A 72,089-nucleotide genomic window follows, 5' to 3' on the forward strand; every position below is an offset into this window, starting at 1 on the left:
AGGCCAGTTAATGTACTTTGATTTGATGAATAAAGCTTGTTTCTTCTTGAATCTTGTTCTTTTCATTTACATTTTCTTGTTTCTCTTTGGTTCTGGTTTAAATCTTTTACTTTGAAATCATGTAAATACCTTTAAAAATGTATATAAGCATTTAAAATCCAAAGCTTCACTATTTTAATACAAAATTCTTATAAAAAATCACATTTTAGCCCAATTTTTATGATCCTTTCTTCTTCTCTGCCTCCCTTAGTCATTTTATAAATTAATTATAGGCAAAAATGAGTGTAGTGAGCCAGATGGCATCCTTGCTCATTTAAACCTATGATTTCTTTACAAAAATGATTAAAAATGGGAATAAACTGACTTTAAATAAAAGATAAACACACAAGGGCTATTCAAAGTGAGCCAGCATGACATCCTTTATAGTTCTCAACCTAATGATCACTTGAGAGGGCCTATTTGCAAATAAAATTAGAGAGATAGTGAAGTTATGTTGCCAAAATAGCTAATTTCACTATTTCGAAGGGTTTATTTGCAAATAGTGAGAAACTGAGGTCCAAAGTGTAAAAAAGACAGCAATCATGTTGCCACATGTCATTTACATCTTTGAATCTATGAAGTTTTGATGATAATGCCTTGAAATCAAGTGTAAAGGTGCCAAAACATGATTTTCAAACGTTCAGGGGCCTCCCTGCATAATCTAAAAGCCCTGACATGTTTTTAAATATTCTAAAGTGATGGTTTGATGAACTCTTGAGCTTTGATCTTCTTTTTCTCTGATACTGGTACCAAAACAGTGGCTTGAGAGCCCTTGAAATCTGTTATAAAGCTAAACCAGACCCTAAAGTGACTTTTACCAGTCCCTGGTACCATACTAAGCATGTCCTCAGCACTCAATTGGCTTAGAAGTGTCACTGGTACAAAGGAATTCATTGAAAAGCACTGTTTTGACCTCTGTTGACAGATCAGCCAATTCAGATCAGTAGAAGGACTAAATTGAAAAATGGACTTCACAGTCAAATAAAGCACATTAAAACACACAAAATTGATATAAACTTCATCCTATTTGGACATTCCTATAAAAAGTTATGAGGTTTCAAAGTTCAACCTTTTAAAATGGAAATTCTGTAATTAAATTGACAAAATTACCATGGATACCCCTGGCTCTGGTTCAATCCTTTTGACTGAGCAAATGGACTCAGAAAATTCTGAAATTTGGAATCTTTGAGTTTGTGAAATAAAATATGCACATCATACACATAAAGTTTGAGAAAATGAATCAAAAGAAACTGAAATAATAAGTTCAAATGTATTCTTCATAGACATAATCTATTTCAGTCCAAATCAATGCCTTGCTATGCTCAAGTAACTTTGAAATGGTCCAAATGATCTCTCTAAATGTCCAATTAAGCTTTGAACCCTATGTACCAACCTTTGGTACCAATTTGGTATTGAAACCGAAACCACAAAACTTAAATCATGCTCAAAACTTCTTTAGATGTGAGATTGATGCTTCTAATGTCTTCTATAGCCTCACACGATCTCAAATGACCAATTAATTGAAAGAAATCACAAAAGAATCAATCAGAACCGATCTGAGACTCAATCGGTACCGATAGGTACTGTAGATGCCTATCCCGCCGCCTCCGATGGCTGCCGATGGCCGACAATGGTACCAATCGATTCCTGACAGCCCCACGATCACAACCATGCCCTTGGCCAGCGCCGCCGTGGCCTAGATCGGCCGGACTGAGTTTGTCAGAGAAGAACCATAGTCGGGAAACCCCTTTGCACAAATATTAAAGCAAGAAACACGGATCTTAAAGCAATATGCTTAATCCAATGAGCCAAATTCAAAATCAAATCCAACGGCTCTCTGACAGCATGAGACCCACTTGTCAATTTGAATAAACTCCCTTGCACTAATCTCAAAGCCCAAATGAGTGGTATCTGTGCCTTGCACATTAATTGATAGCCCAATACATATCTTGAAGGCCCAAAAGTCCAAATCTCAAAGCCCATTTAACTAAATCACTGCACCAATCCTAAAGCCCAATGATTTCAATCCAATGGCTTGTGCACATCTCAAAGGCTCAAAAGCCCAAATCTCAAAGCTCTGCACCAATCTTAAAGTCCACATATGACCAGAAGATCCCTTTCTACACATAAACCCCTCTGTTTATTTAAAATATGCAAAGAAGTCCCTGTAAATTTACACAAAGGCCCCTGTCAGCATAAAACCTTCCCAAATAAGCCCTTAAAGGCCCCTTTTACAATACAAACCCTATCAAAGGCCCAAATTACAGCTTCAAGTCTTCCAGAAATTACAAACAAGTCCCTGGAAATAAAAAATCTTTACAAATAAGTCCTTTCAAGTCCTTTTTGGCCATAACTTTCTCATACTGAGTCCAAATCAACTCAAATCAGTTCCAAATGAACCCAAATTCAATCCTCTATAATTCTAAACAACATTTGAACATATCCAGATCCCAGCCATAATCTGAAATGACCAAAATGCCCCTCTCTTGATATATTTTTAAATAAAAATATAAAAAATGATATTTAAATGCTCCTTCCAAATTGAAAACACATAAATAATATTTCTCATGTATATTCTCATATTTTTTTTAAAAAATGAAATCTATGTTTTTCATGCACATATCATGGTAACTGACCAAAAAGAAATCCAAAGTCAAATGAGAACCAACCACATGACCAAAATAAACAATACATGAGCCCCTTTTAGCCCCATTATTCAATTCACAACCCATAGGCACAAATCCTGGAATGCATGAGCTGTTCAGTCTGACCCGAAAGGTCTTTCTGATGTAATTAACGGTGGGGGCTTGCGCCCGTCGGGAGTTAAACGTCCTCACAATCGAAAATAATAAAACCTCCGACAACTGATCATGAATGTAGGTTGTCACAATGGGTGAACCAGAAGGAATGCAGAAAGAAATCCCGAGTGAATGCCTTCCCCTGAGTTCGGTGACCTGCGCATGAAAACAGAGCGCTAAACCCATGCGGGAGCATGTCCACTCACCCACACATAAAAAACTGCACCGTTAGCTAACCTAACGCCGTGCAACTTTCTGCACCCTAAAAATACGTTCTAGTGTTTAACTTTCATTGTAAATGAGTTAAATGTTAATTGTTTTAAAAAAAAGACGAATCCCCGAATTCGTCCCCGAGCGCAAATTTTTCTTAAACATTCTAGAATGTTGACAGCTCTAAATTTTAAATAATCCCCGAAAATGTCCCCGAGCACAAATTAACAACTCTAAATTTGTACCAATTCCCGAGCGCGTCCCCAGCACAAATTTTTTTCATACATTCTAGAATGATTACAACTCTGAATTTCTAGGCATGCAAACCTTTATTAAATAACAATGAAACCAGTACTTCGAAACAATCATTCTTACCAGACTCATCAATTATTTTAAGTTGTCAAAATTACAACTTTTTCCAAGAATGACAATTTCTAAGCATGCAAACCTCTATTAAATAACAATAAAACTACTACTTCGAAACAATTATTCTTATCAGACTCATCAATTATTTTAAGTTGTCAAAATTACAACTTTTCACAACAATGACAATTTAATTACTAGATTTCTGACTTTTTCCTAGGGTCCGAAAAGGGCTTGTACCAACGGGATTCGGTTGGAAAAATCCCAAAAAATGTCATTTTCAATGGTTACCGTTGGAAAAACTAACGTCGCAACAAGCTTCCTTGGAAATAGCCAAAAAATTGTTCATTTCCAAGTAGAGGTGCTATCGGGTCGGGTCGGGTCGGGTCTAGATACTATTATATTTGGACCCGTATCCTAAAAGTGTTCGGTTCTAAATTTCGATCCATACACTTATATGTTTCAATTCGGGTCGAGTTTGGATCCGAGTACCTATCTACCGTAGATATTTCGGATCCAGTCTTTCGGTTTCGGGTAGATATATACCCATAACTTGTTTGTAGATTATCGGGTCTGGTTCGGATACGGTGCGGTTCCGGATCCGGAGTGGGTATATGTCACAAAAAAATCAAAAGGATGGAGAGAAAATAACTTTTGAAAAAAAAATATTGAAGAAGATATATAATTTTTAAAAAGTAAAATATTAGAGATAACGATTTCATTTTCTATGGTTCAAAAAAATCTATGAATGGAATACTAATAATTTGTAGAAATGACATATCAATGAGAGCAATAAATTTCCATTATTATGGAGAGGATATCAAGGCAAATATTGAAGGATGTATCCATAGTAATAAATTTTATTTAAAAAATTAATGTGGCTATTATAGAAGGAATAAATTTGGCATCCATCTATGCATATAAACATAGCGAATATGTAGTGATATCAAAAAAAAATACTGGGCTCACCACGGCTTATGCAAAAATTAATATGCAAAGTTGTATTGTTATATATTAATAGTTACTAATATATGTTTTATCAGGTATTTATACGGGTATTGGGTCGGGTTCGATTATGGGTCGGATAATTAAATGAAACCCATATCCTACCCATTACAGTATCGGTTCCGGTTCGGATTCGGATCGGATATTAAATTATTAATTTTGTAACCATACCCATAATTCAACCGGTTATATTTTTTAAACCATACCCTATCCAAATTAATCGGATCCGGGTCAGTTTCGGGTTGGATCCGGTTTGATTCCGGATCGGATCCGGGTAATCGGGTAAAAGTAGCACCTCTATTTCCAAGGGCTACTCTTGGAAATAGTTTTATCTGACTTTTTCCAACCGAATCCCCTTGGAAAAATGATGCTTGGAAATAGTTTGACACCCGGCCCATGTCTGCATTATTTCCAAGAGCATCATGCGGGGCCCACTTGATTATTTCCAAGGACGTCGAACCTGGGACCCACTGAGTATTTCCAAGGATAGTTAAGGTGGGGCCCACGTGATTATTTCCAAGGGCGTCGAACCTGGGACCCACAGAGTATTTTCAAGGATAGTTAAGGTGGGGCCCACTTGATTATTTCCAAGGGCGTCGAGCCTGGGACCCACAGATTATTTCCAACGATAGTTAGGTGGGGCCCACTTCATTATTTCCAAGGACGTCGAACTTGGGACCCACTGAGTATTTCCAAGGATGGTTAAGGTGGGGCCGACTGAGTATTTCCAAGGGTGGTTAAGGTGGGGCCCACTGGATTATTTCCAAGGGTAACGATCCTGGGTCCCACCAAAGTATTTCCAAGGGAGTGTAGGTGGGACCCACCGGAGTATTTCCAAGGGTACGAACCTGGATCCCACCAGAGGATTTCCAAGTTATTTTTCGTTATTCCACCAAAGGATTTCCATCCACTATTTTGCAGACACATCTAACACAGAGTCTTCGGGGGTACATCTATCGATATTCGATACTCCGGGCTGTCCCTTTGGCTCAAAAGGATGAAGGCGTCTCAGTGACGAGGATTGGAAGGTTGCACACACCTATGTCGTCCTCAACTGTCCAGAGATCTCAGAGAAGTACTTGGGGTACAATCCTTTCTATTAATTTCCTTTTAATGCTTTCAAATGAATCTATTATAAAACCTACCAACATCTAATTTATGTACATGTTGGATTGTGTAGAGAGTTTGATACATGTATGCTCATGACTGGAGTAGCCATAAGCCCAGATGATATGCCAAAAATTCGTCAAGATGGGTTCGCAGATTGGTTACGAAAGAAGGTACTAAATTCCCGTGAAGATTGCAATGAGTACATAAGAATGGCAGGAGTCACACCTAGCAAGCTAGCATACTTCTACGATGGGTACCAAGTCAACGGTTATCGATTTCACACACAAACATATGGGCAAAACAAGGTTACTCAAAGTAGCGATGTTTGCATCAAAGGAGAGTGGGATGGAAATGACGTACCAATCGACTACTATGGTGTTCTCCAAGAGGTCTTTGAGCTATTATATGATGCCTACAGGGTAGTTATCTTTAGGTGTGATTGGTTCGACATTTTAAACGGTGTAAGGGTGGACCGAGAACATGGAATTGTGGAGGTTAATCATAGTTCTCGCCTTGCAACTTATGAGCCGTTTGTACTTGCAGCTCAAGCAACCCAAGTGTGTTACCTACCTTATGCATCGAATAAAGCCGAAAGACATCCATGGTGGGTGGCAATCAAAACAAGCCCAAAAACAAGGTTTCGTGATGAGGGCGCTGATGCAAACATCAAATTTTACCAAGAGGAAAGGACGGAAAATCCAATCTCGGCACCAAATCAACGAGAATTTGATTGGGATAGAATTGTCCTTGGAGCAAACGATTTTGAATATGTGATCGATCCAACTTTAATTCCGCCAACAACCTCAAATGCACCGCAATCAATGGCGAGGGACAAAAACAACATAGAGTTAGGTGAGGAAGATGAAGACATGGAGCAAGAGTATCACAATGATGAAGAAGATTATTACGAATCTGATTATTCCGAGCAATCCGATCAAGAATATTAATTGGTTAAGCAATATTGTGTTTTGTAATATGTTTTAAATGTATTTGCTTATTCCAAGAACTAAATTATTTGTGCTTTCTCAATCATATGTTTCAGTTTATCACAATTATAACTTGCTTGCTGTTGTAATTTGCTTAATTGTGACAAATCAAAGGGAGATATAAAATATACAGATATGGTTCTGTCTCCAGGAATAAAACATTTCCAAAAGCTATCCCTTGGAAATAGTATAAACTGAATCAATAAAACATTTTCAATGGCATTTTCTGAAGTATTTTCATGAACATTCACAATAAAATAATATAAATAGACTAACCAAAATATTTCCAAGGGCCAACACTTGGAAATAATATGACAAACTATAAAATAATATAAACTGAATCAATAAAACATTTTCAATGACATTTTCTGAAGTATTTCCATGAACATTCACAATAAAATAATATAAACAGACTAAGCAAACCATTTTCAAGGGCTAATGCTTGCAAATAATATGACCAACTATATAATAATATAAATTGAATCAATAAAACATTTCCAATTGCACTTTCTGAAGTATTTCCATGAACATTCCCAATAAAATAATATAAACAGACTAAGCAAAACATTTCCAAGGGCTCAGCCCTTGGAAATAATATGTCCAGCCATAAAATAATATAACTTTTATCAAAAAAATATTTTCATGAGCATTTGCCCTAGTGTTTCCATGAGCCTTCAATATAATATAATATTTGGTCTGTTTTGGTGGGTCGCAGGTCATGCCAAACTTTTTCCAAGGGTGTAAATGATACACTTCCATGGGCACACATGAAGTATTTCCATGCGCTACTTTTTCCAAGGGTTTGCCTTTGGAAATGGTTTACAGTGTCAGAACTGTGTCAGAAAAGCCCATTTTAATTTCAAGGGCCCTTCATGCTCTTGGAAATGACTTTTCGGACTCTTGGAAAAAGTCAAAAATCTAGTAGTGTTTGTAATCAAGCAAACCTCTATTAAATAACAATGAAACTACTATTTTGAATGCTTCGAGCACATATTAAAAAAAATTTATCACATAAACAATGTAAATCTAACTCATTATCCACCCTGTGTAAACAATTAACTATAACAATTTAGAAACATTGAAAGCTAAACTACATAACATTGAAAGCTAACTCATAATCCCCGTATTTAGACCATTCACTATAACAAATTAGAAGCATTGAAAGCTAACGTAAATTCCATTAAAAGCTAACTAATACTCCCCCTTTTTAAACCATTATCTATAACAAATTAGAAGCATTCAAAGCTAACGTACAAACCATATAAAATTATTCACTTCATAATTTAAACATCAATTAATAAACAAAAGTGAGGAATAAAAGTATTCAGTAAAAAAATGCTCAAACTTACTATGCTGTAAGGTTTGAAACATCGATCAACGATGGAAAGCACGAAGAGGAAGAAAATAGAGAGATAAGAAACGAAGCAAAACAGAAACAAAATGAAGCTTCAAAATGGAGACTCTTTTTTTAGTTATTAAATATCAAAAGCAGTTAATTTCCATCATTAAAATTTGCTTAGAACCAATCCTCAAGCTAGTCCCCGAGGTAATCATTATAACTTGTACTTTAACGTACACTAAAGTACTTTAAAGTACTTATAACTAGTTTAATTAGTTAAAATAATTAAGTAGTTAGCAAATGATTAGAGGACCGTTAACAAGCTGGGGGACTAGCTCGAGGATTGGTGATTACAACTGCTCCTAACAAACTATCCACGAAATTAAAACACAGTACAAAAGAATGCAAAGCTAACGTTTAAAACAATCAAATTAAAACAACAATGCGTTAATTAATGGCAAATTAATAAATTACCATTATTAGTGAACGGTTAAATCCAGTTAAATCAGTTCGGAGATAGGCTCGAATTTGGTGGCTCGAGGTACTAGAACATTTCTCAAAAAATAATGATATGATATTTCTTCGTAATACCAGGAAAAGCCAGAAAGTTGAATTTGCCTAACCAACCTTGTTGAACACAAAAGAGAACTCTGCCAGTGCCAGCTGTAGCATGGTCCCACTGTCTCACATAAAATATGGTAAGCAAGGTGCATGGTCCAAACTGATCAATTCAACAAAATTAATGCACAAACAAACTTTTATTTGTACTAGGATTCGACATATCTAATAATAATTTGCATATTCAAGTCATTAATTTTACTCTAATAATTAAGAATAATGTTCTGGTACCCCGAGCCATCATACTCGAGCGCGTCCCCCAAGTAATTTAATAGAAAAAAATTCAAATATTGTCTAACTTCTATTTCTAACTCTAATATCAAAACATTTAAAACTATGTTTATAACATTTTACAATGCTACTCGTAAGCATGTAAACATTTGTCTGAAAGCATTAAAATTCTAAATCTGCATAGTTTTAACTTCTAACTACTTTTGTCTTCAAGCTAAAAACGGAAATATTCCTTTCACCCACTCTTTTTTATTTTTTCTCTGATCATTATAATTTATTTTTCTGATGATCCGTGATGAATTTTACGAATCTAAAAATATGAACGTTTTCTATTCGATTTTATCTTTTAAATAAGATCCATGAAGAAATACTTTTGAGTAATTTTAAAGTCATTTGTTTTTTTTTAAGTAAAACTCATGAGCACTTTAAATTTTCAAGTTTTTAAATCTCAGTCTACAACCATTAAAAATTTTAGTGCTTTGTACATGAGGTATATATACTTTGTAAATGCAGTATTATTGTTGAGGTTTATATGCTTTGATATATTATTGTTGAGGTTTTAATTCTTTGTACACGAGTTTTATATGTTTTGTAAATTAGCTTTGTAAATACAGTGTTATTGTTGAGATTTATATTCTTTGAAATGTTATTATTGAGGTTTTAATTGTTTGTACATGAGGTTTATATATTTTATTCTAAAGATTTAAAGTGTTATTAATGAGGTTTATATGCTTGTACATGAGGTTTATATGCTTGTGAACTGAGGATTAAATTATTTTGAAGTAAAATTAAAAAAAAATGAAAGTCACAAAGATTTAAATTGATAAAAAGAAATTACGACACAAATATAACTCAAAAGTTATTCTTCATGGATCTAATTTGAAAGAGAAAATCGAAAAAAAAACGTTCTTATTTTTAGATTCACAAAATTCACCACGGATCGTCGAGAAAATGAATGAGAATGATCAGAGAAAAAATTAAAAAAATGGGTGAAATGAATCTTTTCGTTTTTGGCTTGAAAATAAAAGTAGTTAGGAGTTAAAACTATACAAATTTAGAATTTTAATGCTTGCAGATAGAGGTTTAAATATTTGCGAGTAGCATTGTAAAATGTTATAAAATGAGCTTTAAATGTTTGGATGTTAGCGGTTTATGTTGACAATTTTGGTAACACGTTTTCATTACCATGTAAAAAATAGAAAAAAAAATATAGATTTTTCTTATAAAATTAAGTGTGTACCATTTATCATGTAGTTCAAGTATCATTAAATATCATTTGATGAACAACGAGCCTTGCATAAAATTTCATAGTTTTTTCATATACATGATATATAATTATTAAAAGTAGATCCCATCTTAATTACTAGTTGGATTTTCTTTTTAATCGATTTTTAATATTGTAAGGCTAATTGGTTTGTCCTTGGATTCTCACCCATTTAATAATGATGTGTATATTTAAGTTAGTTTATTTTTATTAAAACAAATTTAGATTATATTTGACATGTAATTATTAACATAAATCTCACAAACGAACATAAATAGTTATATGATTAGTTATTTTGGTTCATCCAATCCGACGGCCAATATGATAGAAACCATAAGTAAAATTCAAACAAGTTATTTTTTTTAGATAATTTATATAAAAAAAAAAAGTGGAGACCTAAAGTATCTAGAAGCACTGAATAAAAAATAACACTTTTGCCCTCTAATTTCTTAAAAGAGGACAAGATCATTGAATGATTTCCAAGATTTGAAAAGTCCATTGTAGACCTGGTTCATGAAACAGCAGTATAACATGTCTTTATTGTAGTTTGCTTCAGGCAAACTTCAAAGGAGATTCCAAAGCTCTCTCTTTCTTTCCTTTTCCTAGCTATTGCTCTTGCTCATCACCCCCACCCCTATAAAGAAAGTATAAACTTTTACTTTTCTCAAAATTTCTAAGATTTGTCCATGATAATTTTATAGTAACCCCTACAAGTTTAACATTTAGCTACAACTTCAATGCTTGAAACTTTTTTGTATAGAGAGCCTTGAAGCTTTTAGCCAAGATATAGCAATAGGAATATATAATTTCAGTATTAGCTAAAACAACATCTCATACCTTTTTGAAAGTGTTACGCCAAGCTCTACTAAAATATTAGTATAATTAAGGGGCATATATGCAAAATAGTTGATTGTGATATACTGATATAATTTGTCCACTTGTTTGCTCAACCGGGCCTATAAATTCCACCCCCTTACAAGGCCCCAATTCCCTTTTCCCTCTCTTCTTCCTTGCTAAGCTTTCCTTCAATAAGGAACTGCTGCCAATAATAATCTGCCATCCTTTTCTTTTCCCTAATAATCCAATAATTCCACCTCATTTTCCGCCCTTTTGCCATTTATTTTTTCACTTAAAATAGTGAAATATAATAAAACATACGCTGGGTCAACATATCTATCTCTTTTGTTGACTCATTCTTCATTCCATCACAAGGGGAGGTTCTGCCAAAATTTTCTTCAATTTTTTCAAAGCCATTATAAAATTATCAATCTCTGTGCTTTATCCTTCCTTTTTAATTTGTGAGGCAACATCTATTAATTATCTTTTGGTTATAATTAAATAAGGGGAGGTTCTGTCAAAATTTTCCGGAGAAATTTCCAAAGCAAAAAAATAATATTTGTTTCTTCTTCTGTTATAATCATACTTTTAGATAAAAAAAAAAAAATATATTGTAAAATTGTCCAGATGCAAGATGATAGCCTCATGTTAATGCTTTCATTTATCCATGTATCAAGTTTGGGGTGTATGATAATTGCATCGGCTCTCCAGCGGCGCACCCACGTTGCTCAATCATTTTCCGTTGCGTTCCTCTACTGGTTCTACATGTTCTCATGAAACAAGCATATTATTAGAAAAATCCTACTGTTATAATCATAAACAAAAGGAACAAATCAAGTTTTTCTAATTTTAATGGCTGCACCTTGTGGGGTTTCAACATCGGACGGTTGTCATAAAGAAAATTTGATTGATGAGAGAAAAAGAAAGAGAATGGAATCGAACAGAGAATCGGCACGGCGATCTCGGATTAGAAAGAAAATCCAATTGGATGAACTAACATGTGAAGCCAATGAACTAAAGAAGGAGAAAAACAAACTAGCTTATGCTCTGTGTGAAACTAAAAAGTGTTGTTTGATTGTAGAAACAGAGAACTCTGTGTTGAGAAGTCAAGGTTTTGAGGTTGCAAACAGATTGGAGGCATTGAAGTTGATTCTGAGGCAAATGGATAGTTTAGGTGTGGATCCATGGTACTTGAACCAGTATAGCTAATAGCTAGGATGAAACAATAATTATTATATGTGCAGTGCATGTAAATATGGTGCTTAAATAATTAATTATATTTGGTGGGTTTACAACTTAATTTACATGTATATATGTACTTAATTATTGTACTACCACATTGATCTCTCTCTGTCTGTCTCATGAACAGTAACGGAGACAATGATAATTAATTTGGAAGGTAAGAAATTAATTAGAATGGTAATCACTAATTAATTAAGTGCCGTGTTATATATAACTAACTGTTACATAAAAGATGAAACATTGATCTAGAAAACAGATTAAGACTGCATTAATAACTGAAACTGAGATGACTGACTCAATTAATTAATTTCCTTTACCTTCCCTAATGAGATAGATAGATAGTGACATGCAACCACCAACTTTTCAACTCCAGAAATTTCCAAATGTCTGTCCAGCTTGCGGCCGAGATTTTTATTTTTATCCAAAAAAAAATTATTTTATTATAAATAACCACGGTTTAGCAAAATTTATAAAAATATCCAAACCGTACAGAATATTTGAGGTCCGGATTTAAAATTCTGGACCGTATAAAATATTTGCGGCCCGGATTTAAAATTTCAGCGTATATAATATTTGCAATCCGAGTTTTTTTTTTTATCATTTTTTTGCACTATAACTACGGGATCTGAGTGAGAAAAAGAGAAAGAGAAAGAGAATGAGAAAGAGAGAAGGAAGAAGAGGAAGAGAGGAAGAAGAGAAAGAGAAAGAGAAGGAGAAGGAAGGAGAAGGAGAAGTATGCTAAATCAGGTTTTTTTTTTTTTTTTGCAACTTATCACATACGTATTTACTGTTTATTATTGTTCATGTACCATTCATATACGTATATATTGTTCATGTACCATTCGTATACGTACTTATTGTTCATGTACGTATGTACTGTTCATATACTGTGCATATACGACTGTTCATATACTGTGAAGTTTCGCAAAAAAATCTCCAAACAGATCGTGAGATATCATCTCTCAAAAATTGCCTGAACGGCTGACCATTTCATTTTGAACCCAACTTTACACCTCGGGTTAACATAGCAAAACATCTTCAAAATTATGAATATTTACCAGCATGCAGTCTTGATATCGTAGAACAAGACTGTAAAGTTTTGCAAAAAATCTCCAAACAGATCGTGAGATATCATCTCTCAAAAATTGCCCGAACGGCTGACCGTTTCATTTTGAACCCAACTTTGCACCTCTGGTTAACATAGAAAAACATCTTCAAAAATCATGAAAATTTACCAAAATGCATTCTTAACATCGTAGAACAAGACTGTGAAGTTTTGCAAAAAATCTCCAAACAGACCGTGAGATATCATCTCTCAAAAATTGCCTGAACGGCTGACCGTTTCATTTTGAGCCCAACTTTGCACCTCTGGTTAACATAGCAAATATCTTCAAAAATTATGAAAATTTACCGACATGTAGTCTTGACATCGTAGAACAAGACTGTGAAGTTTTGTAAAAAAAAATCTCCAAACAGATCATGAGATATAATCTCTCAAAAATTGCCCGAACAGCTAAGGGGGTGCTTCTGTTTCTGGCTGTTCCTGGCCAAAACAGGGGCCGAAACTAATGTGCAGAAAAGCCTATGGTTCGGTCAGAGCTAAAACAGGCTGTTTCTGGCCAAAACAAGGGCCGAAACCAATGTGCAGAAAAGCCTATGGTTTGGCCAGAGCCAAAACAGGTTGTTCCTAGCCAAAACAGGGGCCGAAACAGAGAAAAAAAACATCTATTTTTGTTATTTTTGAATCATATTCATTGCAATGCATTTAGTTTTCTTATTCTATTTAATTTTCTCATTTTTGTTATTTTGAAAGCTTGCTGTATTGTTGTTTAATTTTATTCTGTTGTTCTTAATTTTATTTATTTAGCAGACTTCTCCTGCTCCTCCTTCCTTCTCCTTCTCCTTCTCTTCTCTTTCTCTTCTTCCTCTCTTCCTCTTCTTCCTCCTCGGTTTCTCTCTCTTTCTTTTTCTCTTTCTCTTTTTCTCACTTAGATCCCGTAGTTATAGTGCGAAAAAACAGTAAAAGAAAAAAAAAAACTCGGACCGCAAATATTCTATACGGTCCGGAATTTTAAATCCGGACCGCAAATATTCTATGTGGTTTGAACATTTTTATAAATTTTGCTAAACCGTGATTATTTATAATAAAATATTTTTTTTGAGTAAAAATAAAAATCTCGGAGCTTGCGGTTCGATGGAACACACTCTTCTTATAAATGATACAATTTTAATATATATAAATATAATTTGCTCAAATTTGGGCTTTTCAATTTTGGAAGCCCACTATGGCCCAACTGCAATCCTCTCCAGGCTCCACCGTATTTAAAAGTCTTCCCCAACCCCAACATGAGCTTCCTATATCACATTTATTCGTTTTTGTTTTTTCATTATGTACTTCTCCAAATGAAAATTTCAAAGGTGATTCTTTTTTTTCTGTGGTCACTGCTATGTACAGTCTACTGTAGTGGGTCAAATCGAGCTAAAATACGGTTCGCTATACAGGAAGTAGAGAACTAAAAAAAGGATATGGAGGTCTGTGTAGTTGTGTCAATGCTATGCTTGTAGGGATGCAAACGAATCCAACCAAATCAAACTTACTTCAGTTTGATTTTGAAAAAGATTCGAACCGAACTAGTTTGATTTGTTTCAGAACGAACGAATTAATTGCGATTTTTTTTTCAAATTGAATTGAATTCAATCGAATCACAAATTACATATTTTTTGCTAGTCACCGGTAATTTATGCATTAGTTTTCTTCACGCAAAATAAAATTCACACTGATTAATTATGGGCCAACCCAAAATTCACTTACCTTTTACACTATTGGATTGATTAAAATCACGGCATGAACCTAGTCAAATGAAACTTATTTTCATTGCTAATTTGTTACGTTACTGAAGCATTTTTATATTATAAGTATTGGATTGAACCATAATTTACTTGTCTGTTTGACTAGAATACCATCTATTTGTCTGTTTAACTAGATTTGCAAAAATAAGTTACCATTATATTAACAATTTTGAGCTCTGATATAAGTTTGGTTCTTGTATTATTAAATATTGATGGTTGAAGCCATTAGTTACCATTATCTAAATAGTTCATGAACTAATTTCAAACGAACTATACCCAGTTTGAGTTTGAAGTTTGAATAAGATTCAAACTGAATTAGTTTGATTTGTTTTAGAATAAACAAATTTCAAATCTAATTAATTACGAACTTTTTTCCAATCGAACTCAAATCGAATCATAAACTACAAACTTTTTGTCCAGTCCTAGTATGCCATGACATTCTCTAAAATTGTCTTGTCCGTACATAGTTTGGTTGTGCTAATTTTTTATACTCATATGTGCATCGAACAAATCACTTCGACTAATTTTAACGGTTGGTAGCGCTACCAAGTCTAAAAAAAAAAACTAATTTTAACGGTTTTAAAAGAACCCACTGCAACTAGAAAAAAAGGTTACAAAAAACTTTCAAACAAAAGCATAAGTTAATCATATAGGTGTTGTTCGGTAAGGGTCTCCTTAAGACTAAAGGAGTCTCATTTAGCTTCCTTAACTGCTTAATCTTGTCGAACACCAGTTCCTTAGTGGGAATTAAGACAACCTTCTTGAGCTTCCTTTTCCTCGGATCTTAATCCCCTGCCCCTTTCTTAAGTCACACCCCCCTTCCTTTAGCTTCCTTAATATAACAATCTTAATTCCTTTTTTTCCTTCCTTTAGCTTACTGAACAACCCCTCCTTAGCGCGGATTAACATTTAATCCCCCATGTGTTACTGAACAGCCCCATAATACTTGTTCGGTAGACATGCTTAAGTTTCCTTGTGAGTCTAAAGACTTTTAATCCAACCGAACTAGAGTTTCTTAGATGGAATTAAAACACCTTCTTAGCATAAATTCAAGGAAGGTTGATGGGCCAAAATCAGAGCTAATAATATTTATAACTGTTCGCACAAAAGTGTATAATAAAGTTTCAATATAGTAAATTGTACCTTTTAAATCTTGACTTTACTTCTAATTCAAACTGCAAGTGAACAGTCCTATCGTGTAGTATAATCAGGTATCGATCTTGAGGACAGTTCAAATCTAAACTGGACTCTACTTAAATTAATTAAAAACTAGAAGTTGGAAAAAGTTAATTTTGGGGTGTTTAATTTCCTAAATTCAATAACAGTAATTAAAATGACAAAAAATAAATTTAGTTGGTTTTGATTAATGGTAAAAAGGCGTTTCCAGGGTTTCTGACTTCATTTTCAATTTTGCCTCTCAGCACCTGACGCGGGGCGCATGGCCTCGAGTTAGTACAGTATGCCACTCATTTCTGTATTGATAGTTGTGTGTAGGGTTCTATTGACCGTACCCGATGTTCCTGAACCTCAACTCTCATTTATTGGCTTTAATAAACACTATACATGAATTGCAATTTCTGCCCTCTTAGGTTTCTAAACTTCAACTTTCGTTTATTGGTATTCCACCTAAGTTACTTATTTGGTTTACTAAAGGTATCCATTATCTCTTGATATATGAAAAGTTTCACCTCTCGACTAATAATTGGTTTTACCTCTCGGATTACAAACCTACCTCATGTACTAAGTCTGGTTAAGAGAAATATCAAGGCCAAATTACAAGAAAGATGTTGTAGACATCTAACAGTAGACAACAAGAATTATTCAATTAATTTTAACAAAACAATTAAATTAATACTCAAACAAGCAAACACAAACATCAACACAGATTCAAGTAACATGCATATAAAATAGAATATCCAACTACATCATAACCCTAGAAACTAAAAGATCTAAACTAACATAGATAAAGAGAAAACAAAACAAATAGAGAGAAGAAAGAAATGATAAAACTCTAAGAAAACAAGTTTCAAGCCGAGCCTCTTATTTCCAAGCCCTCAAACCAAAGTGGAGAAGAATGGTGGTCTCTCAAAGATGGTCTCCCCAAGGGGAGATCCCCCAAAAGGTAAGATGTCCTTCCTCTTGCTGCCTCCCTCTCCTTTATAGCTATTTTGTGACTCGGGGAGCAAGTAACCAAGGATGGAAGGTGAATCAATCAAGATCTCGTGAGATATGGCAATAAATTTCAGTTGATGTCTTTCTAAAAAGGTTCCTGCGATTTGCACATTACAAATTCTGATTTATAACCTTCCTAGAATTGTAGATCTCGTTGTCCTCTTTCTAGCAAGCCTTTATTTGCCTAAAACGGAGTTCGTATGGTCAAGATATGGTAAAAATACAAAAAGATGTCAAAAGTTGGAATTTCCATATTTGCTCTGTCTGCTTTATGCGCGGCCCGCGTGGAGTCTGTGCGACCGGCGTGGAGTCTGTGCGGCCCGCATGGAGTCTGTGCAGCCCGCGTCCTGCCTCTATTTCTGTTGTGAATCAAACTTCAAATGGGTAGAACTCATTATTCGTAACTCCATTTTCAGTGTTCTACCACTTTTCAGAAAGCTTGCGAGAAAGTCTATAATTTGCTCCATTTCTTGAAATTTAAATAGACTTGGGCAGTAACTTGATTCTTGGTATAATTCTAAGCTAAATTAAACTAAATTAACCTAAATGCATGAAAATTGGTCAAGTTATTGATATAAAACCTTATGCAAAAAAATACATCAATAACCCTAATTGTCTATTTTACTATTAATTCGCAAGCGTACGAGTCAATTTTATAGTATAGATCGAGTTGTCAATCCACATGGATAGTGTATTAAGAGATTTAATTGCAAAATCAAGTCTAGATTAATGGTATTTTTAGGTTGGTTTGGTTGTATGTTTGATTGGTTGAGTTGTGTTGTGTTGTAATGTTCAGTTACAGTAGATTGAAGGTGGATTGATTAGTTAATAAGAGATGGAGCTTCTAGGGATCCAACATTTTATCATTCAAATGAGTTTAATCTAATTATGATTAAGTGAACAATTGTATGTGGTTCTGTCACCATCTACATGCTATTGCGTAAACCTGCAAAAGTAAAGTCAGTCAATTTCATGCGGTTCTGTCATCATTCACATGCTACTGCGTAAACCGTATAATTTTGGTTCTCACTTCCAGTCAGAGTTGCACACGGTTTGGACAGAACCGCACATGCCCTGTACTTATATCAAATGCAATATGAGGGCTGCTAATCATGTCCCAATGTTAATCACGGTTACGTTATAACACCCTAACTGAGTAGGACTGGTAAGGGGATAGTACCCTAGTCTCACCCTAAACAATCGTATAAACAATCTATGATAAGTCTCAATTATCATGACTAGAAGGTTTTAAGTTCATAGTTACGTTCTTCCTATATTCCTTTCGTAGTTGCAATAACCAAGATTGCCCCACTAGCAGATTATCGAACGCGACATTCATTTGTAGATCAATATTCCAATAGGTTTCTAATTGAAGTTCGGATCACAAGAGATCAACTGTTACGTCTATTTCTCTTATTGGATCTATGATAATTATACCCTATTCCTACTGGTCAACCCTATATGCCTACTGTGGAGTGTACATCTCCATACTGTCGAGGTTAATACGCACCAAAATAGGTAGTGATATAAAGAATAAAACTCAAATAGAATTCAGATCAAGCGCAAATGATAAATATAAATAAAACCATTAAATTAACTCATAATAATTCAAGATTACATGCCTTCACCCTAGAAAAAGGTTGTTTAGCCGCTCATGGTGGGTTCAACAACAAAAGAGACAAAAGACATAAAGAAAGAGAACAAGAGAGAAAGATGGAAGGTTAACACCTATATTATCTCTCTTCTCATGTATGTTGTCTCCAGTTCTCGCCTCTTCTAGTGAAGACTTTGCTATTTTACTAGTCTATCATTTGTAAATTGCATAGCCTTCCTTTAGAGAAATCCTAAATCTAATATATCCTATTATTCATGGAAAGTGGTGTTCTTTGATCTGAAATGATGGGTTGTGCTCCAGATACCAAGTGGTGTTCGGTTGGGTGCTTATATAGGCCTTAAACCCTGACTTAGAGCTGTAACTGCTATTCTGGAAGTTATCCTGTACGGATGCCTGAGTAGCATGCGGTTCACCTATTGGTCGCATGGCTGGCATGAATCGTATGCGACAGCTCTCTAGGTCGCATGCGGATGAGGGAATCCGCACACCCTAGGCTGGTCTCTGACTTTGTGTCTAGCTTGATGCGTTTTCTTCTCTTTGTGGCCCAAATAATGCTAATATTCAGCAATTCTCTAAAATCAAGTGAAATAACAACAATGAATATGATTCTTTGGAAAATAGATAAATGTAATTTGATAAATGACTATTTTTTAGGTTAAGTGATAGGGTAAATCACTACTTATTTTACCCCTATCAAAGGTCTATCTCTTTCTTAGCTAATTTGCCTCCTTTAGAGGTTCCGTAGTTCATTTTCATGGTCTATAGTACCCTTGTAAAGTGTGCTTCTTAAGTACTTGTGAATTGTTTATTGTTTTCTTTCTTTTTTCTCTTGGGTGCACACAATCCAATGAAGAAGGAAAAAAAGATCTCATTTTTGTAGCTCAAATCATTGTTGAATCTCCAATAAATTCGCAAAACTGAGGGTATAGAAAGCTTGATGATGAAATGCTCTTTCTATTGAGATCCCATTCATAGAGTAATTTTCATTTAATTTGTCTTTCTTTTTTTTCACCGTGCTTGCTTTTCTAATCTTGTATCCTTAATTCATTGTCTCACCAAACACAAGCTCCTTAGTAGATGTCAAAATGTTAAGCCTCGCATACTTAATCTACATTGTCATACAACCCCATAAAGATAGCGATAAGAGAGAGACTATAAGTAATGTTGATAACGTCAATTTATATAGCGAAAATCACTACTTTTTAGTATGAAAAATGGTGGAAAAGCGTATGCAAAGTACCCATTTTCACGAATTATTCACCGCAAAAGTGTTTTTATACTATTTTGGCAGGTTTTGGAGAAAGTTGCGAATTTAGGCTGAAAACAGAGCAAAAATGTCATATTTAGGCCAATTCTAAAAGAAGCGTTCAAACAAAGCATCACATGAAGTATGCAAACACCTCACACGAAGTGTACAACATGCAACATAGTGAAATTCATTGAAATTCGGCTAAGTACAGTGTCATACGATATAACCTATACCGTATGCGGGCACGGGCACACGGATCCAATCCGTGGACTGTCTAGTTTGGATGAAATCTTGGCCATTGAACAGTAACCGTCTAGAAGGACGAACCTACAGATGTGATAGGACTTGCTATGATTGGAAGTCTACTTTTAGTCACTTAATTTATGGAAGAAATTTATAATTTGATCTCCAAATATTGCATGAGAAGCTAAAGTTGGCATCCATGCTCTCCATTGCTACACCCTTAGGATTACTATATAAACCCCTCATGTAATAGGATTTGGTGTGCATGTTTTAGTTGTGTAAGTTCATAGATTAGAGTAAAATAGTACGTGTAAATTCTAGAGTTGGAGAAGGGAAAGCGCTGGAAATCCAAAGCGGAAGAAGAAGGCATCATCTAAGGAAGAGGTTTATCTAATTTTTTGGTTATGTCTTTCTTATTTTATTTCTTCTTTTATTTTGTCATGGCTTTGAGTAGCTAAGCTTCTCCTCTATAGAGTTTGGATGTAATGAATTCTATATTATCTCTTTATTATATTTAATTTTCTTTTATGTCTATTTGAGATTTCGTTATTCTTTGAATGTTATTGAAATATGTCCTTGCATACTTATGCCAATTTCCTCCACATACCTATAGGTGTTAAGTCATTGTACCTCGGTATGAGAGAAAATACAAGTACTATAAATACTTCGGCTAACGAGGCTTGGCAGCGGTTCAAAAACTAGGATTAGAACCCAGTAGGCTCCCTTGGCAGGATATAGATTAGATATCATCTTGAATTATAATTAGGAATTTATTTATTACTTGTAATAAGTAGGGTTTAGGGTTATTACTTAGCGAGTAATAGGGGAATATAATTAATTTAGGTTAGTATGAGTAGCTTAATTTATATATTACATCATGTGATAATCAGAATTCCCCCCCCCCCCCACAAGCCGACCTTAGAGTCGTAGAACCCTTCAGATATGCATAGAACCAAACCAAGGCATCCATAGGGAATAACAGTACCGGTATGCGTCTCTGTCTGCGGGGTGGTTTATACCGTATGCGGTAGTGACAGTGCCATGTGCGGGGTAGATATGAGTACCATAAATATATATTGAGATAATTAGAAGGATTTCATCTAAAACCCTAGAGGCTCTCTATTCTTGGCTTATAGCAATATAGGACTCCCCATATGGAGGCATATGCCTTAGCCACTGTGCTACACAATGCTAAGCACGACGATACTGTTTTATACTCATTGAAAACACACTTTGATTGTTGAAATGCCAGTGTAGGAATTTAGGTAATCAAAGTAATTGTTTTTTTTTTAAAACAATTCAAATTATCAAATTCCAACTTTTTTTTTAGCAATCCAAAATTTTCAATTGAATACTCTCCATATGAGAGGTTGCAAGTTTGAAACCTCAATAGGAGAATTTCTTGTATTAAATAGTTGGGTAGCTTAATCTCCAATTTTTACTGAATTTTTTTCTTAAAACAAACATACATGATATATTTTTCTCGCAACTATGAACATTGAGGAAGAATTATTTCCTAATTATACCAATTAGAGTAAAACACTATTATTTCTCGAATTATGTCTGTATTATTCTCTTTATAATATTTTTGAACAAGTAGATGAATTGAATGGATTTTCACGAATAACTAGTCTTATATATCTATTCCTCTTCAGCAAGACTCTTATTAAAAATATTGTTAGATAAGATTTATTAGATCATTTATAAAATACATGATAATTCTGATATGTATGTAATTTAGTAAATCCAATAAAATAATGACGTCAGCTTGACGAATGAATGAGGAATTTAAGCTTTGATCGATCAAGATTGTCCGGATTGGGTTTGTATGTGTGGCGTTGAATTTGGGCCTTGAATTGGGTTGGGCCAAGGTTGAAATGCTCCAATCTCATCTGTAGAGACGCAATGAGGGTTGCAACGCCCCAGTTTGTTTTTCTCTACATACAGATACAGTCTACATGATGCAATTGGTGTTAAAAGTTCAAATTAAGTAGGAAGATGCCAAAGGAGAATTACTAGAATGCAATGGGATCCTTGTTCTTTGCTGTGTGTTGGTTTATTTGGGAGTTTGGCTAATATAACATTAGTGTCATTTCAACCTATATAACACCAACTCTAAAACCTATCAAATCGACTTCAAACGGTGAATCTAAACCGTTCAAACCGATCTACTTCATTAGTTGTGCGTTTACATGCAAAATTTATAACTTTTCGAATTTATTTAGTATTAAGTCAAGCGGTCAAATATGTGAGTTTTTAAGTTAATTTTAATACATTAATTTTTCAATATTTTTACTGCTTGATTTGATACTAAAATAACTCGAAAATATAAAAAAAATTGTATGTAAACGCATCACTCATAATGTAAAACGGTTTGAACGGTTTGGATTAGTCGTTCGAAGTCGATTTGATAGGTTTTAGAGTTAGTGTTATATAGGCTGAAATGACATTGATGTTATAATAGCCAAACTCTTCATTTGGCGCAGCAGAAACAGGAAATTTTTTGATGGAACCGAAACAAGAGCCCCTACTGGATAGCTCATCACTCCATCAAAGAAGCTAAGTTGTGGAGGAAATTTTGTTGATTTATATAGTTGTTACAGTTTGTTCCGATAAGCTGTAGTTGTAGCTGTACAGTTTTGAGATTGAAGTTCATATGTTGTAAACATTGCTGTATATCTGATGGCCACTATCAGTATTATTAAAAAGTAGCTAGGAGGATGTGATCGATCATGTACTGCCCAAGAAAGAATTTTTATTTTTATAGAATTGAGACCACAGATTAAGCAAGGAATTAGCCTAGTGCATGCATAAGAGGGCTATTATTGATTCTTCTTCAAAAGAATAAAAAGCACTGTCACCCAAATTAACTAGAACAATATATAGAATCGGTCCCCCACACACACCTCCTTAATTAATCGTTAATTTCTTATGAATACAAAAACGGCTTCGTCGACCTTATAAATATATATGTCCTTAATTATCTGACAACCTTGATTTTACATAGTTGAATATAAAATCGTTAATTCAAAGAAGAAAATGACATCGAACAATTAAATAATTAAATCGACTGCCTTTCATTAATTATAACTTGCAAATTAATTATATTCACATCATATAATTAATGTTTCAATGTTTCTCATGATCATTACTTTGCTTTTCCAATAGCATGCCGTACGGCCCGTACCGCTAGCTGCTACAAAATGATTAATTATTTGCAACTTAATATGAGAAAACAAATTAAGCATCGTTACTGTTGGAAATCATAAAGGTCAAACAATTATGCCTTATCTAGAGATCAAACACTTACATCTCATCTAGGAGTCAAACACTTACATCCCTGAGAAGAAGAAACAATCTCCACCTTAACCTAAGGATCGTCATATGTCAAAGAGACTCAAAACATAATCTTTAGTGCGGAATACAATATCTGATTTCATGTCTTTTGTTATGGAATATTCAAAGCCTATGGTGGAGCAACAACCGTCTCCGTGAGCGCGAGATAAGACTCTTGATGCCAAGATTTCCATCTCACCCTTTTGGTTGAATCATGGATTAAGTCTTCCAAAACAACAAGATTTTCCCTTGAGAAATCATCTTCAAATTTCTAATGAATTTCTCCTCTTTATTCTTTGATGATGGAAGAAGGGAGAAAACACTCAAATTTTGTATAAAAATATTTTTTCTTCATAATTCTGAGTTGAGTTGGTTATCTTGTGCCTTGGGGACCCATCCTTATATATGATTACACATAAGTCATGAGTGCGTCCGCACTGGGCTAGGATTTTTCTGCCCTGAACTTTAGAAAATCACCCAAGTCCTGAGTGCGTCCGCACTGGGGTCCAGTGAGTCTGCACTAGGCTCAGACTTTTTCCTGTGTTGTCCTGAAGTTCCAAAAAATTGGCTAAATACTAAGTGTGTCTGCACTCAGAGTTCTGGAAGGCAGTTTTCTTAATTGCAAATCTCAGAATCAGTCTATCAATAATTTGATCTTTGCCTAAATTATTATATACATTTATGTACCACATCCTATTGAATACATAGATTGTCTAATGTCTTAATTCTATATTATATCACTTTAATTGTGACAATCATATATGACAGCAAACAATTCATAATTATATTACATATATGATCAACGTTGGATTATGATCCAACAATTTTCCACTTAAGCAATATGTTATACTCTTTTAATTATGTATTGTCAACCTTCTTTTCTGATCCAACGTTGGATTATGATCCAACATACTTTTCTATCATTCTTATATATTCCTAAACCAATTTCGTCCATCAAACAAGCTCCTAGAGCATGATACGGTAGACTAAGTTCCTTTCTAATTGAAAATGAATTCATAAGAGACGAAAATGATACAACTTTTTTCACCAAGAAAAGAGATGTATCACTTTTAGTGGTGCAAATTTATGTAGATGACATAATTTTTGGTTCACTTAATGCGGCACTTACCGATGAATTTTCTTCTCTAATGAGTAGTGAATTTGAGATGAGCATGATGGGTGAATTGAACTTCTTCTTGGGACTCCAAATCAAGCAACCCGTGGATGGCACCTTTGTGAGCCAAACCAAGTATGCAAAGGAGTTGATCAAGAAGTTTGGGATGATCGAGAGTAATACGAGCAAGACGCCTATGGCAACAAATGCAAATCTTGACTCGGATCCGAATGGCACATTGGTGGATATCACTCAATACCGAGCTATGATAGGTAGCCTACTCTATTTAACCGCTAGTAGACCCGATATAATGTTTGCGGTATGTCTATGTGCTAGGTATCAAGTAAATCCCAAAGAATTGCACTTGAAAGCCATTAAAAGAATTCTTAAATGTGTTAAGGTTAGTTTAAATTTGGGTTTATGGTATGACAAACAATCGGATTCAGACTTGAAAGGATATGTCGATGCCGATTTTGCAGGAGACCAAATGGATAGAAAGAGTACAAGTGGTACATGCCAATTTTTTGGTGGATCACTTGTCTCATGGTCGAGTCGCAAAAAAACCTCGGTTGCCCTTTCCACAATGGAAGCCGAGTATGTAGCGACCAGTAGTTGTTGCACACAAATTCTTTGGATGCTTCAATCCTTAAATGATTATGAAATTCACTTCCGCAACGTACCAATAATGTGTGACAATACTAGTGCCATAATGATATCCAAAAATATGGTTCTTCATTATAGAACCAAGCACATAGAGATAAGACATCATTTTATTAGGGATCATATTGAGAAAGGTAAAATTGAACTCATACATATCGACACCAAAAATCAAATTGCAGATATATTCACAAAACCCTTGAATACTTAACAACACAATGAATTAAGGTTTCAATTAGGCGTGCTTGAACTTAGAGAATAAGGCATACCAAACTTCATTTCAAAATAATTCATAGCAATCAAAATAGTTCATTTTATGGCTGATCTGTAGAACCAAAACGTTGAAAACGTTATAACATTTTCATCATATGTACTCATTAATCAGGCAAAATAGCTAAAATGTTGGTAACATTTGTAAATCGTTGGTAACATTTTAATTAAAATTCCAAAAATCTGAGAGTTCGATTTGTGCACATTTTTACAGTACAAAACGTTACACAATGTTTTGAAAACGTTACAACATTTCATGTTATTTCCTAAGTAAATTCAAAATTTCTGGTCAAAACGTTATAACGTTTTCAAAAATGTTGGAACGTTTCACATCTGATACTTAGCCATTTCTGAGATCAGTTCCACTATCTGAAACGTTGTAACGATTTTAAAACGTTGAAACATTTTTCTGACAAATGTTGAATTTCTGAAATTAAAAAATAAAAAATAAATAAAATTCGATTTAAAACGTTATAACGTTTTACAAACGTTGGTAACGATTTAAATGAAATTCTTAAAATTCTGATAATTAGAATTTTTCCAAAATGGTCATTTTGAGATAGTGAAAAACGTTACGTAATGTTTTATAATCGTTGTAACATTTTAGACAAATCACGCAGTAATTGAGACAATCGTTGGTAACGTTTTACAAACGTTTGTAATGTTTTAGGCGAAAAGGTGTTAAATACAGATTCGAACCCGTTTTTTTTCTTTCTTCTCCTTCAACCATACCTGACCTCTTCCTCTCTTCCTTTCTTCCTCCTCCGCCACTCTCTCTCTCTCTACCTATTTCGGCCACAATACTCAATGGAATCAAGAATTTTTTTTAATTTCTCTTCTCCTCTCTTCTCTCTACCCGAATCTCTTATCCAAATATCCATTCTCTCTCTCTACTCTCCTCTCTCCAAAACCCTAGCCAAAACCCTACGCTCAAATCTGGCGATCCGACCGTTCAATCGACGATCCGACTTCACCACTGTGCTTCACTTGGAGCAGTAAATTTTCATTCTTCTCTCAATCTAATGGCTCCAAAGAAAACCAATACCGGTAAGGGCAAGAAAAAAGCCTGTTTGGAAACTGAAGAGAGTTAAGGTAGTTGTGCTAATTTAGAGCCAAATTGGACAATTCACCCGTCTAATAAATACCTTTTCCGAGATATTGTGGCATATGAGAATTACACCGATTTATTCATACATAGGAAATTGACCGATTGCTACTACTTCAACAATGCATCGGTTACCTTTTTCCAACCCAAAAATGACAAAATTATCGGGTACTTAGACCATTGAAATTGGAACCCTCTTGTGAGTTGTTGTGAACCTTACACCGAAATTCTTACCCGCACTTTCTATGCCAATCTCAAAATCCAAGATGATTATTTCATAATCTCCTCAAGGGTATGCAGGCAAGAAATTGCCCTTTCTCTTGGTAATGTAGCCAAATGGCTTGGAGTTCCTAATGATGAGGACGAAACCTATCTTTTGAGGAATTGGTCCCCTAATGCTGAGTAAACCTCCAGCCAATATAAGAAATGGTTTGACCGGAATAACGTCACTGGAGCATGTTCACACAAAAGTATGCACAAAGTTTCAGTACAGCAAGTTGTACCTTTTAACCTTGTTTACACCTTTCGAATCGGATTGCAAGTGTATAATCCTATCGAGCAGTATATTCAGGGTATCGATCCACAGGACGGTTCAAGTCTAATCTGGACAATTACTCAAACTAATTTGGTTCTAGAAGTTCTGCAAATGGTTGGTTTGTTTGTTTAAGATTCTAAATTTAATTGCAATAATTAAATGACCGTAATTAAAAGTTTGGTTTTATTAGATAATAAAAAGGCGTTTCCAGGGTTTCATATTTCATCTTCACTCTGCCTCTCAGCACCATTCACGCGACCCGCTTCCTTTCAGAAGCGACCCGCGTTAGGTATGACGGGGCCCGCGTGGGCATCGAGTGAATACATCATGTTCAGTTTCTGTGTCGGTTCCTTGTGTAAGGCTCTACTAACCGTACCTAATGTTCCTAAACCTCAACTATCGTTTATTGACTTAATAAACTTGATAATGGAAATGAAATTTCACCTTCTTAGGTTTTCAATCCTAAACTCGCATTTATTGGTATTGAACCTAAGTTACTTGTTCGGTTTACTAAAGGCATGCATTATCTTACGATAAATAGAAAGGTTCACCTCACAGTTACTATTTGGTCTTGAGGACCTCCCTCAAATACTTGGTCTGGTTGAAAGAAACATCAAGGCCAAAATACTAGAATAGATGCTATAGACATCTAACAGTAGACAATCAAGAATCAATCAATTTCAACCAAGCAATTAAAATAATACTCGAATCAAATAAACACAAATATTCAACACAGATTCAAACATGCATTCTGACTACATCAAAACCCTAGAAACTAAGAAATCTACTCAGACATAATAAAAAAGAAAATAAAACAATTGATGAAAAGATTGTTCATGACAAAACCTGAAGAACAAAGAAGATCTGTGAAGAAACTGTCGTCTTTTCTCTTCTCGACTTTGTCTCCAAGCTAGCCGTCAAGTCCAAACCCTAGGAATATGTCTCTTGCTCTCTGGAATGCAGAATAATTTGGTTTGTAGCAAGGAATCCCGTAATATAGCTATTCTGGCTGACCTTTCTTTCATTGAGCCTCTGTTTCCTTCTCTAATTTGTTTTCGGAATAGGCTGACTCGACCCGCATCAAACGTGATGTGACCCGCGTTGCTGTTGTTGGGTTTTTGACTATTCAAACCCATTGATTTAGCTTAAGGTGCGAAAAGAGTAAAACCAAAATTTTTACATCTACCTTAAGCTACGGATTAAATGAATCAGGAAGATCCATTTAATCCTATTTACAGATCTACTCCATAATTGATTTTCTAAAGCTTTAAATCTATTTATCAATTAAATAGATTAATATAACATGTTTATACCTTGTTTCCAAATCACAGTTGGAATGCAGACCGAGCGAGAAGAGCTACACTAGGGAAGGAATCGACTCGGAGTATCACACGTGTGATACCTCTATTGGTTATCCACCAGGACTAACCGGAGAGCAGTTTATTTCTTCTGCCAAAAATACCGTAAACCGCAGAATTCTGTAGAAATACTATTCACCGAAAAGGGACAGATTAAATATATTTAAGACTCCAAGTTATTCCGTTTCACTTAAAAGCAAAACAAGAAATACCGCAGAGTTTGCAAAAATATATTTTTCCGAATCTCGTAATAAACGAAACCGGGGAAGAGAGAAAAACCGATTAACGAAGTAATCAGATTAACACGTGAATTAGTAAGTTTTCTCTCTACCCTCACCCCTCTATTTATAGTGTTTTGAGGAGGTTCGCAAAAGACCAAAATACCCCTCAAAACAAATCTATTTACCAAAATACCTTGACACCTCATGCTTTAATATGTGAAATGACCAAAATACCCCTTCCACAGTCTTCTCCATGCTTCTACACCGTAAGGTGTCATGCAAGGTGGCATAGGTGTGAAATAACCATTTTGCCCTTGGCCCATTAAGGCATGAATAGTAAAAGGCTTTGATTTTTTACTTTGACTTTGGGCTTTTAATTTTAATTAAGGCTTTGATTATTTTTGGGCTTTTAAACCCATAATTCAAATCCATAATTAACAAATTAAAATCAAAATCAAATATATATAATATCATCTATATTACGGAGTTTCACAATTTCAGTCATGAACTCGAAATGATCCATAAATGCAATAATACTCAAGGCAACAAAATGATATAAACATTCAATTCATGAACAAAGCTTTATGATAATTTATCGTATTATTGACTTCTAGATTATTACAAACTAACAGCTGTGTCTTTTTAAGGGACTGATGAGTGTCGCGTCCGAGGTCGCATTGAGGTGCGATGCGACCCGCGTCAGGAGTAACGCGACCCGCATGAAGGTCTTCAGACTTCACAATTTCGCATGTTTCCTGCAATTAAGAGTAAAAAGGCAGCAGTACAACATTCTAGACGATTTGGTGGTTTGAAACACAGGTTTTGGTACAGAAATTGGTCGGAATATTAGGTCTAATATCGAGACATCAGAGCACCAATCTATGTCTCTCACCTTCCATCCCTACATAGATTACTCTTCATTTTCATAAACAACATTCTTATTCCAAAAGCCACAATCGAAACCAACCTTGAATGGGGACCTATGTACTACCTTCGCCACCTCATTCAAATGGATACCAAATGATTCAACATACCCTACATGTCACACCCCGAGACAACCCGCCACGTATTTACACGTAAGGCGTGTGCAGATCACATACATTATCAATAATAAATACTCATGCAACATTTAAAAGTCAAATAAGTCTTCCAACACCACAATTAATTTGAGTACATAACAAAAATTCAACATGAGATCAAGACAAACATGACAAACAAACCGATAATAGCCATGTCAGTCAATGTATCAACTTTCAAAGAGAGAATTAAAGTTTAATTAAAAAAATAAATAAAAAGATAATTAAGCCCTCTGCTCGTTGACTTCTTGATCCGCATCCCTCCTATTCGTGCTCCATGTCGGCCTCATGATTTCCTGGAACCCACATGAAAGTGGAACGGGTGAGAGATCGAACAGTCTCTCAGTACGGGATTTAGTTCCAGTCCCGGAATTTGTCAAATTCACTTATTAACACAAACAGGATGTTAAAATTATATCCTTACATGCGATCTTACTAATGAATATTTAAAACACACACACACAGGCACACACACACACACACTTCTTAAGTTATCTTCCAAGTTTTTAACTACCTCACCAGGGGGACTCAAACCCCACCAGATCTTGGCTGTGGCACTAGACGGGGACTCGAACCACCGCTAGATCTTCTTTGCCTCACCAAGGGGACTCGAACCACCCCAGATATTGGCGTCTCACTAGGGGGACTCGAACCACCACTAGTTCAACTGTCTCACTCAACGGGGACTCGAACCACTGCAAGATATTGACCCGTGACGGGAAGTCCAACCAAAGTCACGTTAACGAGGGGTCCAGTCGAATACTAGACCCAATGTATACATTCCAGCATGCGTTCAACGCATATTGGCCCCTTTCCTTTAACTTATCAATTACATACCATATTCGTTTCATTAATCACGCTCAAGTCATACTCAACACAACACATCCAATAAGTCTGTTGATCAATCGAATAATCCTATCCTAGTATTCTCTAAACAAAGCCAAAGGGATCGTTCGATTCAACATGAATAATTCCATAAGTAAATAAATGCAAATAAAACGGTAAGTAACAATTTGACAATGTCCAGGAAACCCGTACCTGTTGTCGTGTGGCCGTTCACTATTGTCTCTACGTCTTTCTCTACTTGGACACTCAGATCTAGACCATGACACATGATTTCCAATTAATATTTATATATACTTCTGATTAAACAAAATTATATATATATGTATATAAAGATTATAACTAGGCTTGTTTATAATAAAATGACTTTAGGGTCATCGGCGAACAGTCTCGGATCTTTGGTGAAATTTTTACTAATTAATATAAATAACATAATAAGAATCAATATGTGAATATATATACATAGTACGACATGTATATGCTTTTATATACTGGAGACATAAACAATTTATTATGCTTTTATATATTGGAGACAAACAATTTATTTAGTTTCAAGTCCGGAAGGTTACTTGTAAGTTAAATTCAAAATGTTAATACTAATTAATGATAATCAAAGTAAGTTGTATAGATCGAAATATTGATTTAGTGATTCGACAGAAGAAGAATATATTATATAAAATATATATAATTAAATCAGTATGATGCTTTAATCGGTTATATACATATATTGTACAAAAATAGTCTAAATCTTCTCATCATTGTACATTGTCTAAAGATAGCGAGGAAAAATTAAAACATTTAAAAAGGACATTCTTTCCTTAATTTGCGGATTCCGACAGAAATAAAACAAATAAAATACAAATATTAGAATTATTTTATTATCATTTAATAAATGGACTTACGAAATTCTATAACTTCCGAAATCATTCTTATCAATTAAATAATTTTCAGAAAATTAGAGTTCTTATAAAATAAATAACTAAAACATAAAGATTATGTCAAACAATAAATATAGTAAATCTTATCAAGTAGATAATTTTCAGAAGATATCTACGTATTAGAGTCTTTATCAAATAAATCAATATAGTATAAATATTATATAGTCAGTACAAAATAGAGGAAGCAATCGGTAAAACATTATCAAACCAGTTTATGCAAATAAATTGAACAATAGGAATATGCACAATTGAACAACGAAAGTATTTCCGAATGAAAGAGAAATTAGTCAGATATCTAACCTTCTTAATTTTTTTTAACTTCTGTGGGTGATTCGGCGGACAAGGACACAGAGATATGCAACAAGGGTTTAATCAATATATATATATAGCGAACAGTTCTTAACTTGGATCAGGGAGGCGGTTATTGTTTTGGGAAGTTATATATTTTAAATTAGGGTCACAACTTTTGATAGAATGCAACTCCTGGCCAATATCTAATTGAATTATATTGGGTTATGTAACTTCTTGATCGGTTTTTATTTCAAGGTTGACAGATAATCAAATGCATAATTATATTGGTCCTTTTCATGACTTGGCAACGATATTTATATGGGCTATATAATTTCAAAGATCTGTACCATAATTATTTGTTTCTTGTTACGGTAGTTCAATTCGGGTAATTTATGAAGTTGTTAAAATAAAAAGAAGAAAGAAAGAAAAATGCGATAAATAAATATATACGCTATTTACGTTGTACCTTAATTTTAGTATACTAAATTACGTGGCGTTACACTACATCATCATCTGTCACATGAGAAGTGCCTTTTCAAGCACGGTATCTACTTTGCCATACGCCCATCTCATTCACAAATTCATCCGCCTAAATGGCATTTAAGTACCTGAGGAGGAACAATTCTCTTTCCCAATCAATTTGGTTGATCACTTGACTAGAACCGATTGGGTTCATGGTCATTCAAATTCGGGGCTAAGGATTTACCAACCCGATACATGGGATATAAATGATTGGATAAATAGACCAAATGCCTTATTCAATCAATATTGGGATCCGGAAGAAGAAGAAGTGCACCCGATAAATGAACCGGTAGAACCCCAACCGCAACATATGCCACAACCTCAAGCGGGTCAATTTGTCCCTCCACAAGGTCAAGAATCACAACTAATTTGGTTGTGCCAATAAATGAATGCTCACCGTCTTGAAACCCAACAATAATACCTAGCAACGCAAAAGGGGCAATGTATACTGAGGCACAATGTCTTGAAACCCAACAACAATACCTAACAATACCTAGCCTCTCAGAAACACCATTCATTACAATGAACCGGGCAATGTATACTGAGGCACAATGCCGCATTCATCTATGAATTGTGCAAAAGGCCCTTTACATTGTTCACCTGATCCATCATATCTGCCGTAATATTCACCACAGCGGTCAGATCTTATGGCCTTAATGCATTTGTAACTCAACTTCCACTTTAAAACTTTTGAACTTGTAAAGGGCTTCAGTCTTTTCCTTAATTAAATATATGTAGTCATATCTCGAATAGTCATCTATGAAACTAATAAAATATCGGTGACCATTTTTTGTAGCCGTTGAAAACGAACCACAGATATCAGTATGAATTAATTCTAAGACTTCTGAAATTGGTTTGTTTTCCTTTTATGCAATTAATACGATCACTAAGATCTGAAAATTTTAAGGGTGGAAGAATTTCATTAGACACAAGTCTTTCAATTCTATGTTTAGAAATGTGACCTAATCGCTTGTGCCATAACGTAGCTGAATTCTCATTAGTTAATTTTCTTTTCTTACTGTTACACCAAAAAGGTATAAAAACTTGTTACACCAAAAAGGTATAGTCCAAAGTTTTAGTACAATCAAGATGTACCTTTTATCCCTAAATACACTTTTTGGTTCAGATTGCAAGTATACAATCTTACCATGTAGTATATTGTCGAGTATCGATTCACAGAGAGTATGTTTAATTACTATGCTTAAACTTTAGTAATAAATTTTAGAAAATAAAATAAAGTAAAGTGCAATAAAAGTAAATTGAGGGGGTTTGTTCTAATTAATCTAAATTTGGGTTCAATACCCGAAAAGAGAGTTTTGAACAATAAAAGTAAATAAAGAAAAGAAAGATTGGTTTGCTTTCTAGTTTGAGAAGATCTAGGGGTATTCGGTCTACAATTTCTTGCTAATTATATCTATTCGGTATTTGTTTAAGTTCATGTATGATTTGATGAGGTTTCTAACCTAATATGTCATTAAGGGTTACTTTCGTGAATTAATAACGTGTCTAAGTAATTCGAACTTCACGGTTAGGTCCTTCACCCTAGCTACCTAGACCATAAGCTCTTGTTAGTCTCTCATCTCCTCAAATATTGGTACTTCACGATTAAGTCCTTCATACCAATACCCGATTCGATTTGAGATGTCCTAATTAGGGTTTGGCTTCACGGTTAGGTCCTTCACCAAATTCCTAACCTTAATTTATGTAGTTCCGGCTTAGATTACAAATTGGTTAGATCCTAATCCAAACCTAAGATATTTGCATTCATAATTTGGTACTCTCCTCTCATCCTAACAATATTGGTTCTTTCGAATCCAACACGGGACTACTGCGATTTCAAGTACTAATTATATAATTAACACAAATGATAAATCACAGAAATTAACATCAAATCCCATAAAACAATCATAACAAAAAAATAAATAACCGAATAAGATACAATTAAACAAGTTCATGCATTGACCTAAAACCCCTAGAGAGATATCTACTCCCTCATGGAGAGATCCATTACAATAATTGGCAAAAGTAAGAAGAAATGAAATAAAGAAATGATTACACCCTTTATTTGATCAAAGCCCTCTATCTTGCCGAATCTTGCTCACGAAACCCTTCTTCTCCTTGCTTGAAAGCTTTCCTTACTTCAGAATTTATCGCTAAGTATTGTGTGTGTGGAGAGAGAGAATGAGATAATGATAGATGATTATGGATTTTGATCTTTGCGAAGAGATGCCTTGAATGGATAATGAACCCCCTCTTTTATAACTAAAGACCATGTCCAATTTAGAGGCTAGGAAGTGGAGTTAGTGGGTGCTATATTTGGATTGTTTCCCAGGATAGCTTGTCCAAGTTTAGCTGTAAAAATGTGTCCTTGGTGCACCAAAAATAGAAACCGTGTTGAAAACGTGTAATTTTGGCTGCCTGCGAGTTTAGTGCGTCCTACTGACTCCAAATTTCATTTTTTAGTTTCTCATGTTCTAGATCTTCTTCCTAGCTTTCCAAAAAGTGGTCGTATACCCAACGGAGTTACGAGTCAAAAGTTATGGCTATTTTAAGTTCAGGCTCCAGTTATGCGTTCTGCTACAGTGCATCCGCACTGGGCTCGGATTTTTCCTGTGCGTTCAGATTTCATCCGCATCGATATCCGTGCGTCCGCATCGATATCCGTGCGTCCGCACGGATTTTGACGAATAGCTTATTATACCTTTTTAATATTGGCGCGCGTCTAGAAATCCATCTAAGTACTTAGTGCGGCCGTATCGTAAACCGTGCGTCCGCACTGGGCATTTTTCTTTGATTTTTCTTCATTTTCTGCAAATTAAAACCAAACAAACGCAGTAACTTGATCCTAGGTGTATTATATTCACTTTATATTTAAAATATAAGATATTTGGTGTTATTTTGTGATAAAAATCAGATCGAATATGTATATAATTTAGGCCTATCACTTACTATTTGTATCCACATGCTGTTGTTTGAGCAATAATCTTTTTCGACTATTTGACTAATTTGCAAAAACATACAATTATTGAATTTTACGATTTCTTTTATTTTTGAAAGATATGTAGGTTCAAGTCAAATGGAATTGCATTATGGAATACTTGGACTGAAGAAATCATGAAGACATTTATCAAGAATACAAATTGTAAAATCAGAAGCTTGGTAAAGTATGTTTGAGGTTGTTTACACAGGGATTAAATATTGGTAACGTTTGTAAAACGTTGTAACGTTTTAGGCCTGTCAGAAATGTTGAAGTAACAGTTTGATCAAACTCAGAAACAGCTTAAAACATTGTAACGTTTTAGGACTGACATAACTGATGAAGCACAGCTGTACAGAATCAACTTAAAATGTTGTAACATTTTAGGAATGTCAGAACGTTAAGTACAGTTGTATCAATTCAAAATTCAAGTTACAAACATCATAACATTTGAAAAACGTTGTAACGTTTTAATTAAATCTGAGTTTCAGAAATTCCTATTTTTGATCAAGTTTTTACAGTAGAAAACATTACATAACATTTTACAATCGTTGGTAATGTTTTATTAAGCTGTCAGAAAATTGAAACCCTAAATCACATTTTGAACTAAAACGTTGGTAATGTTTTAGGTCAAATAGCTCATTTTTGAGCTATCTCTATAAATAGGGCTTTAGGTTTTTTTTCCAAAGCATCTCAGCCGACCCTAAACTTCTAAAAAGTAATTTTCTGAGAGCTTAGTTTACTCCATTGTTTTGAGAACTTAAAACTTCAAAATCCCTCAAACAACCTCAAACCCACTTCACTAATCTTGAGTTAGATTAGATTAGAGTGATATATTGAGTGTTTCTCTTGAGTAGCTTGAACTAAAAGACATTGTTCTCATCTCTTTGAGTTGGCCATTTAACTTCTCTCTTGGTGTGTAAGGGCTCAACGGTTCACAAGTTGTAATCCTTTCATATTGGGTAATAGAAAGGCGCACCCATAAGAGGTTACAAAGCCTCGGAGATGTAGACCTTTGTTTTGCCGAACTCCGTTAACATCCTGCGTGTCAAATTTCTCTAAACTCATCTATTTACTTTCAATTGCAATTTAATTTTAGTTTTTAGGCAATTAGCTGTGCAATTAGTGTAACACATGCAAGGCTTCAATATATGAACTATTGACATCCAAAGAATATAGATTATAATGAACAGAAATAAAACCAGAACCAACTTGTTTTGAATCATAAAACAAATTAAAGTTTTCATTTCCAAAAGCACAAGTAAATCCATACTTATCCAATGCAGAAATAGAAATTAAGTTACGTCTAAAAGACAGTACAACAAAAGTCTCATACAAATTCAAATAAAATAATGATTTTAACAATAATATATAAGTCCTAATAACTTCCACCTCAATTTTATTGCCATCGCCTACAAAGATGAATCTCTCATCATCACTTGGCTTTCGACAATTTAGGCATCCCAACAAAGATATACTTATGTGGGTAGTTGCACCTGAATCTATCCACCAAGTATATCTAGATACATAAGATAAATTAACTTCCGTACAAACCATAACAAGAGATTTACTTTTCTTAGCACGCCAAGCGTGATAATTCTGGCAATGAATCTTTTTGTGTCCAACCGCACCACATAAGTAACAGGCATTTTACGACTTGGCAACATATTTGCCCTTATCCTATTTCTTGTTGGTGGTCATTGTAGCATCCTTATTATCCTTAGTCTGATCAGATTTCTTATCCTTAGTAGCAACATGGGCACTTTCTGTCTTATCCTGTTTCAGTCTTTCCTCTTCTTGCACACAATGGGAGATGAGCTCATTAAGAGACCATTTGTCCTTTTGACAATTATAGCTCACCTTAAACTGTCCAAAGTGTGAAGAAAGAAATATCAATGCTAAGTGCACCAAGAGATCATCAGAGATCTCAAACTTAAGTGTCCTTAGTTTTGAAACAACATTAGACATTTTCATGATGTACTCCCTAATACTTCCTTTATTTTTATATTTCATTAAGACAAGTTTAGTCAAGAGTGTACCAATTTTAGACTTTTCATTCTTGACAAACCTTGTCTCAACTTCAGCCAAATATTTCTTAGCATTAGAAATCCCATCAGAAATCAAGCCTCTAAATATTTCCGGGATGAACCTTTTCATAATCATTAGACTCACTCTATTAGATCTATCCCACTTTTCTCAACCTTCTTTTCATCAGAGGTTGAGGTAGCCATAATTATGGGACAATTTATTCTAAATGCTAAGTCTAAATCGATGACACCGAGAGCTATCATAACACTCTCCTGCCAATATTTGAAATTTGTACCATTCAACATCGAAATGTCTTTTAGGCTAGTAGTAATGCTAGCTGAAAATGCGAACAAAAAACACACAAAACAACCACGATTTAGCAAAAAATTCTAAATTTTATAAATATATTCAAACAAAAGGCTACACTTAATCATCATAACAAAGTATCGGTTTTCATTAATTGATCACCGGAGGGTGAATAATTAACTTCTTATGATACTTTGGCGCAATAATAAAGTATTGATGATTCAATAACATATCAAAAATATGTCTTTCGGAGGGTCAACATTATTGACATATGTATTAATCATAATAATCATCACTATACTTTAATATCACTAAATTGTACATAAAATTTCAACAATTACTACCTTCCGAAAGGCCGATAAATGATTGCTTCCATTGAATGTACACTTAATTTTCTTTTATATAATGAACTGAAATTAACTTTGTCAAAAGAGACACCAGAGGGTACGATAATGACACAATCAATTCAATTCAAGATATATATAACTTCAATGTCTTTGTAAGAATTATAATCTATACATTTATCATAAAATAAAATTGCAATTAAATAAATATAATTGCATCATAACAATTGCAATAATTTTTAGAATTTTTCCGAGCCTAGTGTGGACGCATTGGGAATGAGTGCGTTTGCACTGCCCCCTATTTTTTTTAAAATTGTCTAAATTTTGGAAAACCCAAAAATAACTGCATTTATTATTCTAAATTAATGCATGATCTAGAGAGACTTTAAAATTGGTAGCACCTTAAATAACCTTTCAAATTTAGAAATTTCTTTCTAATTTTGTAAATCCTGTTTTAGAAAATTTATCAAAAATAAACTTTCCAAAACCCTAATTCCATAATTGCCCAGAAAATTGCCAAATGAATGGCTTGCGAAATTTCATGCGTGCCATGGTAGGCCACATAATAAATTCCAGGACCAAATTTTGATTAGAAATTTTACGATTTCAAATGAAAATCTTCTAGCAAACCCTAACCAACTTAATAACTTAAAACTGAGCAATTAGGATCTTAATTTAAAACAACTTTTGTGCTTCAAAACTTTAATTTTCAGATCAAGAAAATCAAGAAAAAACCAATAAAATCGACGAAAAAGATCAATCGATTCCTAATTCTCTCTAGATCCTTAAAGACCTAATCCTTCAGCATAGGAAGGCTCTAATACCACTTGTTGGGAATCATAAAGGCCAAACAATTATGCCTTATCTAGAGATCAAACACTTATATCTCATCTAGGGGTCAAACACTTACACCCCGGGAAAGAAGAAACAATTTCCACCTTAACCTAAGGACCGTCCTATGCCAAAGAGACTCGAAACAAAATCTTTAGTGCATAATACAATACATGATTCCATGCCATTTGTCATGGAATATCCAAAGCCTATGGTGGAGCAGCAACCATCTCCGTGAGCGCGAGACAAGACTCTTGATGCCAAGATTTTCATCTCGCCCTTTTGGTTGAATCGTGGATTAAGTCTTCCAAAGCAACAAGATTTGCCCTAGATAAATCCTCTCCAAATTTCTAATGGATTTCTCCTCTCTATTATTTGATGATGGAAGAAGGGAGAAGGCACTCAACTTTTGTATAAAAATAACTTCTCTTCAGAATTCTGAGTTGGGTTGGTTATCTTGTGCCTTGGGGACCCATCATTATATAGGATTACACATCTGGCACCGCGAGTGCGTCCACACTGGGTCAGTGCATCTGCACTGGGGTTGAGACGCATCCAAATAACTGTTTTTCTTTCAGCCCCGATTTTGCCTAAGTCCTGAGTGCGTTCGCACTGGGCTCGAACTTTTCTGCGCTAAACTTCAGAAAATCACATAAGTCCTGAGTGCGTCTGCACTAGGCTCGGACTTTTTCCTGTGTTGTCTTGAAGTTTCCAAAAATTGGCTAAGTACTGAGTGTGTCCGCACTCAGGATTCTGCAAGGCAGTTTTCTTAATTGCAAATCTCAGAATCAGTCCATCAATAATTTAATCTTTACCTAAATTATTCTATACATTTATGGACAACATCCTATTGAATACATAGATTGTCTAATGTCTTAATCCCATATTATATCACTTTAGTTGTGATTTGTGACAATCATATATGATAGCAAATAATTCATAATTATATTGCATATATGCTCAACGTTGAATTATGATCCAACAGTTGCAACTTAGGAAATATGAGATTCCACTTCCAGAGAGACTAGCTAGCCTAGAAACAGAAGGAGAGAGACCATGCATATATATATATAGGAATATGCTAGCATGTTATGCATAGCATAGAACCCCTTCATGCAACAGCTTGGATTTCGAGTTTTCAAAATCCTAATGGTCGATCCGAACCGTTCATCTTGTTCTCCATATTAATATGTGTTTGGAGACCAAATTTTACATTTTTTGGAATTTGTTTACTATTTCTTTAGATTTATTGAAAATCGCTGTTTTCAGCAAATCTGGACCATAAAAAAACAGCGATTTTCAATAAATCTAAAGAAATAGTAAAACAATTTCAAAAAATGTAAAATTTGGTCTCCAAACACATATTAATATGGAGAACAAGATGAACGGTTCGGATCGACCATTAGGATTTTGAAAACTCAAAATCCGAGCTGTTGCATGGAGGAGTTCTATGTTATGCATAGCATGCTAGCATATTCCTATATATATATATATCGAGCAAAATATGAACAAGAGCAGAGACATATATAATTCGAAATTAAAGAGTAGGTAAAAGAAAAAAAATAAAGGGATGGGATTTGGGAATTCATTATTATGTGAGATTTTGGTCGATCATGCTTTAATTAAGAACCCATACATAAATTTGAAGACATGTAGCATGTGACAGCATATCAGCTTTGCACTACCATGCATACATAAATTTGGAGGCAATTTCTTTTTTCTTGTTTAGAGTTTATTAAATTTGGAGGCAATTATACTTCTCAGTACATGTGACAGCATAATTAATGTACTCAATACATATATATTAGCCAAAGCCAACTACATAATTAATGAGCAAAACTTAGAAAGCACCACTTTAAAACTTCATAATGAGCTTAGAGTAAATCACACATGTGGCCTTTAATTAAAGTTGTCTTTAAGCAAGTATAATATAAATTTTTAAATTTTTTGTTTTGTATTAACTTGGTCACTTTTTTAAACAAAATAATATTTTCAGCCATCTCAATGATATTTATTATTACAAATAATGTTGATTTGCCGTACGTACATGGTATATATGTTCTCACTATGAATATTTTTTATATATCTAGATGTAAATGTAACTTTCCATGTAATTTCTTTAATACTGATAATAGTAATACGGGGGATCGATTTGATACAAAATAAAAAAAAATAAAAAAATTTTAAGGATCAAAGTAAAATATAGTTTAAAAACTTCAGGGACAACCGGACAAGTATATGAAATATGAAATATGAAATATATATCCGAGGAAAATGAATTGTATAATTTACTCATCATCATCAGCTTAATTATAATTAATAAAAAAATCTCTGATGGGATGCAACGTAACAGATCTAGATGATTAGACAACAAATTAATGAAGCTAGGTAAGAAATGCTGGTCGACTTTTAAGTACTGTAATTCTAAAATAAGCTAAGCCAAACTATCTGATTGAGCCAAGTGAAGAAAATAAAAAGGTACCTTAATTCCTTTGCTATATATATAAAACCAAACCTACTCTTTAAAATTGATGTCCCAACTTCTTTCTTCGTTAATTTTGTTTGTTATTTTATTTTTCCTTGCTGATGTTATATATATTGCCCGTACCAGTAACTACATATAAAATAAAATAAAAATCAAATGATTTAAATTGCCACATCAAGTTTATATATATATATATATATATATATATATATATATATATATATATATTTTGAATTCTCTCATGATTTTTTTATCTGTTACTTTGTAACAAATTATTTTGAAGAGGGTTCAAATATCTTTACTATGCCTTTATTTTTAAAATTATTAAATCTTGATATTTAAAACTCAAATGTTAAAATAAAATCATTAAATATGATCTATATCACTTTTTTGTTTTTAGTTTTATTTGACATCATCAGTTTGTAAAAATACACTAATGAGGATAATTTTTGGACGTTGACTTTAAATTAATTGTTTCAAATAAATAAAATTGAAAAGTGATAATTTGTAAATAATATAGATCACATTTAATTTTTTTTATTTTGATATTAAGCTTTAAAAAATTTGTTATTATAAAATTAAAGAGTGGAAATATTATAGTACAAAAATTGAAGTTTTTAACCCTCTTCATTTTCTTTTTAATTTGAAGTAACAGGAACATGTCCGTATAAAGGTAGTGGATTGAATTCGGGTAGGGTACGGGTACCTCGGGTACGGGTAGGGCGGGTAGTCGGGTAGGGCGGGTACGGGTAGGGCGGGTAGTCGGGTAGGCGGGTACGGGTAGGTCGGGTAGGGTTTTAAAAAAGTGTACCCTACCCGTTTCAAACCCGTGCCCGTCCCGGGTAACGGGTACGGGTACCTCAGGTACGGGTAGTCGGGTAGGGCGGGTAGGGTACGGGTATTTTTTATTTTTTTTTATTTTTTTTTTATTTTTTTTTATTTTTTTTATTTTTATACTGTTTTTTAGTTTTTTTTTTTCTGTTTTTAATATTATTTTTTTCGGCGGCAAAATAATTTTGAATTTTGAATTTAAAAAAAATGGGTAAAGGGTAATGGGTAAACGGGTAAAAGGGTAAAGTAGGTCGGGTAAACGGGTGCGGGTACGGGTAAAACGGGTGCGGGTAGACGGGTTTCGGGTACGGGTAAAACGGGTACGGGTTGGGCGGGTTTTTTCCCGAATCATTGAGTCCGGTCCGTCTCAAACCCGTACCCGTGTACCCGTTTACCCGCCTATACCCGGGCACTGGTACAGGTACCTCAGGTAACGGGTACGGGTCGGGTAAAACGGGTCATACCCGTTCGGGTAAAAGCAAACCACTATATAAAGGCAAGGCCCTCTTTAATTTAATTTTTTTTGGGGTACCCCAAAAAAATTGATTTCTTAAGAAAAAGGTCCGTAGCACTTATTCCCATTTATATATTATCCTTCTTCCTCTATAGACCAATGAACCTTCAACAGCTGTATCACACAAAAAAAGCAACATCAACATGTACTTACTATTTAAAAGAGACATGACGGATACTTGTGCATATATGTGAAAAACACTTGTTGCAGAATTTGCGGCCATTTTTATTAATGCTCAAAAAATAAAACTTAATTTTAAAAATAATTATTTTTTTTTCAAAAACAATCTAACCGCTAGGCCCACGGGCGGCCCAATAAATAAGCAAACCGCCTGGCCCATGGGTGGTCTGCTAGAGAGGAACCCCCCCCACAGGCAGTTTGGTACCCACTAAAACCCACCAAGATGACATCTATATATCAAAACAAATTATTTTGAAGTATATCAATATTTGTTTATAATTTTTTTTTGCAAGTAAATTGCATGCATCAATATATTTTTTTTTGCAAATAAATTGCATGTATATCAATATAAATTGCATGTATATCAATATTTTTGAAAAAAAATATGCATACTTTTTTTTTTCAAGTAAATTGCATGTATATCAAATCCCCCCCCCCCCTCCTCACAGGCGGTCTCCTAGGGGTTCATATCGTGCCTATTTAACCCGATTTTTTCTCTCTCTCCTCACTCGAAACTCATTCTACCACCCCACCTTAAAAGCAGAGAGAAGGGAGAAAGAGCTGAAGGCGATTTTTAGGGCAACTACAGCTACAGGTAATTTAAATATTTTTAAATATTTTTTAATAATTTAAATATTTTTTAATTATTTTCTAAATAGCCGTTGATTCCTGTTCAATTACTCTAATCCATTACTGTTCAATTAGTCTAATACATTCCTTATTTAGAATCAATACAAGTCTAATCCATTACTATCATTTGAAACCCTAGTTACAATGGCACCCAAAGTTGAAAAAAAATAGAGGAAGAACTCAAACCGAACGTGAAGAAAAAAGAACACTTATTAATAATTTTTGGACGGCTAAAGCCTACGCGATGAGGAATTTGGAAAAAATGTTTTCACCCAAAAATAATGAAGAATTTCTGAGCACTTTTGATCCATCAATTAGAAAAATGCTGATGGAAGGCTGGGTAGACAGCGTTCCCCCTCTGGATAGGGACAGTGCTGCTTATGTGACGTAAAGGGAGATATGGTGGATATGTTCTTTTGTTATAAATGTGGCAAAGCTGTTGACCCCAATTACATGGACCCGTATGCAGATCCGGTGAATGACGCTCATCTCACTAAGTGGGAGTGTCCTGCGTGTGTCCGTCGGACTGAGGAAAAGAAGGGAGCAAGTTCCTCAGCTCGTAAGGCTTAGTCTGAATTGTATGCTGTTGTAGTGTTTTATGTTTGAATTGTAACGGTTTGTATAATTGCTATGTTTGAACTGGTTGTTGCTGTCTGAATTTTATGTTGTTTTATTTTATGGACTCGACAGTATTGTATTATTTTGTACTGTATCTGGATTTTATGAATTTTATGTTGTAGTATTTATGTTGTACATGGGCTGCATTATTTTTGAATATGCTAGAAATAAGTATAGTTCTAAAATAGTCTAACATAGTTCAACAATACAATTAAAGTTCAACAATACAATCAAAAACGATATTAAAGTTCATAACTTAGTTCAAACCAAATAAATCAGTTCACATAAGCAAAACAACATAATTTTTGTAACTAATAAGTTATTTTTGTTCGAATAGAAATGATGAAATGTAAAGTGCAAACAACATAATGCCAACATGATGCCAACATAATCACAAACATATAATACAACAGTCCCAAAGTCGATATACTACAGTCAGAGTCAGAACTATATCACAATAATAAAAACTCTTCAATCATCCTTGTCGTTTCCTTTCGGATAGAGACAACCTAGGAGCCGCTACGCCTTTGCCCTCCCGGTGCGGCTGCACACGCCTCTGTATCTGCCCCTGCGGACTCACATCTCCTAAGTCCTCCTCTCCACTCTCCTCTCCCATATCCTCATATTCTCCACCCGGACTCTCTGCATACATGTGCTGCGTATCTGTACCGGCTGCCCATGGATCAAAGAAATCGGCTGACTGTGCATCGGCCGAGCCTGTACGCTGCTCCCATGTATCTTGCTCCCATGTTGGAGGATACTTAGAAGGAGGCGGTGTGCCAAATAATGCAGAGACAAAGCCATCTACAGTCTGAGATGAACTCCCACCAGCCTCAAAGTCGTGCTCCATCTCCACTCCATATCGCAGTCTGTGGGAGCCAGTCACCTCTGCATCTGTATCGAACGGGGGCAGATCATTCATGCTAAAACTGGGTTTGGCATTCCAACGAGGTGCTCCATCCTAAATTAAAACAATGTTAGATTTGCTACATACAAGGAACTTTGCAATAAATAATATAAAGCGGTAACTGACCGGCCCAAGCTCTACCGAAACTCCATATTTATTTCTATAAGCGTCCCATCCTTTAGTTCCCAACACCCAGTGGTGGAACGCCCAACCGGAGTCATCATCTGCATAAGTGAAAGTTAACTGAGTTAGAACAAACAATTCGAGAAAAATAAAACCATTGTGTGTGTCCTACTTTTAATATTAACTTCTAATTACCTGCATGAGGTGGTGGCATATCATGGACGTAGATAGCCTCTGGTTGATAATCCAGATTTTGCGGTGTCTTCTGTATCTCCCGCCAATTGATGTTCTCTCTCCAGAATCGCGTAGCATGCCAATGAGGCGGCCTTCAAAACTGCCTGTCTCCACGATTGGTGCAGTGTGCTCGAGCATTTGGTATCCTATGTATCACCAAGCATCCCTCGCCATGCACACCAGGCTGTGTCCAACTCCTCTCATAGCTGTCAACAGCTGCACACAACATGATTACGATAGCAGTAAGTAATTTTAATTAATCATTTTTAATTAAAGTATGTTTCAGTTGTACTTACCGCGCGAGCATTGATTGGACCCCAAGGCATGTAATTGCCAGATGAATTCATCAGTCTACGTCGAAGGGTGTCGCCATAATGGCCCGTAAGGTAGACTGACGGCATGCCCCATTTCTGGTACCAGACGACATATCTCAAATCCCCGGGACCAGCACCCACTGAATCTATCGATGGCGGACTCCATAAGTGCTGCTCCGGATGTCGAGCCCAATCGTATTGGAAGCTGAAATACTGGCTCCAGTCGACTTTGGGCTTACTGTGCGATGTCATGCAATTACAATTAATTAGAAAGGAGACAAACGATGACATTATTAAAGTGATAATGAAATGAAGTAGGTAATACTTACTTGTGAAACTTGTCGGTATCATCCTTACCCATCAGCGGGTGCTCCGGGATGAAAGCATCCAAGCCAAACTGTCGAGACACCCGATCGGGGTAGTGATACTCCACTATCCAGAAACAAACGACCGGTCCCCGATAACAACTCCGGTATCATCCTCTACAGGTCTAGATGGTCTGAGATGCCACCTATGGGGTCGCCATTGATACATAAACCCCATAAGGCGCTCACATCACTAAGGGTGACTGTCATCTCCCCGACCGGGAGATGAAATGTATGGATCTCAGGTCGCCATCTCTCCGCTAGACCGTGCATTAGAGACTGATTATCGCTGCATTTCTTTATGGAGAACGAACGGAATCTCAGACATGCGGTGCCTCACCGTAAGCATGACATCATCCTGTATTTATTACCAATTTGTCAGACTCAAATTGTGTCTTTTTTTAGTAGTTTTTCCATTAAGTATAAAAATCACGTACCTCAAGAGATGCCAATGAGACGCGATGCTTAACATGATGAGTCCATAGAAGATGACTAAATGTGTCAGGATCATGCGCACCATCTGTAAAACCAGCCTGAGACGACGAACCCGCTCCAATCGGATCCTCAAATTCCCCTAACAGTCGTATCCTCATATGACGACGGGCCCTCTCCTGTCGGATCCACCGAGGACGTGCCCGCTACAGTCGGATCCAAGGCATCTGGACCAGCTGCAGCTGGATCCGCTGCAGGCGCAGCTCGTACTCCCCACCGTCTAGCCCTGGGCATACTACATTTACAAAAAAATATATATTGATCAATCACAATTTAAGAAATCAAAATTTATTCCAAATTTTAAACAATTTCTAAATATTTTCGACCAAATTCAAAGCAATTAAAACCCTACAATGGTTAATTATTTATAATAAACTCCTAATTATATGATATTAATACATTCAATAATTATACAATAACTACAGTAAATATAGTATATTATATTATTATTATTATAATAATTATTTAATATATGAGCAATATAAAATATAAATTACATAATTATTAATCAAAAGATCTTACTCATTATATAATATTATGAGTAATTTACTTGCAAAAAACAAGGTATGCATATTTAAAAAAAAATATTGATATACATTCAATTTACTTGAAAAAAAAAGTATGCATATTTTTTTCTAAAATATTGATATACATGCAATTTACTTGCAAAAAAAAAATATTGATATACACACAATTTACTTGCAAAAAAAATGCATATTTTAAAAAAAATATTGATATACATGCAATTTACTTGCAAAAAAAAATATGCATATTAAAAAAAATATTGATATGCATGCAATTTACTTGCAAAAAAAAATTATGCAATTTTTAAACAAATATTGATATACGTCAAAATAATTTGTTTTACTTGTAATTAATTTGTATTGATATATACATGTCATTCATCAACTAACTTCAAAATAGCCTCAACATCACAAAAATAATTTGCAAAAAGAATATATGCATACAATTCGAGCAATTGAACCAATTTTACCATAATCCACAATTTAATAAAGCATATCACATTCAAGCAATTCGATAAACCATATCACATTCAAGAATTCGATAAACCATATCACTTTCAAGCAATTCGTTAAAGCATCCAATTTGAGCAATTCGTTAAAGCATCCAATTTGAGCAATTCAACCAATTCGACAAATTCAAAAATACTCTAATTGAATTCAACAATTCACAATTCAATCATATCACCAAATTGAACTAATCGAATCAAACAACTAATTGAATTTAACCATATCACCAAATTCACAATTAAACCCTAACTAACCCTAACCCTACATTGAACTAATCGAATCGGAACAAAAACAACTTACATTCAATAGAGGGAAGCGAGAGAGAAGCAGTGGCTCAAGGGAGGTAGCGACAGTGGCGGTGCAGCGGTGGTGAAGGTGGCAGCGAGCGAGGGAGAGAGGGAGAGAGAGAGCGAGCGAGAGGAGAGGTGTGGCGGTGGAGAGGGTGGTGAGGCGCCGGTCAGCGGAGCAATGGCGGAAATTAGCGGGTTTAGTGGTGAGGGTGGTGAGGTTTTTTTTTTCTTTGGTTTGGTGCAGAGGGGGAGAGAGCAAAGGGGGAAAGGCAGAGAGGGAGAGAGAGTCACGGGTGGGGGTTTAGTGGGTACCAAACCGCCTGTGGGGGGGGGGGGGGGGGGGGGGGGTTTCCTCCCTAGCAGACTGCCTGTGGGCCAGACAGTTTGCCTATTAATTGGGCCGCCCGTGGGCCTGACGGTTGGGTTATTTTTGAAAAAACAAAACTGGTGGTTATTTTTAAAATTAAGTTTTATTTTTTGGGTATTAATAAAAATGGCCACAGAATTTGTGATGGCTTAGGTACTACCTACCCTTGCTTTATAGGAAGAACACATATAAATTAATGCAAATGCATTTTTTTTTTTTAAAAAGATGAAGATACTCATATTCCACTAAAATTAAGGACAGCAAGGTGTCAATTAACAAAAGTTTTGGATAAAGAGATGAAATTAAAAAAAAATCAAAAGAGAAAAAAGGAAAAAAAAAATGAAAAACTAAATTACGGCAAACCATTTTTTTTTTGAGAGAGAAAATAAGGGTCATTCCTTATTCTATTAATTAAAGAAGTATAACACATAGGGGTGTCAATATACCCATTTTTTTTTTGAGAGAGAAAATAAGGGTCAATCCTTACCCTACCCGTATCACATTCGATAAGACGGATATGGGTAAGATTTTTTTTCGTTAGTTTATTGGATATGAGTATGGGTAAGAATTTTTTTCGTTATATAAATGGGTATGGGTATGAGTATGGGTATGGGTAAATGCTATTTCGTATTTGTTGGGTAACGGATAATTATATAAAATAAATTAGAAAATGTATGCATGTTATTGTAAGAATAATATTATGCTAAACATGTTATTTTTTATTTGAATGTTTTGTTATTTAGTTAACAAATTGAATTTGTTAGAAGAGTTATTTGTGATTTTGATTTTTTACTTCATAAAAAACTATTAGTTAGAATTGATTGTATATTTGTATTTTAATTTTATATATTAGTAATTCTGATTGCATATATATGATATGATAAGTTTTGATAGTTTATTTGTAAAAATAATAAAACTATTATATTTGTATTATTTGTTATTCGTTCACTACCATTTTGTTACCCGCTAATGGGTAAAACAAATATTAACGGCTATGGGTAAAGTATGAGTGAGATCAATTCTTAGTGGATATGGATATGAAATTGATTCCACTCTACCTGTATCGTATGCATTGACACCCCTAGTAACACAAGAGTTCACGCGTGATGAGCTCTAACATTATAAAAATAATTTCTAAAGTCTTGCATTATTTCCATATTATTTTTATTGTAATTTAATTTGAAATACGTTAAGGTTTTTTATATTGTCATCTTTCATGGAATTAAAGAAGACAAAACAACTAAAGTTAGCACCTAGGTTGCAAAGGAGGTACAGCTAAAGGACCTCTGGTGGAGATGAGATTTAAGAAACAAAAAAAGGTGACCTTTAATAAATCAAAATGAATAGTGATTGTCTTTATGAGCAGGATCAAATTTAATTAGACAGAAAGTAGATGCTTTGGAATAACTTGAGCTGCATGGTTTCAAACTTTCAATTTTGCAGGGTATCTTGAGCTGGTTTCTTTTGTGTTTCATAAAAGAAAAGGAGAACAAAAACAAAAGCAGTCATTATACCAACTATGCTTCCATGCATGCATGATTATACCCAATCCTTTTGTTCAATAAGAATGTATTCAACCCATGATCGATCTAGTCTTTAATTAGTGTCTACCTTAATTAATTAGTATTCATATCTGAATGTGTTTATATATTATTGTTACCAATTCCAACATCATCACAAACTTAATTCTGTAACAGCCAACTCTAGCTAATTACACACTGTCATTGTTAATTAGTATCCAGCTGAGACATTAAAAAACAACGATTTTCAAACCATCTTTATAAATAGTAAAAAAAAATTCAGAAATGTAAAATTTGGTCGACAAGCACATTTTAATATATATTAAATATCTAACAGTTTGGATCGGCTGTTTGAACTTTGAAAATCGGAAAACTGAATCGTTTGTTTTGGAGGTTAGGAACAAACGTTTTAAATTAATATGTGCATTCGTATGTATACGGTCCAAATTTGAAATTTCAAAATCCAAAATGTCGATCCGAACCGTTCATCTTGTTATCCATATTAATATGTGCTTGGAGACCAAATTTTATATTTTTCTGAATTTATTTACTATTTATTAAGCCACTTTGAAAATTTCTGATCTAACGGTGGCTGCTGATTTTACTGATTTGTTAAGCCACCGTTGGATCAAGAAGAACGTGTGCTTTTTGCAAGCGCTATATATATATAAATACCAGCAATGCAATCCATCATCTCATCAAAGAAATTAAGCAAACATTTCAGTTAATTAGAGAGGAATGGGTTGTTCAATTAGGGCCTCCCTTTTGCTTCTCTTCTCTCTCATTGCCTTCTTCTCTCCACTCTCCAAGGGAGATGTTGAGTTATCCCCACAATTCTATGACTACACATGCCCAAAAGCCCAAGAAATTACCAGAAATGTTGTTGCACAAGCCTACGCTAAGGATCCCCGCATTGCCGGATCGTTACTCCGTTTGCATTTTCATGACTGCTTTGTCAAGGTTTACCTGTTTTGTTGGTTAACTAGCTAATAAATATGTGTGTGAAATTAATGTTTTATTTTCTCATGGCCAATTATATATATATATATTAGCTAGGTTGAATGCAGTTAAGGGCACATATATACATACAAGTAGTTAGTTGTATCATATATAATTTCATAATGCATGTCCTGATGAAGCAAATCAAGTGAAACTTAATTATTTTTCTACTTAATTAATTACATGTAGGGATGTGATGCATCTATTTTGCTGGATAGCAGCGGGACGATTGTAAGCGAGAAACGGTCTGTGCCAAACAGAGACTCAGCCAGAGGGTTTGAGGTGATAGATCAGATCAAGCTTGCTTTGGAGAAGGAATGCCCCCTCACTGTGTCTTGTGCTGACATTCTTACCATCACTGCCAGAGACTCCGTCGTCATGGTACTTGAATTGCTTAATTTACAAACCTTTCTTCATTTCCTGTGATTTAATTTTGACTGTAAATGTAACAATGGATTGTGAAGAATGTATATACATTTCTACAGTGCATGAATGTATCGATCTTTGCTTAATTATATTATTGTTTTTAAATATATTTCTTTTGGATTGGAGAACATTAAATTTAATTCCATCGATCTGTGTCTCCACTGTCTAGGCCTAGGGGCTGGGCGGCTGGGTAAAGGAAAAAAGGATTCACACTGGTAGCCTTCTCGTGCTTTGTGAAAGGAGCAAAATTTTCTAATCTAGTGGAGTAGTGGTGCATGTTAGGGAAATTAGATAGAGACAGAAAAATGTCCTTTTATTTTTATTAATTAATTCCTGAAAGTAATTAATTGTTATATATTATATTATTTTGTTAAATACATTCGATGATATGATATTGGAACAATGATATATATTATATAATATTTTGTACAATTAATTAACAAACATTAATTACATGCATATTAATTAGGCTGGAGGGCCAGATTGGGCAGTGTCACTAGGAAGAAGGGACTCATTAGGTGGTAGCGTTCAAGGCTCAAACAATGACATTCCTGCTCCTAACAACACTCTTCCTACTATTCTCACCAAGTTCAAGCGCCAAGGCCTTGACCTCCTTGACTTAGTCGCCCTCTCTGGTAGGTAGCTTAGCCAGCCATATAATTAAATTAAATTAAATTCATTTCCATTTCCATTTTCACAGTACTCTTCCTACTATTTTTACTTAATTTGTAGGTAGCCATACAATTGGAGATTCAAGGTGCACTAGTTTCCGACAGAGGCTGTACAATCAGACCGGTAATGGTCAACCCGACTCCACTCTTGACCTGTCATATGCCTCCCAGCTCCGAACCCGCTGCCCTCAATCAGGCGGGGACCAGAACCTCTTTTTTCTCGACCCAGCTACACCTTTCAAATTCGATAACCAGTACTATAAGAACCTAATTGAGCACAAGGGTTTATTGAGCTCTGATGAGTTGTTGTTCACACAAAACAATGATACAATGGAGATTGTGGAGAAGTTTGCAGAGAATCAAGGATTGTTCTTTCAAACCTATGTCAACTCTATTATCAAGATGGGAAACATCTCTCCATTGACTGGCAGTAATGGAGAGATTAGGAAAATTTGTCGGAGGGTTAACCACACTTAATTGATTTCTAGTTTCATCGATCATGTATTCATGTATTGTGTTGTTTTGTGGTGTTTACAAGTTTGGATTGCTTTGATTTTAAAGTTGTATTTTGTTTCAAATTTCTTCTTGTACGTGTTGCTACAAAGTACAAATTAAATGAAAATAAAATTTGTTTGTTATGTATACTACTACAAATAGGTATATATTTCAATAAACATATGCTGACTGCAGAATGCCCTCTTTGATCCAATCTGATGAGGGCGTGAGCCACCGATTTGTGGGACCATAAACTATTAGTTCAGAACTGGGCTGGGCTTTCCGGCCTGGATTAGTTTGTCAATTCCTCGTTTATAGACACTTCTTATTTTGTAACGTGATACAATCTTTTAATGCGATAATTATTTGAGTAACGTGATACAATCTTTTTAGTTGCTGACGTGACGTGCTTCACTTACCATTCGATCCTGAAACATATTTAAAGTCATGTGTTATTATTTATGGTACAAATTTATTTTTTATTTAAACAAAACTATATTTTATTTTATTTTTAAAATTGTTTTCAGTTGTTAACAGAAAAAGCTCAGGATCGATGGCAAATTTCAAACTCAAATATCTTTTAGTAGGTTTACTTGATCAGTATGAAATAAGTTGCAAAATAAACTCTGCAAATTGTTTTTTAAAAGCATAACAACTTTTAAGTTTTGAATCAGAAGCATTCAAGAGAAATTTTATTCGAAAGAGGCCAAGATGACAACAGTTTTTTTATTTTCAGAAAATCAGATTATTCATTTATTTTATAAAAATTCTTTAAACATTTTATTCTAAAATACATGTTATGAAGTCCAAGATGCATATGAGGTAATTCCTAGTTTAATTTGTGCCTTTTATTAGGTCATATGAGAAGTGCCTATTACATCAACAAAAAGCTATTACATATTACATAGAACAATTCCTAAAATACCCTCAGCAAACAATAATATCACATCAATGCTTAGCTGCATAACCTTTGTACCGACTATACTCAGTACTAGTACCAAGAACTTAAAATACGCTTGGTCTGAGTGATCATCATACAAACATTATTACAACATAACACACCAACAATACTATTATCAAAACTAAAATGCCTCTCGTAGCTCCAGTGTATTAAAAGTTGACACCGCTCTATGCTGTTGTCTCGGATTGCATTCTAATAAGAGAGGGATCGTTCCGATCAACACCAGGAAGCTGTTACAATATCATACAAGTGATATTATAATGTGGCCAAAAGAAAACATTGCAAATATATACTGATGTAATAAGACTAATGTTAGTTCATTGTCTTTTTAGTTCCTTTGAAAAACTTGATTTTGGTCCAATTGCACAATTGCATAAGGCAGAAAGTTAATGGCTCCCATGTAGGCATTTGGAGGGCTATCAAACAGACTTTTATTTTACAAAGCTACAGTTGCATTACAATCAAATTCGTTAATTGAAATGGGTCAGGTGAACAAAGCAAATTACTGAGCAAACACTGCAGCAACACAAAACTCCTGTGGAGTCTCAAAAGCATCCAGCAGGTGAAGTGAATGGGATTGGGAGGGAGATAGCATGAGAGAGGAAGGAGCGATCGGGATCGTTTTATAACGTGTCATCAGATTGGTTGAACTTTTCAAGTTGTTTTGCTCAAGCTTTTGACGTTCATAATACCCTTCTTTTGAGCAAACATATATAATAGAAGATAAACCATTTCTTGACTTCGATTGAGAATGCTTATGAATACTAAACCAGTGTAAGGGTCCTTCCCATTCATCTGATACATGTCAGACAAAATAAATTTACCAATTTGTTTAACAAGGAAGAAAATTTAATGACAGAACTATAGAAAAAATAATACCCGCATCTGTATATGAGCGTTGTCATTCATGATAAACGAGTTGCATGAATGAACTGGGGTGGTTGAGACCTTGGAGTGACATTTCGAGAGCTGCAAGTAAATAATTAAATTCAAGACTTAAGTTCTAACAATGTCATATTAAATTTCTAGCCTGTTTTTCAAGTGGTCAAATTAGGATTTCTACTTCAGAACCAAAGAAAAGTTGGACTAACTACAGACAATAGTCAGCCCATGCGTATATATAATCCAATCCATGTTCAGATGCCAAACATGCTTATTAGAATGTCATTTCCGTACATGGTACAATAGTACAATACTATTCTTGAGACAAGTTGAATCCATTTTATCATCACATCCTATTTTCTTAAATTTTCAGGAAGAAATATTTGAACATGCGAGTTACCACTTACCAGTTGAGTCCCTGCCTGGATAGGAAGAAAGCCACGGGCTCCATTCAAGTTTTTTTTTTTTTTTCTGTTCAACAAATCTGAAAGAAAAATAAGAAATAACATTGAAACAAGCTTTGGCATTGTAAGAGAAAGGTGTTTAGCAGAAAGCAGGACTCAGTTAATTCATTTGCAGAAACACCGATCGAGTATTTCATAATATTTGAAAAAATGAATACCCACCACTGACCTTTACTGATACCGAGTCATTGAATAAATGTAAATTACTACCTTGCATTTAAATCTATTATACTCCAGAGACTTATTAATGCTTACACTCCAAAATCAAACCTAGATGTATAGCTCTATTCAATCCTGTAACTCATTTTTTCCCTTTTCGAGCCTTTCTCAATTACTGCTGTTTCACATACTGCCAGGTTGCTATGAGACCATGTCACTTGGTTTGCGGATATACTGTCAATAAAAAGAAAACCAAAATTGATGCAGAACTCGCCATGCTAGTGCATAGAGAAAAATAAAAAAATAAAAATAACATTTTGGCCAGTTTGCCTGAACTTGCTCCCTATATGCAAAAATTGTAGCTACAGTCATATTACAATCAAATCAGTTTGCCACAATTTTTACTTACTTTTTATTTCTTTTGACTCTGGGAACTAGGTACTCCTTTTTTCCATCTACATGTGCATCAAATTTTTTTTGGAAGAGATCCCAAACCTCATTACACTCTTGGTCCTCAAAAATATAATTTCACAAAATGGTGTTGTTACCCTAAAAGAAACTGGTATTGTAACCCTAATCTAAACCACCAGATAATGATTACCTAGTCATTGCTAAGTGAACTTAAATGAACTACCTAAGTGACTTGTATACCATTTTCATATCCCTTTTTGTGAACTCATCTAAGAATTTAAAGATAAATTGTAATTGTGTACGCTTACATAATCATTTAGAAAGCCAAGCAATAAAACTGGTACAGTTAGGTACCTAACGGTTCTTACCAATCAACTAATTAATATACTTCAGTAATGTGAAAATCCAGATCTTCGTTTCTTCAGTTCACTCAGCTCAAAATACCATCTAACTATGGGATTCAATAACTTGAGTTATTAATTTAAAAAAAAAAATGACAAGATCAATTACTAATTTTGAAAAGAAATCACAGAAACCAGAGTTTAAACTTGTGCCACAGGAACAAATGAAGAGGTAAATTAAAAAATTGAGCCATGTCACCCCAGAGGATGTGACCAAATCCCTCCAATTGGATAAAGTATTATGAAAATTTAGAACTTGATTCAAATTTAGTAGATAGGTTGATTAAAAAGTTTGGAGATGACGGGAAATCATCTTTAGGTTTGTTTAATTGGACCAATTGACTGATTGATTTACAATGACAGCACATATGCTTGCAATAGAATGAAGAAGTTTGATAAAATGTGGGATTTTTCTATATGAATTTAACAGCACTGTCAGCACCTGCTCCTCTCTCTATCTGGAAACTATTGGCAAGGCCATGAGAAAATTGACTAGTAAAAATAGCAGTAAAAGTAATTAAGCCGCAAACTGTCCCAGATCCAAGGGGAGCTTGGCGAGTAGGAGGTTGCGTGTGAGTCTGGGGAGGAGAGCGAGGGTGGAGGCGAGAGAGAGCCGCGAGAGGAGTAAAGCTAGAGCGAGCTAGGGAAATCCAGGTCCAGTCCAGCTGTCCAGGGGAGGAGAAAGAGAGATGGTCAGAAGACTCAGAACAGCAGGCAGTGTTTATTTTAATTATATAATAAAAAGTAAGAGCCGCTGGATTAGATGAAGGGTTCAGATTTGTGCCCATTGTACATTAATATTATACATGTTATGATAACCGAATTCGCATCTCTTATTTTGCGTGACTTTTCGGGAAATCACAACTGTTAAAGTACATTCTACACGAATCACAAAGTTCAAATAGTACTGCCCCCTGCGCTACCCCGAATAGGAACCGGACACGTCGCTCACCCAGGAACAGGAGGATGCGAATCCGACTTGTTATCGGCCTTTTCGCGGGAAAACTCCCGCCATTCTTACTAGTCTTATCTCCCTCCCGCCATCCTTCCTCTTTTTCTTTTTCTTTTTCTGTCTCCATCCCTCATTCTTACTAGACTTGTAACTAACAGCCATGGCGCCTCCTGCTGACAACACCAAGACTTCTTCTCCCTTGGGTAACTTTTCTCTTCTCTTCATACCCATCTATGAGTATGACTATATTAATTCCTCTTTATCTGTGTAAAGTTAGTACCATTTTCTTTTCATCAGGAGGCACTGGCAGCCAATCCCAATCAACTCCATTGGGGAACTCCAATTCAAATTCATCCCAGACCCCTCGTCGTTCCAGCCGCCGTTTCCACACTTCGTCCCCAGCCCCAGCCCCAGCCTCCTCTCCACTTCCTTTGGAGACTCCACCTTCCCATATGGCCGATCTTGCATCCACACCTTCTACTACAACTCGCCGTCCTGGGGCTCACCACAACCCTAGTGCCACCCCATCGACACCTTTGTCCACTGATGATATGGTCCCACCATACTCTTCAGATCGGGATGACAATGACAACATGGAAACTGATGGCCAGGATCAGGATGATACTACGCCAGTGTTTGTATGGGGGACAAATATCAGTGTTCAAGAAGTCAATGGGGCCATACTCAGGTTCTTACGCCACTTTCGTGACACACGCTCCGCTTCTTACTCCAGTCATGCTGCAGATCTCATGTCTGAGGTAGTCATATCAAATTTACATGTTCATGTCATGCACAACATATCCTTTTTAATTAACAACCAATAATTAATCCAACTGTTTATTATTTGCAATATGTACCAACATTGATTTCAATCATAAGACTAAAAATTAACTTATCGAGATAATTTGTATACAATATTACATGCCACATTTGAAGTCTACATAGACTCATTTTTATAGACTGCTTCAGTAATTATAAAGATTTAGGATCATTTTGATCCTCTTCTTGATTGAACCTGTTGTTATTATTATGGCCAAAACAATGTAGAAAATTTTAGATGGTATTTTGGATCATATTAAAATATTGTGTGGAGTTTGCAGAATATTTTTTTATTTGCTTATTTGTTTTTTCTTGCTTAATTTTAGTTGATTTTGGATGTTTTCTTTAGGGGAAGTATATGCGGATTGTGCATAGAATAATGGAATTGGAAGGTGCTGAGTCTCTCGACATTGATGCGCATGATGTGTTTGAATACGACCCTGATTTGTACCATAAGATGGTCAGGTACCCATTGGAGGTGCTCGCTATATTTGACATTGTTCTAATGGATCTTGTTGCCAGAATTGATCCATTATTTGAGAAGCATATACAGACCCGCATCCATAACCTCAAGTCGTCTGTATGTATGCGTAACCTCAACCCTTCAGGTAATTTCCAAGGGCTGCAATTGGTTTATTTGCATTGCCAAACTGACAATACTGTTTGGTTCAGGATATATTAATTATTACAACCTATTTTTCTTTTCTTTCTTACATCAATTGTTCTTTTCTTTATATATCAAGGATTACTTATTGGACTTCTTGCCTTTTTTATAATATGAAGGAAAAAAGGAATTCAGTTCAATTGATAAACCTAAATCAAACCTATTGCCCTCCATGTCAGCCCTAGGCAGCTGAAGATTTTGAATGGTTGGTAGACGGTTATATGGTTACTGATTTGTTAATTTTTTTTTTTTTTTATACATTTTTTATATGAGTAGATATTGAGAAGATGGTTTCGATGAAAGGAATGATAATAAGGTGCAGTTCAATCATACCAGAGCTCAAAGAGGCGATCTTTCGTTGCCTTGTGTGCGGCTTCTACTCTGAACCTGTCTTGGTGGACAGAGGTACTGAAAATACTTGAGATATTCCAAAAAGTTGAAATTCACCATGACTGTTTTTTGTTGAATAACACTGGAGCTAACTATTTTATTTTATTGACTTTTGTTGGATTGTCAGGGAGGATCAATGAGCCAACAAGGTGCCCCAGAGAGGAATGTAAGGCTACGAATTCCATGTCTCTTGTGCATAATCGATGCAGGTTTGTAATTCTTACATTGAGCTATTTATTTTTACTTGGTTCCATAAGGTTTATCTCCTCCTATGGATCAACACTACAAGTGACTAAACTTGATAATAATAACAGATTTGCAGACAAGCAAATAGTGAAATTACAAGAGACACCTGATGAGATACCAGATGGCGGGACCCCCCATACAGTCAGTGTCTTAATGCATGACAAACTTGTTGACACTGGCAAGCCTGGAGACCGAGTTGAGGTATAAACAAATAAATTAATCTTTCACTAATTTGTATTCTGAACAATTTTAAGTTCTTACTTTTGGTTACATATTTCTATTTTTTTTTCCTGCTAACAGGTAACTGGGATTTACCGAGCAATGAGTGTAAGGGTGGGGCCCACTCAGAGGACAGTAAAATCTATATTCAAGGTACTATAAGAATTTCAGATTGAAATTTTCCATTAAAAAAAAAAAAAAAATCAGATTGAAATTTAGTTATGACATCAACAGAACTCAGTACTAACATGCATTTTCCTCGGTTTGTATAGACATATATTGATTGCCTACACCTTAAAAAAACGGACAAATCAAGGCTTCAAATAGATGACACAGCGGATCGTGACTCTAACAATAATGCTACCCAAGAAGACGATGCGCCTCTTAATAATGATAAGGTCCTCTTCCTTTTTCTTCTTTAAGTTTTTTATTTGCTTGTAAAATCTTTCACTAAATTATAACATATATTTTCAGATAGAGAAATTGAAGGAGCTTGCAAAATTGCCAGATATATATGATAGGCTTACAAGGTCCCTGGCACCTAATATTTGGGAACTTGATGATGTCAAAAGAGGCCTTCTTTGTCAGGTCTGCCTTTAACCCTTGTAAATCTATTATCACAAACTCAATGCAAAGTTTCACCGACTTCCTTTTGATAGTTATTCGGAGGGAATGCATTGAAACTGGCTTCGTCAGGTGCAAGTTTAAGGGGCGATATAAATATTTTATTGGTGGGTGACCCGGGTACAAGCAAGTCACAATTGCTACAGTACATGCACAAGCTTTCACCTCGTGGCATCTACACCAGTGGCCGTGGTAGCTCTGCAGTTGGCCTCACTGCCTATGTCGCAAAAGATCCTGAGACTGGTGAAACTGTACGTTGCAAATCACAACACTGACCTTTTACCCTCCCTTTTCTCTTTCTTGACAATTATTTAATGGTGATTTTGAAGGTACTGGAGAGTGGGGCCCTGGTGCTAAGTGATAAAGGTGTCTGTTGTATAGACGAGTTTGATAAGATGTCTGACAATGCTAGAAGCATGTTGCACGAGGTCCTTTCTTTATTCAATATTTTATTTTGTTGGAATTATTAAACTTCACTTGTTCCCTACATACTTTCAAAAATGTCACACATGCCCTTGAAACATAAGAATTGCTGTATGTGTTACGACAAAAAAAAAAAAACTCTATTTCCATTTATAATGTGCCCTCCTGCTACTGTTATCTCTAGGCAAATGAGTAACAAAAGATGGGATTGTCACTTATTGAAGAATTACTCACACCAGAAGTATATGAATATTTTTCATGTTACAAGGGGCCATGACATTATTTGCAAACGTATCCATCATACTGTTTTTATAGGTACAGATGATGTTACTTTTTTGAAATGCAGGTCATGGAGCAACAGACGGTGTCAATTGCAAAAGCAGGGATAATAGCCTCATTAAATGCACGTACCTCTGTGTTAGCATGTGCGAACCCTAGTGAATCACGATATAACCCACGTCTCTCTGTCATTGACAATATCCACCTTCCTCCTACCCTCCTCTCTCGGTACCTTTCAACTTTTCTTTTTTATCCATTAATGTTTTCTTATAATTATTTTTAATTAATTGAACACATTTTTTATGGAACAGATTTGACCTGATATATTTGATACTTGACAAGGCCGATGAGCAGACTGACAGACGCCTTGCCAAGCATATCGTCTCTTTGTTTTTTCAAAATCCAGATGTAAATATTCTTCTTTTGTTTGTGTAATCAATAAGAATTTTTATCTGTTTCTTGACAAACAAAGCCCAATAACTGAGCATAAGATATCTGAAGTTTCAAAGTACTTGCAGCTAGTACCATCTACCTTTTTTGGTTATTAGCAAAAATGCCAAATCCAATTAAACATAATGTCAAGTTAGAGTGAAAGTTGGCTGAATTACTCTAAACAAATTCAATCTAACGCATCAAATTAACTCAATGTTTAGATTTGCATCACTTCAATTTGTCCTCAGGTAGCACAGTTAAAAATTTGATTTCTCTATTTGACACAGTACCTAATCATCACTTCATCAAAGTAAGATAGCAGTTGTGTATTAGTTGAAAAGGTCTGAAATAAGAAATCTTAGAAGTCAGTTGCAGTTGTGGTAGAATACTGAAAGTTAGTTGCAATTATGGTAGAATACTGAATGTTAGTTGCAAAACACAGATGATATTTAGTACTTGATGTTTGATTGTGTGTGGCATATATTTCATTTCTTATCATTTTTTTTGCAGACTCCAGTGCATGAAGTTTTGGATTTACCAACCTTAGTGGCATTTATAAGCTATGCAAAGAAGCACATTCATCCTGAGTTATCTGATGAGGCAGCTGAGGAACTAACACGCCGGTATGTGCAGATGCGCCAGCGTGGCAACACACCCGGTAGCCGCAAGAAGGTACTGCCTATTTCTTTCACTGTGAACGTTATCTACTTCCTTGCATAATGAAAATTAATGGATCTTTTGGTTAGACAAGTTACTTTACCATATTGTCACTAAGGTTGTCTTTTCATATTGACATCTTGCTACCCACCTTGATGCTAGGTCAATTTAGGCTTTATAAGAAGGGCTTGTAGATTATGTGTAAGGGTGCGCTAATAATCAATGGAACATATCCTTTTTATTATATTAACCTGATGGTTTCTGACATTTGCAAATCTATGTAATAATGTTACAACATGAGTAATATTGGACATCTATCTGTAAATATGGTTAAAATAAATCAAAGGTAGTATATATTAATCACCTATTATAATAATCATACTTTTGTGAGTTCAGGTCATAACGGCCACAGCTAGGCAGATTGAAAGCTTGATTCGTCTCAGCGAAGCACTTGCCCGCATGCGTTTCTCCCCAGTGGTATATAAATTAATTTTCTTGGTTATTTTATTGTTAAGTTTATTGAGGGCTAATCTAACTCTAATTTATAATTGATTAATGAAGGTGGAAGTGGGTGACGTGACAGAGGCATTTCGACTACTTGAAGTCGCACTACAACAGTCTGCGACCGACCATTCCACTGGTACAATTTTTTGTGTGTATTCATTGTTCTAGAGTAATAGTATTTTACACAAACTGTTCCAAGGTATCAGTTATCACATCTGGAATATTTTTTTGATAAGAAAATAAAATCAAAATTAGCATGATTGAAAAAAAAAAATCAGAAAAAACAAAGACCGGACTTTGGAGGTCCATAAATGGCCTAGTTCGGCCACAAATACATGTTTAAGATGAGCTAGCAGCTGGAAAAAACAATGGCTGGTCTTTCTCGTTTTAAAAATTTTTCAATTTCAATTCTCAAATGTTAATCTAAATTTTTTTATTTTTTTCAAACTTAAAAGTTCACACACGACTTTCATTTTGGCCTGCATTTCAATATTGCTATTTGCCACAAACATTCTAATATTGATTAATCAAGGGTCAAAAATAGGTTACTGGGAAGCGGATACACTGCAGGAACCATTTGTATAATGAACTCGTAACTTTCATTTGATTGGAAAATCTTGGTATGACTGAATACATATATACATTTTGTTAACCTAAAAGGAACAATTGATATGGATCTGATCATGACGGGAATATCTGCAAGTGAGCGTACGCGTCGTGAAAATTTACTTGCTGCTACTCGGAATCTTGTGATGGAGAAGCTTCTGACTGGTGGACCCTCTTCACGGGTAGTTGAGGTACATACACATGACTAATTTCACTAATTGTTTCAGTGTCTTTTTTATTTGGTAGAATTAAATCTGATTGTGTGCTTATTATGCTAATCTTACAGTTGCTTGAAGAGCTTAGAAAGCAGAGTTCCATGGAAGTACATCTCAGTGATGTAAGTTAATTCAAACCTTCTGATAATTGATGTACCAATTCAGTACTGTAATAATCAGGTATAGTACAACAACAGACCAATGGTACATAATCATGTCATTCTCAGGTTTGCATGTGGATTCCTGAATATATTAATTTATCACAACCTTTTTCATTTGCTTGTCTTATTTATTTAATGATTTTAATGCTTTTGTTTATTTCCAATTGGTGTAGCTGAAAATTGCCTTGTCTACACTAGTAAGTGAAGGGTTGGTGGTGCTTCATGGTGATAGTGTGAAGAGGATCTAAATGCAGAATGTAAAATGTATATTGCATCTTGATTATTAAGGATGTTCCTAATTTTACATATTGTTTGTTCATGAAAATGCTGGACTTGTGTGGGGTTTCTATTGTTAGCGTAGAAATATTTTTAGACATTATTTGTTACTAATTAATCTGCTTATTGATCTCTTAAAGTGTAGAAGGTACAGCGGTTGGTTCAATTAATTGTTTTTATATATGATTGCTTCAAATCTAAGTTGGCGTTAGAGAGACGACAAACTAAGCTATCCTATCTTTTAGGTTGATTTCATGTTCTACATGTAATCATATTTTATATCCAATTTATTCCTGGTCATATTTTAAGCGTGCCTAAACTATGGGCTATGGGCCTTGTATCTGTACATTGATTTCTTTTACTGTAGAGCGAACGGTGCCTTGTGCAGTACTAGTACGGAGTGGACCCAGTCCATCAATGTTTTTACTTTTTAGGGTAAAACACAGAGGTTGTCTCCGTTTCCATTTGAAATGGAGAGGATTGGAGGTTAGGGAGACCACCTGCACTATGCTTTCAACCAAGTGAACAATAAAAAAGGAGCTTGCATTGCCCAAAAGCTCAAAAGGGGCTTAATAGTGAAATCCAATTTTGTTTTTTCCCCCCTGAAAATCACTTGCTGGCTGCGTATAACCTCCATCTATTATTTATTCCCAGATCCTTTACCCATCCTATTCCTAGTCCCATTTTATAGATTCAAATAATGATTCATCACCTCCTTTCCAAACAAATCTTTATAATTCACCAACCCTACCATGCACACTCTTACAATAATGTATTTTATCAACACATTATTTGTCATGTAATTAAGGGTCATAATTAATTTTTTTTAATTAATTTGTGCTGGTAAATTAATGTAGTGGCATGGATTGAGGTTCAATATATATACACTTGTTTCTCCTTCCCTTGGAGTTACCAATTCCCATTCAGCTATCTTATACTCTATTCGTGCTCAAAAGAGAAATATTACACTTAATGGGGTTAGGAAACCCTAAGATTGTACCAAATTTATCCTTGATGATCGTTTTATTTATTTATTTTTCTACACAAAAAAAAAAAAATGATGACTACTTCCTTGACATATTGTTATTTGTGTACCGAGGCGGATTGACTCTATGTGAATGGGTCAACTTGATTGTACCAATGTTATCCCTGATGATCATTTTATTTGTTTATTTTTCTAAACAAAAAAGTGATGACTACTTCCTTAACATCCTGTTATTTGTGCACAGAGGTGGATTTTGACTCTTATGTGAATGGGATCAATTGATCTCATACATTTTGAAATTTTTCATACTTATGTATAATTTTTTTATATAATTTAGAATAAAATACTATGAACACTGTAAAATTGACACTCATTTGTAATATGAAAGTCTGATTCCGCTCGTATTTATGAATACACTTGATATTCATTATAGACCATAACAACTATTGCAAAGCAATATCATTTATTTATTGTGCACCAATCTACAGGTTTTCCACCGTAAAGCGCACACAAACACTACTACAAAAAAAAACCTTTTATATCGGTTGAAATCACATTCCGCCATCGGCTTTCGATCCAATGCATATCGCCCCAATAGGAAATGTAGACATCTTATCATATCAAAACAGATGGCGTTAATCAATATACCATCGGCAGCGCATCTTTGGCCATCGGGTTTGACGAACCAAACGTCATCGCTTTCGTTTCGCCAACCGATAGAAAATGTGATTAACGCTGTCTACTAAATTTCAATAGCCAATTGCAATAGTGTCGTGCACCATCTATTTTATATGTGCTGGCGTTGGTAAATCCTAGAATTCTAGCGGGTCATTAATTTCTGGGCCGATGGTGGTGTATATGTAATTATTATTATTTTTTATTATTAATTCTCGTATTACATGCTAGCCTAGTCATTTTTAAATCACAGCTAGCAAAGCAAAGATAAGCATGCATGCGCTCATTCCATCATACTTATCTATGAACCAACAATTAATATATGTTGAACTTAGGGGCACCTCTAATTGCTCAAAAACTGAAATTAAATTGCAATTGAAAGTAAAGAGATGAGTTTAGAGAAATTTGACACGCGGGATGATAACGGAGTTCGGCAAAACAAAGGCCTACGTCTCCGGGGCTTCGCAACCTTGTGTGGTGCGCCTTTCTATTACCCAATACGAAAGGATTACAACTTGTGAACCGTTGAGCCCTTACACACCAAGCGGGAAGTCAAACGGCCAACTCAAAGAGATGAGAATAAGGTCTCGATTGTCTAGAACACAAGAGAAACACTCAATAGATCACTCTAACCTAATATATATCAAGATTAGTGAAGTAGGTTTAAGGTTGCTTGAGGGATTTTGAAGTTTTAAGCTCTCACAACAATGGAGTAGGCTAAGCTCTCAGAAAATCGCTTTTAAAATGATTAGGGTCGGCTGAGATCATTTGGTAAGAGATCCCATCACTCTATTTATAGTGTCAGCTCAAAAATGAGCTGTTTGACATAAAACGTTACCAACGTTTTATAAAACGTTACAACGTTTTAACCTGTAAAAACTTGATCAAAATAGAAGTTATTTGAAGCTTAAATATACTTAAAACGTTACAACGTTTCTAGTTGGTACTGAACAGCTGTGCTTCAGTAGTTCTGTAGCTGTTAAACGTTATGACGTTTGTAAAACGTCACAACGTTTGTATAACGTTATAACGCTGTAACATAGTTTCTTCTTTTGATCAGTTTATTGTTTCAGACCAATGTAAAATGTTGATCTTTGTCCGTTGATCGATTTGGGAAGTTAAAATTTGCAGCGAGCAATATAGCAGAATACTTAATTTGGGGATATACTGGAAGGCTCTGGAGAGATGAATCGATCGACCTAAGGTTCATTGGAATATATATAAAATATATAACAGCATCACCATTGGTTTAACATATTGAGCAGATAGTGTATACTAAACCCAAGATTCTAATTATTTACAAAGCGTTGCCCCTGTGAATATGCCATCGGTTTAATATGGTAACGAGTTGTTATTACTTTGTACTATCACCAATGGATCATGAACAACCAGATGGTAAAAGTAACACCCTCAGTGCCATCGGTCGGTTAGCCGAACCGATGTTGAAGAGTAGCTCAATACTAACTGTTCGTGAAATTTAACCGATGGCAAAAGCGGGGGTCAGGAGGGTGTCCATCAACGCCATTGGTTTGTTATCCAGAACAGACGATAAAAAGTTTAACGTAATTACAACGCTGCCACTCATGATATACACCATCTGTGCGGAAGCACATTCGATGGTAAAGAGGAGATGAGAAAATTATTTTTTTGTAGTAGTGAAAATATATATTTTGAAAGTGCAAATAAGTCATACAAAATAGGACGTGTAAAAATATTTTTTCTTAGAATAAATAAAATTATTGAACTATTAGTTAAATAATTTGAAACTTTTAATAGTTAATAAATGTTCATCTTGTTGTCTACAAATATTAGTCTCCTACTTAATTAATTAAATATGAAAGAAACACAAGTTTTAATATTATACATAAATAATTTATCGTTGCACAAAGATATGAACACATTCATTTCATATCGACGAAATTAAAATTAAGCATTTATGTCCCCTGCATGTATAAATATCAAGGTTCTAAATAGCGTTTATCGTGTCATAGCGGGAAGCCTACAAAAAAAGCTATAGCGAATAGCGTCGCTATAGCGAAAGCTATGCTACATAGCGTTTTCTTATTTTTATAAAAATTATATCATATATTTAAACTAAATATCAACATTATCTAAGTCTCATAGAACAATAAATAATATCAAATTGATTAAAAAATTAGAATATTCATATTGAACCAATACAAACTCCAAATTGCGATTCAAAATATCCATAGTAATACTAATATCATAAACTATCAATCTTTTTATATTCAAAATATATTCAGCATCATGACATAATATATCTTTTTTCTATTTAAATTTCAAAATAATCTAGACATCATGGCATAATTAACTATCTTAATATATTCAAAATATTCAAATTACTGTATAGTAAGTGTCATTTTGTTATTTCAAAAAATATCTTAATATATTCAATCTAAGCCTTTATTTAAAACCCATATAAATTGAAAAAAAAAAACAGCTCATGTTGCATAGCGCGTTGTAGCTTCCTTATTTTGATTTTGTTTGATGGATCTCTCATTAAATATTTAATAGTTTAATATAAAGCTTAGTACGTCAATTGCAAAAAAAAATACGGTTAAAATCCAATCTGAGCCTTTATTTAAAGCTCATATAAATTGAAAAAAAACACAACAAATGTTGCATAGCGGGTGCTATTTGGGCTACACGCTATGCGCTATAGCGGACTGCTATTACCGCTATAGTGTTCATAGCTCAAATAGCGTGTTATTATGCCATAGTTTAGCGTTTAGAATTCAAAAACGCTATAGAGCCGCTATAGCGCTATTTAGAACACTGGTAAATATAAGGGCGTCATGAAATAATTAAAGTTGAGGGGTGGTTGAATCTTTTAATTAATTACGAAATACAGAGAATACAACTAAGAAATCCTGCATGCATGCGTCTTGAGTTTATTAATGGAACTAATTTTAACTGTAATATATAGATGGAATATTGTTATGGCATGATTTTACTATTTTAGTTTGTCTATTCCATCTCGGAAACAAATTTGAAAATACTACATATATATGCCTTAATTATTTTACCATAACTGCAACCATGTATAATTAATTAATTAATAAAATTAAGTTACCAAACTAATTAAATTAGGGACTATATATATATTGAAACTTTTTGTAAAGAGTCACTTTCAACGACTACTCAAGTAATATATAAGCAATCATGTATTATTGACACAGCTAGCTAATGAAGGTGACATGTCAAAGATGCAATTTGTGATCAACCACTACTCCAAAAAGCAATCTAATAGTAATAGATCAAGAAATTATGATGCTTGTGTGAGACTTTCCTTTTCCCTTTTTCAAAAGCTAGCTATAAAGCAAATTAATTTTATCAGAAGCAAGCTGCATGCCCCATGAGTCAAACAAATTAATATCAAGTTCCTGCAACAAAAATTCAATTAATTGTACAGTTTATTCGGATTAACTAATTAGTAAATATAACTATAATACTTGGGTACTATATATATATATATATATATACTGATATGTATAAGAAAAGAAAAATACATAATATATATATAGTTATGATGCTGTGGTCAAGCGCCCAAGCTATATATATATAGAGAGAGATAAGTTATCAAAAGGAATATGGCTTCGAGTAAGCATGAAATGCGCTCATTCTTCATATGGGCTAATTTAATTAGTTTTGCATGTATGTGCTAATTAGTGCTAATTGTAAATAAAATACATACGATCAATGTGCAACCTATATATATATCAACTATATATGAGTAGAACTAGGGTGTTCTTGAGCTCACCAAAGTGTTTGGTGAGTTTAACTCCAAAACCCATCAAATCGGTTTCAAATGACGAATTTGAATCGTTGGAACCCGCCTACCTTACGAGTGTTGTGTCTATATGTGAAAATTTTAAACATTCGAATTAATTTAGTATAAATTTAGTCAATTGGTCAAAATTAGAAGGTTATAAAATTAATTTTAGTGCATTCATTTTTTGAACGTTTTTTGACCGCTTGACTTTATACTAAATTAATTCGAATGTTTAAAATTTTCACATGTAGACGCATAACTTGTAAAGTAGGTGGATTTCAACAATTCGGATTCATCGTTTGAAACTGATTTGATGGATTTTAGAGTTAAGCTCACCAAACACTTTGGTGAACTTAAGAACACCCTAGTTCTACTCACTATATATATATGCAATATTGATCCTACGTCTCAGCTTGAAATTAAAACAAGCTCCTTAATTTTCTAGAAGAAATATTTAACTGATCATGCAAATTTGTGTTTATAATTAAAAAAGGGAGAATTAATTGTTGCTGATGGACCTCACACATGCAGCATATATACACCTTTCAAAACAAATCAAGTTCTTTTTTCAACAAGTATTGTAATTGTATGTCCTTTTTCAACCAATATTCATTTTCTTTTCTTTTTATCTCAAACAAGCTCCTTGTATTGCTTGCTTATTTGCAGTCTTTGCATGTTGCAATAACTTAGCTAGCTGCATTTCTCTCAACCTTCAAAAAGAAAAAGAAACTCGATCCTGTGCATATTTTGGTTGAAGAACTTGTATTTGCACTATATATATAGACAAGTATGTTGTTATGAAAATGGCAAAGGTGACCATATATATATATATATAGAGAGAGAGAGAGAGAGAGATGGGCTATGGTGCATTGCAATGCATAGGTCATGGTGTGCATTGGACCATAAATCACCGATTCAAAGTCCAAATGACCGATCCAAACCGTTCATCTTGTTCTCCATATTAATATGTGCTTGGAGACCAAATTTTATATTTTTTGAAATTTTTTTACTATTTATTAAGCCACTTTGAAAATCGCTGATCCAACGGTGGCTTCTGATTTTACTGTTCCAAACAGTCACCGTTGGATCAGCGATTTTCAAAGTGGCTTAATAAATAGTAAACAAATTCCAAAAAATATAAAATTTGGTCTCCAAGCACATATTAATATGGAGAACAAGATGAACGGTTTGGATCGGTCATTTGAACTTTGAATCGGTGATTTATGGTCCAATGCACACCATAGCATATGCATTGCAATGCACACCATAGCATATGGATTGCAATGCACCATAGCCCATCTCTCTCTCTCTCTCTCTCTATATATATATATATATATATATATATATATATATATAACATCTAGAGCTCAAACAACCTGAATACATATATATTACACTCACCTTGTGATATATATATACTTGTTAATTAATTAATTAATTTATTTTTGTGGTAGCTGATTAATTTAGATGGCAACGGGCAACAGTTGCTATTAAATATATAGTACGTAGCAGTAGTGTGTCTTGGATATACACAGTACGTTGTACATATTATATGTACTAATCGGGTACAAAATCCCTGTTTTTTTGAACCGTCTTTGTCTTATATTAATAATTTCATTAATATATATATGATAGATGCACGCCCAATAATTAATTAATTAGTTGCTAGTCACAGTACTGTTCTCAAACAACAATAAATTAAAAAGTCAAGAAAGGGATATATATATATATATATGTCCCCATTGCAAGTCTCATATATATTAACTCGGCAGCACTTTCCTTTACAAATATTAATTATTACAACACAATTTATACTAGTTACAATTATATATAGATATATATATATATATATATATATATATATATACTTGCCAAAGGTTCGTTGTAACAAAAAATAATAATTGAAGAATTTACGAATCATTATTACATACACACCCATAAAAATTATCTATATTAAATTTTGAAACTTTTTTAATTGTTGTCTCTAAATTAATTTTCAGAAAAACTCGACATCAAAATCTCCGTCGAATCCCCGAATCTCGGCATGCTCTTGCCATGAATGTGCAGCAAACTTAGGCTCAAAATGCTCTTCCTCCAAAATTGTATTTCCTATATGGGTTACTGAGTCCCAATTTAGTACCTCATGATTTCCACTGACACTACTGCAATTCCAGTTACTACCTCCAGTACTGTTACTTGAACTCTCACCATATCCACCATATTCACACAACTCAGATCGAGAGCTATTATTATTTACTCCATAAAACCCCATGCTAGCTGTAAAATATTGCTGCTCAAAGTTTGGAAACACTTGTTGATCTACTGGACTGGATATGATGGTTGAGATGTCTGGTTTCTCCTCTTGAGATTCTGTTGCATCTCCTGCTATAGGCTTGTGTGTTGTCGGGTCAATTCCACGCTGCCTCAGTTTTTTCTTCAAGCTTGAGTTCCAGAAGTTCTTTATCTCATTATCTGTTCTTCCCGGTAATTGAGATGCAATTTGAGACCACCTAAGTATAAAATTGCAAACATTAATTAATTAATTAATTAGAATTCAGAATCGGATAAATAGTTTTATACATTTATTTATGTTAAAAAGTTGTACCCGGTAAATATATAGGTCTAACGAAACAGTATGATCATAGCTTGATTGATGGTACAGTATGAAAAAAGCAGGGTACTACTAGCTAGCTACCTATTTCCTAAGATTTCATGTAGACTAATAATCAAGTCTTCCTCTTGTTGTGAGAAGCTTCCTCTCTTGAGGTCTGGTCTAAGGTAGTTTATCCACCTCAGCCTGCAGCTTTTTCCACATCTTTGCAATCCTATATATATAAATTAATTAATTAATACATTAGATAGAATATATATGCATGGAAATGGAATGCATATGAAATTAATATATAATTACAATACATATATATACCTGCTAGTTTAGGTACAGAGCTCCAGCATCCAACACCATATCTGATGATGTGATTGTAAAGCTTCTCATCCTCCTCAGGAGACCATAAACCTTTCCTGAGCTTCTGCTTTGGGGCAGCAATGCATGACTGATGTCCCATTTTATATATTAATTACCCTCTCTTAATTGCCTTGCCTTGCCTTGCCTAGCTAGCTATTCTCGATCTGATGATGAGTTGAAGGAAGGAGATGATCAATTCAATATAATTAATGGGCAAACTGAAATGATCGATGTTAATTTTTCAATCGCGATGTTAACTTGATGAGGAATGGATATCTATATATATAATAAGAGGGGCCGTTACTGTCTCATGCTTAATTAAGACTCAAGAGAGAGAGAGAGAGAGAGAGAGACCAAGAGCACTCAAGTGGTTTTGAAGCAAGCTCACTTTGGCTGTCTTTGAGAGACAATGTATAGATTGGATTTTAAGGTACCTTCAATTATAGGAAAAGTGGGAAAAGAATAAATATTAATGCCACAAGAAATAATATATAACTAGCTAGCTAGCTAG

General features: G+C 34.6%; 5 protein-coding genes, 1 long non-coding RNA gene and 1 pseudogene across 11 annotated transcripts; 4 read left to right on the top strand and 3 right to left on the bottom strand.

Annotated features, from left to right (window-relative positions):
* The first annotated feature begins 11,652 nt into the window (after positions 1 to 11,652).
* LOC144555192 (bZIP transcription factor 44 pseudogene) lies at positions 11,653 to 12,009 on the top strand (annotated as a pseudogene).
* Positions 12,010 to 24,787: 12,778 nt separating this feature from the next.
* Positions 24,788 to 25,489, top strand: LOC144555193 (secreted RxLR effector protein 161-like). The gene has a single exon (XM_078303434.1). The coding sequence runs from the start codon at positions 24,788 to 24,790 to the stop codon at positions 25,487 to 25,489; it is 702 nt and encodes a 233-aa protein (XP_078159560.1).
* Positions 25,490 to 37,094: 11,605 nt separating this feature from the next.
* On the bottom strand, positions 37,095 to 37,577 carry LOC144555194 (uncharacterized). The gene has a single exon (XM_078303435.1). It carries the CDS (start codon positions 37,575 to 37,577, stop codon positions 37,095 to 37,097), a length of 483 nt encoding a protein of 160 aa, XP_078159561.1.
* A 12,885-nt stretch (positions 37,578 to 50,462) lies between these two features.
* Positions 50,463 to 52,600, top strand: LOC144555499 (peroxidase 72-like). Its single transcript, XM_078303854.1, has 4 exons — positions 50,463 to 50,784; positions 51,013 to 51,204; positions 51,719 to 51,884; positions 51,982 to 52,600. The coding sequence occupies exons 1-4, from the start codon at positions 50,563 to 50,565 to the stop codon at positions 52,395 to 52,397; spliced, it is 996 nt and encodes a 331-aa protein (XP_078159980.1). The 5' UTR covers positions 50,463 to 50,562; the 3' UTR covers positions 52,398 to 52,600.
* Positions 52,601 to 53,289: 689 nt separating this feature from the next.
* LOC144555720 (uncharacterized) lies at positions 53,290 to 56,376 on the bottom strand. Of its 6 annotated transcripts, XR_013512094.1 has the most exons (5): positions 56,136 to 56,376; positions 55,661 to 55,743; positions 54,666 to 55,115; positions 54,256 to 54,345; positions 53,290 to 53,606 (listed from the first exon to the last, which is right to left on the bottom strand). It is a non-coding gene; the product is annotated as an uncharacterized LOC144555720 (long non-coding RNA). The 6 variants fall into 6 exon arrangements; XR_013512091.1 differs by having other exon boundaries at positions 54,666 to 55,743; XR_013512093.1 differs by lacking the exon at positions 55,661 to 55,743 and having other exon boundaries at positions 54,666 to 55,224; positions 55,803 to 56,376.
* A 278-nt stretch (positions 56,377 to 56,654) lies between these two features.
* MCM4 (Minichromosome maintenance (MCM2/3/5) family protein) lies at positions 56,655 to 63,265 on the top strand. Its single transcript, XM_078303976.1, has 19 exons — positions 56,655 to 56,848; positions 56,943 to 57,403; positions 57,814 to 58,072; positions 58,405 to 58,533; positions 58,646 to 58,727; positions 58,833 to 58,965; positions 59,065 to 59,136; positions 59,256 to 59,381; positions 59,458 to 59,571; positions 59,643 to 59,858; positions 59,937 to 60,035; positions 60,377 to 60,537; positions 60,621 to 60,717; positions 61,252 to 61,413; positions 61,795 to 61,875; positions 61,960 to 62,038; positions 62,563 to 62,699; positions 62,795 to 62,845; positions 63,058 to 63,265. The coding sequence occupies exons 1-19, from the start codon at positions 56,806 to 56,808 to the stop codon at positions 63,130 to 63,132; spliced, it is 2,577 nt and encodes an 858-aa protein (XP_078160102.1). The 5' UTR covers positions 56,655 to 56,805; the 3' UTR covers positions 63,133 to 63,265.
* A 7,316-nt stretch (positions 63,266 to 70,581) lies between these two features.
* Positions 70,582 to 71,780, bottom strand: LOC144555675 (myb-related protein Hv33-like). The gene is made up of 3 exons (XM_078304077.1): positions 71,540 to 71,780; positions 71,309 to 71,438; positions 70,582 to 71,123 (listed from the first exon to the last, which is right to left on the bottom strand). Exons 1-3 carry the CDS (start codon positions 71,676 to 71,678, stop codon positions 70,610 to 70,612), a joined length of 783 nt encoding a protein of 260 aa, XP_078160203.1. The 5' UTR covers positions 71,679 to 71,780; the 3' UTR covers positions 70,582 to 70,609.
* Positions 71,781 to 72,089: the final 309 nt, after the last annotated feature.

Source organism: Carex rostrata, chromosome 6 (genome assembly GCF_964058835.1).
Source record: "Carex rostrata chromosome 6, lpCarRost1.2, whole genome shotgun sequence".
Taxonomy (NCBI): Eukaryota; Viridiplantae; Streptophyta; class Magnoliopsida; order Poales; family Cyperaceae; genus Carex; species Carex rostrata.

Excerpts from the sequence above, each read along its gene's own strand:
- LOC144555193 (XM_078303434.1), top strand. The coding sequence starts at position 24,788 with ATGATCGAGAGTAATACGAGCAAGACGCCTATGGCAACAAATGCAAAT.
- LOC144555194 (XM_078303435.1), bottom strand. The coding sequence starts at position 37,577 with ATGATTATGAAAAGGTTCATCCCGGAAATATTTAGAGGCTTGATTTCT.
- LOC144555499 (XM_078303854.1), top strand. The coding sequence starts at position 50,563 with ATGGGTTGTTCAATTAGGGCCTCCCTTTTGCTTCTCTTCTCTCTCATT. Across the intron at positions 51,205-51,718 it reads CCAGAGACTCCGTCGTCATG|GCTGGAGGGCCAGATTGGGC; the intron begins GTACTTGAATTG and ends CATATTAATTAG. Across the intron at positions 51,885-51,981 it reads TGACTTAGTCGCCCTCTCTG|GTAGCCATACAATTGGAGAT; the intron begins GTAGGTAGCTTA and ends CTTAATTTGTAG.
- MCM4 (XM_078303976.1), top strand. The coding sequence starts at position 56,806 with ATGGCGCCTCCTGCTGACAACACCAAGACTTCTTCTCCCTTGG. Across the intron at positions 60,036-60,376 it reads CTAGAAGCATGTTGCACGAG|GTCATGGAGCAACAGACGGT; the intron begins GTCCTTTCTTTA and ends TTTGAAATGCAG. Across the intron at positions 60,538-60,620 it reads CCTCCTACCCTCCTCTCTCG|ATTTGACCTGATATATTTGA; the intron begins GTACCTTTCAAC and ends TTTATGGAACAG.
- LOC144555675 (XM_078304077.1), bottom strand. The coding sequence starts at position 71,678 with ATGGGACATCAGTCATGCATTGCTGCCCCAAAGCAGAAGCTCAGGAAA. Across the intron at positions 71,439-71,539 it reads CTCTGTACCTAAACTAGCAG|GATTGCAAAGATGTGGAAAA; the intron begins GTATATATATGT and ends TTATATATATAG. Across the intron at positions 71,124-71,308 it reads CATGAAATCTTAGGAAATAG|GTGGTCTCAAATTGCATCTC; the intron begins GTAGCTAGCTAG and ends TTTTATACTTAG.